This window comes from Lactuca sativa, chromosome 9 (genome assembly GCF_002870075.4).
Source record: "Lactuca sativa cultivar Salinas chromosome 9, Lsat_Salinas_v11, whole genome shotgun sequence".
Lineage (NCBI taxonomy): Eukaryota > Viridiplantae > Streptophyta > Magnoliopsida > Asterales > Asteraceae > Lactuca > Lactuca sativa.
This window is the reverse complement of record NC_056631.2, coordinates 4,133,297-4,205,385: the sequence shown is the minus strand read 5'-3', so window position 1 is coordinate 4,205,385 and position 72,089 is coordinate 4,133,297. Positions and strand designations below refer to the sequence as shown.

The following is a 72,089-nucleotide window of genomic DNA, read 5'->3' as shown; positions in this document are numbered from 1 at the left end:
AAGAAAGTAGGAGAATTTTTTTGAATTGGAAGTGTAAGTGTGAAAGTGTAGTGTATATATATATATATATATATATATATATATATATATATATATATATATATATATATATATATATATATATATATATATATATATAAAAGATGTTATTTAAAGACAAAACTGCAAAAATGGTCCCTGTGGTTTGCATTTTTTCAGGAAACAAGTCCAAACAGTGACTTTTTTTGATTCGTGGTCCTTTTGGAGTGGTTTGTATGTGAAAATGGTCCCTCCGAAAATTAAAATGACTATAATACCCTTGGGGTATTTATTTTTCATTTTTCTTTCATTATTCTTAAAATTTAATATTTATTTATTTATTTTAACAATTTAAAAAATAAAAAAGGTCCCACCTCTCTCTCTCTCTCTCTCTCTCCGGTGATCTAGAGCCATCCACCACACCCCGTCGGCCACTAAAATGCCACCGTAAATCCCACACACTACACCACCCTTGCTGCCACCACCTTCACTCCACCGGAAACAACCATCCCAACCTCACTCGACTACTGGAGCAACCTCCGACCACCAAACCACCTCCTTTCCCTCCCCCTTCTCTTTCATGTTCGTTACCAGCATAATAGAAACAAGGCAGCAAGGTCGCCTCCTGATTGCTATAGGAAATAACCATCCTAACCCCACTCGAGTGTCGGAGCAACCTCCGCCTACAATCTCGATGCAATCTAAATGAAAGTAATTAAATACCATCTAATACCCAAACTATACCAACCTAAATTAAGGGGCGTCAACCTTCATAATTCGAAATTAAGCCACCAAACTGAGAAAAAGGTTGTTGATTGGAATATGTAGAACAAACATCAACCAAATACGGTCCCTGTGGTATCGCTGCTGATAGGAAGTCGGAAATTGCAGAGGGAAACATGGGTTCATCGCTTCCCGTGGTTTAAAGAACCCCAACTCCAGTATACCCTAAAACAATCACACAACAATAAACTCAAAATTTCGATCCAACACAAAATCTGATGTGACAACCCGATATTTCAACTCTTTGTAACGACCAAAATGGGTCAAGTATTGTAACCACTTCTGAAATATTAAAAAGTTACCTTCATAATAACATGTATAAATAAGTTCTACTTAATTTCCTTCTATGATTAAATGTCTTTGAAACATAATCGTACGTGAAAAGAACGCCCAAATCCGACTTCATATAGCGAAGATGTGATTTTTCCAAGTTCGGCTTAGCAACAGACAGCTAAAAACTCGAATCGGAGATCGAGCGACTTTTGGCCGGAATGACCTAAACGAGAATCGAAGGTCTCGACAATGGTATTCCAGCGGTAAAAAGTCTGGCAAAAACCGACATCAGATAAAGAAGTTATGAATTTTCTAAGAAATTCCTTAAACACGATGGATTTTTAATAAATAATAAAAATATAATTTTGGAATTTGCCGACGGAGTCTAAACGAAAGTTGTAGAGCGTAGTCTCACCTACGCGAGGATATAAAGACCATCGAAAACGGAGTTCGTATGAAGAAGATATGGATTTTTGAAGTTTATTAAATAAATTAATTATTTATTTAATTCAAAATTCGGATATTATCTGAAGGGGAGTCAGCATCCTCCTCCGAAGTACGCGCTGCGTACTCCTGTACGCCCCGCGTAACCGAGAGGATTGGCCTCGGATCGTCCACGTCGCCATATCCGAGGAATCCGATCCATCCGACCCGCCCGACCCGTCCGACCCGACGTCCCATCCGACCCACCTCCCCAGCAACCCGTCCCATCCGACCCGAGAACCCAACAACCCGTCCCATCCGAACCGAGGCAGTCGAGGCTTCGGTCATGCATGACGTGCGCGTACGCAGCGCGTACGAGCGTACGCCCCGCGTACCGAGGCAGACCAGCCTTCCTATAAATAGAATGCGAGGGTTTCCAAAGAAAGGGTTCATTTCTCTTCTCTCTCTCTCAACTTTGCCTCGTTTTCCGTGTCCGTTCAAACCCGAAGCTCTGGTCTTTTTGGCTCAAGTCCCGAAGGTCGATTTTACTCCCGAGATTCCCGAGAATCCCGAGGAAAATCCGTTTCCCGAGACGAAACTCTGCCCGGTTTTCCATCTCGCTATCTTCAAACTTTCAAGTGAGTTTCATACCCCTAAATCAACCTTTTTAATTATTCTAAATACTTTTATATGCTTTCAAGGGGGGGGGGATTACAAGTAAAACACACGAGTATTATCGTGCGTTACATAAAGAAATTCTTTTATATACTGTTATATATTCAAATCACATGCGATTTATAAACATTTAAAGGAACTTATATATATATATGTATATATGTATATATATAACATATGTCACAATAGCATTTTACCTTTTAAAATATAATGTTGTTGTAATGCATGTATAAACTAAACTATTCTTAGATTTTTCTTGTCTATCCTAGACTCTACACCCAAAAATCTATACTTTCATAAACAAGCGATTCCTTTTCTCAATGTTTCTAAACAAACAAGACACGCTTTTTGGAAACTATAATAGGTATGGTTTTACGAAACAAATTTCTAACTCTTATGTAGTAGAATCACATATTTCAAGAAGTTCACTTTCGTGTACAAGAACAAACGTAACATTTTAACAAGTAGATCTGTTTTTATACCACGGATTTGTGAGACACTAACTTCATGTACGTTCGAGTACACATTTCAAGTCCTGTATTATATACCAGAATCCCTTGGAGGGGGAGCATGGTGTTTGTGTATAGATCTATACGGGCTTGACAAACCCGCGCCCTGACTGTTAGCTGCAGTCCACCGTTTGGGGTGACAAACGTCATAACATTCCAACGCCTGAAGAACGTTGTGTATAGGCATTCAGAGTCAATAGTATGGTTATAAAACTCACAAGGTGTATTAAAATGCATTGATTTACAAGGTTTTCAAATTCATTGGTTCTTTTACATTTACATACATTTTAGAAACAAACATTGGTCTTGAGTGAAGGCTACTTTTATACTAGTAGAAAATATTGGATTTTCTAACCACAAACAAACGAAGATAAAACATTTCAGTTCATTCAAACATTGTCACTTAAATACTTATGAAATTCACCAGCTTAAATGCTGATCTACTCTTTCGAAATTACTTGTATGTCCCAGGGAATCAGTAATTTCAGGTATTCATTTCGCTTTTGATGAAGGGATGCTGCGGCGCCAGTTTAATCTCGTATTTTGACATCATATTGTAATTGAGTTTTGAACATGTAACTTTTGACAAATGTAAACTTTCAATTATATATATGATGGTTGTATTGCTTTCTTTACTATGTATTCATTTGTTACGTTACCACATGAAGTCATCCGCCCCCGAACGTTTCCGCCGTTCAGGTTTGGGGGTGTGACAGATTGGTATCAGAGCAATGTTTATAGTGAACTAAGTATATCGAACCACATAAGATATACAAACTATAAATGCTTAAGGGACTAATACTCTCTGACAAAACAAATTTTCTTTTTACACTTAAGCAGCATTTCGTTCAACTTAAATTGGTAGTTCATTTAAGTACAAATACATACATACCACGAACTATTTTCATGTTATACAACTATACAAGTATTTAGACAAGTTGACACTACGATTGGGACTCGATATATGTAATCAGATTTTGGACAAATATAGCGTGATCAACTATATTTGCCCAAGATTGGACCAACGTATATCGAGGAATGATCGTAGTAAGCAACAAGTCAAAACTTACCAAACCATTACAAGAATCAAACACAAGCACTTAAATACTATAGGAGTATTTGCTATCTAAACTAGTTTAACTTACATGTTTTACATGTTCCGGCTTTACTCAATTCTTATAACCCTTTTTCTCGTACAGTCAAATGGCTGGATTTCACCACCCTGGCGACCCCTACTTTCCCAACCAAGGCAACGGAGGATGGATCGAAGATGATCCCGAAGAGGACGAGGAACCCATAGAAGTGGGTGATGACTCCGGTACCGACTCAGAGCCGGAAGTTATCAATCCACCACCCATTCAACCTCCCGTCTTCGTAAGGAACTTTCAAGGACCGACTCCCGTCTGGGGAATTCACCTCCACCATTGGAGCCAACAGCAAAACCTACGCCCTCCCTACGGCATGTGCCGGGACTTCTATGATGTCCGCGGCGGAGGTTCGGCTGATCGAGCACTCCCGGTAATGGTGGGTAAGTTAGCCAATCAGTCCTATCAGTCTGGAGTACAAGCTAGCCGACTCCGGGATATCAACGTGGAAGTGCAGGTTCACACTTCTGACATCCGTAGGCTGGACAAGATGCAAGACAACGCTCAATTCCAAACCGAAGCGTTTCAAGCGCAAATGATTGCAGCCCTCGCCGAACTAAGGGAACAACAAGCCGCTTTCGATAGGCGTCTAATGGAGTCAAGGTAATCAGATACGGAGTCAAGCTCCAAGCGCAACCTTCGACGCAAGTAGTGCTTGTCAAGGACTCAAATTTTGTTATAGCTTAGGACCTCGGCTAAAAGTCTTTAAATTTCTCGAACTTTGTAATCGGAGACCCTTATAGGGGTCAAATTTTCATGATCGTTGTAACAACTTTTATATTAATATAAGTGGCACTATTACTACTATGTTGAGTATTTCGTTCGAACCTTGAATGGTCTTTGAGAACCCAAATACTTGTTTCATACCTTCAGTCTTACAAATAACTTTCATTCTTCTATTGTAAGACTCATACTATCATCTGTTGTTGAACTATAGCGATTTAGTTCATGGGACACATACATTTTCCATTCTATGAAATTCTCATCCTTGTCTTTTCAATCTATAGTTGAAGGATGCCTCCGCGTAGGAATCCAAGGCGAAACAACGGTGAGGAAGCACCTATACCACCACCACCTCCACCACCTCAATTTGATGCTGTTATGTTTCAAGCAGCAGTCACCGCGGCAGTGGCAGCTGCCATGTCACAGATCAATAACTCGAGTACTAATGGCTCGGGATCTGGCACACACCTATCCAACCATGGCGAGAGTCATGGACCACCTCGGGAATGCACCTATAAGGACTTCACTAATGCCAAGCCTCGAATGTTTTATGGTACTGGTGGTGTGATGGCCCTGAGGCAGTGGATTGAAAGGACGGAGGCAGTCTTTGAAATATGCTCCTGCCCCGAGCACAACAAGGTCAAATTTGCAACTTTCACCCTTCTCGATAAAGCTTTAACTTGGTGGAATGGCCACGTTAAAGTACTTACCCTAATCGTGGCAAACTCCATAAGCTGGGAGAGCCTGAAGACCATGATGATGAGAGAATACTGCCCACGGGGGGAGATTCAAAAGCTTGAACACGAGCTATGGACTCTCGGAATGGTTGGTACCGACATCGCTACTTATACCAACAGATTCTGCGAGCTGGCAATCCTTTGTCCAGATATGATTGCTCCCGAGAGCAAGAAGATAGAAAGGTACATCTGGGGACTGACGCCCCAAATGCGATCAAGCGTGTTAGCTTCTAAACCTGACACCTTTGAAAGTGCTAAGGAACTGGCACAATCTCTGATCGACTACGGAGGTCATCAGAACTCAACCACTTCTGCACCAGCACCACAGAAAGCAAACAACAACTACAAAAACTACAACAACAACAACAACAACAATGGCAGGAAGAGAGCATGGATTAAAGGGAAGGGTGGATCTTCCCAAGAATCCGCGAAGAAACAACTAGTGTCAGTAAATGCTGCCATTGTACCTACTACAGCCCCTATAAATACCTACCCAACAAAGCCTTATATAGGCAACCTCCCAAAATGCACCAAATGCAATTACCACCACCATGGACCTTGTCGAGCTATGCAGTGCGCCAACTGCAGCCAGAAAGGGCACACAGCCCGTTTCTGCAAGGAACCCGCAAAGCCGATCACTCAAATTCCTGGTGCGGGTGTAGGGCAGGCTTGCTACGGTTGTGGCGAGGTGGGCCACTACCAGAGAAACTGTCCTAAGGCAGCAGGCACCGGAGGTGTGAGACGAGTTTTGGCAATAGGCCACGACGAAGCTGTAGCTGACCCAACTATTGTTGCTGGTACGTTCCTTCTCGATAATTCATACGCATGCATATTATTCGATAGTGGAGCGGAGAGAAGTTTCGTGAGTCAAAACTTTATTCATTTACTTAAACCTAAACCTAGCAAGTTAGAAAAAGCATTCACTATAGAGATGGCCAATGGAAAAACCGAAAACACAAATTGCATATACATGGGCTGTACGTTAACATTAGACGGCCATTCTTTCCCAATCAATCTCATGCCTGTTCAAATTAAAAGTTTCGACGTCATCATCGGCATGGATTGGTTGAGCCTTCTTCGCGCCGACATCATGTGCTTTGAGAAAGCAGTCCGTCTTAACCTCCCAAACAACGAAACATTAGTTGTCTACGGCGACAAATCTAGTACAAACCTTCGCATCATTTCGTGCATCCAAGCTCGAAAGTGCTTGCGGAAGGATTGTCGAGCATTCTTAGCGCACATCGTCGATACAAGTCAAGAGCTGAAGGACATCAAGAGCATCTCGGTAGTACGCGACTTTCCCGATATCTTTCCAGAAGAACTACCAGGATTACCACCACAACGCCAAGTCGAATTTAGAATCGACTTAATTCCAGGAGCTACCCCAGTAGCGAAGTCGCCTTATCGTCTTGCACCAGCAGAGATGCAGGAACTTTCCAGTCAACTTAATGAACTCCTTCACAAAGGATTCATAAGACCAAGTTTCTCACCTTGGGGAGCACCGGTCTTGTTTGTAAAGAAGAAAGACGGATCGTTCCGTATGTGCATCGACTACAGAGAGCTGAACAAACTTACTGTCAAGAACCGCTATCCTCTACCCCGTATCGACGACCTATTCGATCAACTTCAAGGGGCGAACTACTTCTCCAAAATAGCCCTGCGATCCGGATATCATCAATTACGAGTTCTAGAGGGGGACATTCCAAAGACAGCCTTCCGAACTCGTTATGGACACTACGAATTCGTAGTGATGCCGTTCGGATTAACCAATGCACCAGCAGTATTTATGGACCTAATGAATAGGGTATGTCGCCCTTACTTGGATCAGTTCGTCATCGTCTTTATCGATGATATACTTATCTACTCTCGAAGTGAGGAAGAGCATAGTCAACACCTACGAAAAGTCCTAGAAACACTGCGAACGGAGAAACTATATGCGAAGTTCTCTAAATGCGAATTTTGGATTCGAAGAGTCGAATTTTTAGGTCACGTTGTTAGCGAGAAAGGTATACACGTGGACCCTTCCAAAATTAAGGCTATTGAGAACTGGTCGGCACCAAAGACACCTACAGAAATTCGTCAATTTCTAGGTCTAGCTGGCTACTATCGCAGATTCATAAAGAACTTTTCGAGCATTGCGAAACCTCTTACTTCATTAACCCAGAAAGGAGTGGCCTTTGACTGGGAAGCGAAACAAGAGAAGGCATTCCAGACACTAAAACAGGCCTTGTGCACCGCACCGATACTATCCCTCCCCGAAGGGATAGAAGACTTCGTAGTGTATTGCGATGCTTCAAATCAAGGACTTGGTTGTGTTCTTATGCAGAGAGGGAAGGTTATCGCTTATGCCTCCCGACAGCTTAAGACACACGAAGTGAACTATACGACACACGACCTCGAGTTAGGAGCAGTGGTATTTGCTCTGAAGATCTGGAGGCACTACTTATACGGAACAAAGAGTACTATATTCACCGATCACAAGAGCCTTCAACACATTTTCGATCAGAAGGAACTCAACATGCGACAACGACGATGGGTTGAGTTACTGAATGACTACGAATGCGAAATTCGTTATCATCCTGGCAAGGCCAACGTAGTAGCCGACGCCCTCAGTCGAAAGGAATACACTGGTCGGAGGGTCAAATCTCTGACCATGACTATCCATTCCCACCTATCCATACAAATTAAAGAAGCACAAATGGAAGCTTTGCAACCTGAAAATGTGGCGGGTGAATCCCTGCGAGGAATGGAGAAGAATTTAGAAGTCAAGGGTGGCGGAGCCTACTATCTCATGGACCGAATCTGGACCCCAAATCATGGTGGTTTCAGAAACGTAGTCATGACCGAGGCTCACAATTCAAGATATTCCGTTCACTCGGGTTCAGATAAAATGTATCTGGATCTTAAGAAACTGTACTGGTGGCCTAACATGAAAGCAGAAATTGCTACCTTCGTGAGTAAATGTCTTACTTGCGCTAAGGTTAAGGTCGAGTATCAGAAACCGTCAGGACTACTACAACAACCCGAGATACCGGAATGGAAATGGGAGCGGATTACTATGGACTTCATAACCAAGTTACCCAAGACGACAGGTGGACTCGATACCATATGGGTCATTGTCGACAGATTGACCAAATCCGCACATTTCCTACCCATCAAAGAGACTGACAAAATGGAGAAGCTTACAAGAACTTACTTAAGGGAAGTAGTGCGACTGCATGGTGTTCCAATATCCATTATCTCCGATCGAGATAGTAGATTCACTTCAAGATTCTGGCAGTCACTACAAAGTTCCCTGGGAACTAGGCTAGACATGAGTACAACCTACCACCCACAGACAGACGGACAAAGTGAGAGAACAATACAAACTTTAGAAGACATGCTGAGAGCCTGCGTGATTGACTTTGGTAAGGCATGGGATATTCATTTACCCCTTGTCGAATTTTCATACAACAATAGTTATCATACAAGCATAAAGGCTGCTCCGTTTGAAGCCCTCTATGGTCGAAAGTGCAGATCCCCTCTGTACTGGACTGAAGTTGGCGATACCCAGTTAGCTAGAGGAAGAGTTCCTGAAAGCACACTCACAGGTCCGGAGATCATACATGAAACAACAGAGAAGATCGTTCAGATTCGTGAACGATTGAAGGCCTCAAGAGACCGACAGAAAAGCTACGCTGACCAAAGGAGAAAACCTTTAGAATTCCAGGTAGGAGACCACGTCTTATTAAAGGTATCACCGTGGAAGGGTTTAATACGATTTGGAAAGCGTGGGAAACTAAATCCAAGATACATAGGGCCTTTCGAGATTCTTGCCAGAATCGGACCTGTGGCTTACAAGCTTAACCTACCGCGCGAACTTAGTAACATCCATCCAACCTTCCACGTCTCAAACTTGAAAAAGTGTCTGTCCGACGAGACTCTTGTTATTCCACTCGACGAGATCGAGATCAACGAGAGCCTCAACTTTGTGGAAGAACCAGTAGAAATCATGGACCGAGAGGTCAAACAAACAAAACAAAGTCGCATACCCATCGTGAAGGTTCGCTGGAACGCCAAGCGGGGACCTGAATTCACATGGAAACGCGAAGATCAGATGAAACAAAAGTACCCTCATCTCTTTCATGTTCACTAGTATCTTTACTACTTTAAATTTCGGGACGAAATTCTCTCTAACGGGGGGATGATGTGACAACCCGATATTTCAACTCTTTGTAACGACCAAAATGGGTCAAGTATTGTAACCACTTCTGAAATATTAAAAAGTTACCTTCATAATAACATGTATAAATAAGTTCTACTTAATTTCCTTCTATGATTAAATGTCTTTGAAACATAATCGTACGTGAAAAGAACGCCCAAATCCGACTTCATATAGCGAAGATGTGATTTTTCCAAGTTCGGCTTAGCAACAGACAGCTAAAAACTCGAATCGGAGATCGAGCGACTTTTGGCCGGAATGACCTAAACGAGAATCGAAGGTCTCGACAATGGTATTCCAGCGGTAAAAAGTCTGGCAAAAACCGACATCAGATAAAGAAGTTATGAATTTTCTAAGAAATTCCTTAAACACGATGGATTTTTAATAAATAATAAAAATATAATTTTGGAATTTGCCGACGGAGTCTAAACGAAAGTTGTAGAGCGTAGTCTCACCTACGCGAGGATATAAAGACCATCGAAAACGGAGTTCGTATGAAGAAGATATGGATTTTTGAAGTTTATTAAATAAATTAATTATTTATTTAATTCAAAATTCGGATATTATCTGAAGGGGAGTCAGCATCCTCCTCCGAAGTACGCGCTGCGTACTCCTGTACGCCCCGCGTAACCGAGAGGATTGGCCTCGGATCGTCCACGTCGCCATATCCGAGGAATCCGATCCATCCGACCCGCCCGACCCGTCCGACCCGACGTCCCATCCGACCCACCTCCCCAGCAACCCGTCCCATCCGACCCGAGAACCCAACAACCCGTCCCATCCGAACCGAGGCAGTCGAGGCTTCGGTCATGCATGACGTGCGCGTACGCAGCGCGTACGAGCGTACGCCCCGCGTACCGAGGCAGACCAGCCTTCCTATAAATAGAATGCGAGGGTTTCCAAAGAAAGGGTTCATTTCTCTTCTCTCTCTCTCAACTTTGCCTCGTTTTCCGTGTCCGTTCAAACCCGAAGCTCTGGTCTTTTTGGCTCAAGTCCCGAAGGTCGATTTTACTCCCGAGATTCCCGAGAATCCCGAGGAAAATCCGTTTCCCGAGACGAAACTCTGCCCGGTTTTCCATCTCGCTATCTTCAAACTTTCAAGTGAGTTTCATACCCCTAAATCAACCTTTTTAATTATTCTAAATACTTTTATATGCTTTCAAGGGGGGGGGGATTACAAGTAAAACACACGAGTATTATCGTGCGTTACATAAAGAAATTCTTTTATATACTGTTATATATTCAAATCACATGCGATTTATAAACATTTAAAGGAACTTATATATATATATGTATATATGTATATATATAACATATGTCACAATAGCATTTTACCTTTTAAAATATAATGTTGTTGTAATGCATGTATAAACTAAACTATTCTTAGATTTTTCTTGTCTATCCTAGACTCTACACCCAAAAATCTATACTTTCATAAACAAGCGATTCCTTTTCTCAATGTTTCTAAACAAACAAGACACGCTTTTTGGAAACTATAATAGGTATGGTTTTACGAAACAAATTTCTAACTCTTATGTAGTAGAATCACATATTTCAAGAAGTTCACTTTCGTGTACAAGAACAAACGTAACATTTTAACAAGTAGATCTGTTTTTATACCACGGATTTGTGAGACACTAACTTCATGTACGTTCGAGTACACATTTCAAGTCCTGTATTATATACCAGAATCCCTTGGAGGGGGAGCATGGTGTTTGTGTATAGATCTATACGGGCTTGACAAACCCGCGCCCTGACTGTTAGCTGCAGTCCACCGTTTGGGGTGACAAACGTCATAACATTCCAACGCCTGAAGAACGTTGTGTATAGGCATTCAGAGTCAATAGTATGGTTATAAAACTCACAAGGGGTATTAAAATGCATTGATTTACAAGGTTTTCAAATTCATTGGTTCTTTTACATTTACATACATTTTAGAAACAAACATTGGTCTTGAGTGAAGGCTACTTTTATACTAGTAGAAAATATTGGATTTTCTAACCACAAACAAACGAAGATAAAACATTTCAGTTCATTCAAACATTGTCACTTAAATACTTATGAAATTCACCAGCTTAAATGCTGATCTACTCTTTCGAAATTACTTGTATGTCCCAGGGAATCAGTAATTTCAGGTATTCATTTCGCTTTTGATGAAGGGATGCTGCGGCGCCAGTTTAATCTCGTATTTTGACATCATATTGTAATTGAGTTTTGAACATGTAACTTTTGACAAATGTAAACTTTCAATTATATATATGATGGTTGTATTGCTTTCTTTACTATGTATTCATTTGTTACGTTACCACATGAAGTCATCCGCCCCCGAACGTTTCCGCCGTTCAGGTTTGGGGGTGTGACATCTGATCATCGGGGATAAAATAAAATGTTACCTGAAGCCGATTAAGAACGCAAGTGTATTTCCCCCAAAGCTCCAGCCGACGGGATTCGACAGATCGGGAAGAAAGGAACGAAGGCAGCTAACGGGAAGCTCCGATGATGGCTGAGAAATCACGAGGAAAGGATGGGCAGTCGATCTATTGTGAGCCCTCCATGGTTCATTTGCTTCCCAGTAGCAACACACGACAACACACGAAGGGGAGGAGGAGCAAAGCAGTCGCCAATCAAGGTGGTGTTTTTGGATCTTTTGGAGAGAATGACGATCTTTAGGGGTGTTTGGGTGGCGTTGCTCGGCCGGAAGAGGAAGGAAAAGGCAGCTCCGGTGGCCGACAACCTTCCTTGGTCGGTGGTGAAGAAAAATGGGAAGGAATGAAGGAATGTCTTCTACCTGATGAATGAAGGAATAAGAGAGAGAGAGAAAGAGAGAGAGAGAGAGAGAGAGGTGGGCCCTTTTTATTTTTTTAATTGCTAAAATAAATAAATAAATATTAAATTTTAAGAATAATGAAAGAAAAATGAAAAATAAATACCCCAAGGGTATTATAGTCATTTCAATTTTCGGAGGGACCATTTTCACATACAAACCACTCCAAAAGGACCACGAATCAAAAAAAGTCACTGTTTGGACTTGTTTCCTGAAAAAATGCAAACCACAGGGACTATTTTTGCAGTTTTGTCTTATTTAAATTTAATTGTATTTTTTTTTGTTTAATCCTTACCCGGTCAAAAGATTCGTTCAACGCTGCTTTTTCCTTTCATTTCATTGGCTGACTTCTTCTATGAAGGGTATTACTCCACAAGTCACCTATGCACACCTGGGGCGGTGTTCACGCGTAGGTGAGCTTGTCACCTCAGCCCCACGCATAGCTTTCTCGCCTCGATACCGTTTAGCCTAATAATACCATGACGCTATAATTAATGAAAGGAGGCTAGGGTTTATGGGAGTTTGCAGGCGATATGAGAGAAGACAATAAGGTTAGTGACTTTAAATAGTGTTCAAAACCTGATAATAAAGTCTTGTGTTGTCGGTGGCAACACACCGTGTAAGTCACTTCCCGCCCAAAACCATTTAACTTATTTCCTTAAAATTAATAAACTAGTGATTAAACATTCCTATGCAACGGTCTTTCTGAGAGTAGATGTCATCAAAATGGGCCGTGATGATTAACGCAACATGCGTAATAAGATTTAGAGCAACATTCATAACACCTTGTTCAGTCGCCTGTTCTCATTAAATACCAAAAAAAAATAAAAATAAATAAATAAAGATTACAACTCTTACTTTCAGATGCAAAAAAAGGACATATATACTTATTAATTAATTAATTACCTTTACCTCATAGTAGGAATTAAAGTTTAAACACAAAAGGAAAGGAGCTCGTTGGCTTACGTAACCCTACTACTACGTAATATCGTGTAGGTGAGTTAGTTGTATTGTGATGATGAGAATTAATTACAGGAATTTAAAATGAAATCAAATTCGTTATACACGATATTACGTAGTAGTAGGGTTACGTTATATATATATATATATATATATATATATATATATATATATATATATATATATATATATATATATATATATATATATATATATATATATATATATATATATATATATATATATATATATATATATATATATATATATATATATATAGGGCCGGCTCAACGAGTTTAGGGGCTCTAAGCGAACCAAAAATTTGGGACCCTTTGGCATTTACTATTCTTAATGTTATAAACCCTCATCTTTTATCCGGGCTTGGGACCGGCAATAATAAACTAAAAAGTTTACAAATGGTGGAGTTAATTTTTTTTTTATGTATATGTTTTTTGTGAATATATTTTATGACGTAAAGTTAATTTTTCTTGCTTTTTTAGATGCAAATTCTTTAATGAAATTTTCATAATCAATTTCTTTTACTAACTGTTTTTCAATTGATAAAATTGCTAATCCATTTAATCTTTTTTGTGACATTGTAGATTTTAAATAATTTTTTAATAGTTTTAATTTAGAAAAACTTCTTTCGGCAGAGGCAACGGTTACAGGAATAGTTAATAATCCTATAGGCAACATATGTATTTGGAAAAGAACTAAACTTTTTAATTTAATTAAGTATATTAATAATTGTATCACCTTCTAAATGTACAATATGTCTTACTAGTTTTAGTTCATGAAATAAATCTAAACCATTAATATCTAAGCTATCATCATGCTTTAAAGTTTTTTCAAGATTTAAACAATGTTTTTTTAAAGTATTTTCATCAAATGATTTTAATTTTTCTATACTAAATAGAAAACCAAAAATATTTTTGAACTCATTAAATTGCTCAAATCTACTTTTAAGTGAAGTAATGACTTTATCTACTATATATAAAAAGTAATCAGTTTTAAATAACTGAATAGGAGTTTTAATAGTTTCATTAGCAACATTTTCATCATATCGTCTATTTCTTTGAATGATACGCTTTTCACGAAATTCTGGTTTTACATTCATTTCTAAAGCCAATTCTTTTGCATAATCTAAAGCCTTTTCAAATCCGTTTTCTCTATATTCTTCAAAGAAACACAAAAGTCCATTTAGTTGATCTATAGCATCATCGATACATATATCATTTGATTGCAAGCTTTTACTAACAGTGTTAATAGCAAACAAAACATCATACCAAATAATCATTCCTAATAAAAATTCATAGTTTTCAAGTTCATATGTAGCTAAACATTTAGCCTCACTTTTAATTTTTGGATCTCCACAATTTTTAGATAATTGTAAAAGTGTTTTTCTTAATTGTAGTGCTTGAAATCTAATTGCTTTTACACTTTCTACCGTACTTTCCCAACGAGTTTGCGATAATGATTTAAGTGTTAGGTTTGGTATATTATCTTGTAATATTTTCCACCTTTGAGTTGATGAAGCAAATATCGAATATATACGTTGTATAACTCCAAAAAATTCACTAGCTCTTTCACACGAATTAGCCCTATCACAAATTACTAAATTTAAACTATGACAACCACAAGGAGTGTAGAATGCTTTAGGGTTAATATCTAACAATCGTTTCTGTATACCTTGATGTTTTCCTTTCATATTTGAACCATTGTCGTAACCTTGACCCCTAACATCATTTATATCTAGTCCTATATTTTTAATTTCATCAACTATAGCATCATATAAGTCTTTACCGGTTGTATTATCTACAACTAAAAATCCTAGAAAGTATTCCTTAACTTCTATTGGAGTGGTTGAAAGATCTAAACATTGTAAGATAATTGACATTTGTTCCTTATGACTTGTATCAGGAATACAATCAAGTATTATTGAAAAGTATTTAGCCTCTCTTACTTTTTTAATAATTTTAGTTTTAACTTCTTCTCCTAATAAACTAATAAGTTCGTTTTGCATATTATGTCCAAGATAATGATTATGAATTTCTTTGTCATTAATTCTCCTAATATGTTCTTGCATAATAAGATCAAATTCAGCAATCATTTCAATTATAGTTAAAAAATTACCATTATTTTCTTCATAAATTTTTTCATTTGTTCCACGAAATGCTAAATTACATTTTCCTAAAGTTTTAACTACAGCAATGATTCTTATTAACACGTTTTTCCAATGATCTTTTTCTTTATTTATTTGTTCTTGGATTTGCTTGTCAATTGTTTTATTATTTGTTAATCTAGTTTGTAAGTCATTCCATGACCTCATATTAAGAATGTGTCAGTTACTTGCTTCATGTCTTTTTAGTATACTAGAAATATTATTCCAATCATTGTTACCTTTATGTGCTAATGAACATGTAGATGTATTCACATTAAATAATTTACAACAAAAACAAAAAACTCTGTCTACATCTATGGAATAAACCAACCATGTTCGTTCGTATTTTTCTCCATTTGGTATTTTTTGCATATAAAGAGATGTACTAAAGCTTCTTAAGTGTTGATCTTTTGGAAATTTAAAATAATAAATTTTAATAGGACCCTTTTTCTACAATTAAATCTCTTAAATTCGTACTAATATTATTCCATCTACTTGGGTCATATATGTTTAAAGGTGTGTTATTATTTTCACTATTAGTTTGTTCGTTATCAATTTCAATATTGGTTTGTTCGTTATCATTTTCACTATTAGTTTGTTCATTATTAATTTCAATATTAGTTTGTTCATTATTATTTTCACTATTAGTTTGTTCGTTATCAATTTCAATATTAGTTTGTTCAATATTATTATCAACATTAGCTTGTTCTGGTTCATTATCAACATTAATTTCTTCTTGTTCATTATCAACATTTTTGTTTGTAGTTAAATATTTTAAAAATGAACCTTTTTGTTTATCTATAAAAACTTCTTCTTGCATTTTTCGTTTCCTTTTTGAAGCACCTGATTCGTATTTTCTCTTTGACATGTTTGATAATTATTTGATTAATAATAACTATAGTATAGAAGATATAGATTAGGATTATACCGCCCTTAAGATAATGGAAAGCTCAAAAATAACGGAATCTGCCAATCTGAAATCAGTGAACAATGGAATCTGCCAATCTGAAATAAAAAAATCAGAAAATTGAAAAGATTAACAAATTTGATCATTCATGTCATTTGGAAAAAGCCAAAAACAATTAGAATACAAGTTACATAACTTAATAATAAAACATTGTTTTTAATTGTAAGACATTATATAACTAGATGTCAAACAAGAATCTCATTAAAAGCAAAACAAAATTATGATGCCAAACCACATAATTCAAATCAAATATGGTATGTTTGATCAAAAAAGCTTGTTCTATCATTCTATGCTATGGATATATTCCATAAAAATTCAGTTTTGTATGTATTGACGAAGACTTTTCTAGATATTGGAGTTTGGGGCCAATCAATCAAACTAAAAGCCAAAAAGCATCAACCTTTTTGAGTAATGATTCACCAAATAAAACAAATGATGCAGTTAGACAAAACTTATTGGCTAGGCAACAATTACTCCATTAATCAGCAATATAGATTGACATTTTTAGTCTTTAGAACATGTCTGAATATATATTATGACTAATAATAAAGAATTTTTTTTTTGCATTAATTCATATAACTAGATCAGATATTCATCCAATTAGATCCATGAAGAAACATGTCAAACAGCAAGATAAATACTAAGGTCCCTACTTCGTTTAACTAAAGATGAACATGTGTAAGCAAATCAAAACCAACTAGTCCATTAATCAGCAATATAGGTTGACATTTTTAGTCTTTAGAACATTGCTCCATTAATCACGGCTATTAACAATAAACAATTTAACATTTAACCACATAAGTACATAATGGAAAATACAAGCAAATTACCGTTTCAATTCAATGCCAACAGTCACAGAAGAATCAATTTTTGAGCGATCAGCAATGGAGAATCCTGAATCCGATAAGCAATTCGATTGGAGAATCGATTGACAATTGGACGATTGGAATCGATAGGCTGTGGATTGTGGAATGGAAGAATGATTGACGATTGGTCGATTGGAGAAGAATCGATTGAATGATAGAATCGAGTCCGAGAGAAAAGAAGGGAAGTTGATTAGTCGTCACAACATCCGTTACTTGTTCGGTGATTGTTTGGATCTTTAGTCAGCCGACGTTTTTTTTTTTGTTGAGGAATGGATAGTATAGCTAGACTCAATAGTCAATAAACTGGACTTGAAAATGGGGCCCCTTACAATTTGGGGCCCTAAGCCCTCCCTTTACAAACAATAGCTTAAGGTCGTCCCTTCCTACATGTACAACTTCTTGTGCTCAAGTCAACACCATAATTCGTAGTCTGACTTCATATTGTTGGAGCCCACTTAGAGTTACTCCATAATACATGTGAAGAATTAAAATTTAAAGGCAAGTATGTATTTCCGAATAAATTACATACAAATTCAAATTTATATATCGTTACTATTGCTTTAGTTTTTAAACATTACCTGTAAATAAGGGACATATAATCAAGACCTAATTATGTCCATTTTTCTATTGATAAAATAGCATATCGATCACAAACATCTTATTTGCTTCCAACATTGTTATGGGTTTCTTCATAGCATTTGAAATTGCTACAATGTATGATTCCCAAATACCATTCTCATTGACATCACAACACCTATCCTCTTAAAAAAAAAGATAGTGACCATGTTTTTAGGTCTCTTAGCCAAGTTCCTCCGACTCTATTTTCCAATTGAAAAGCATTCCCGATACCATTTTTCTGATCACTGGAGCTATTTTCTACCAGATTTGAAGTTGAAGGACATCGTTTCCCAATCTCTTTTCACCAGATCTAAAGAAGGCTACAGGTTCTGGTTAAGCCGGCCACCGTCGCTGCCGCCATCGATACTGTTGCAACCAATATAAGGTTTCTCCGACGATCATCGTTTTAGCATCCATTCGATTTGGTTTTTCCGCCCTTCGCCAACCATCAAGACTGAAACATGATTGAGGCAATAGGAACAAAATCAGTGTGGATTGGAGTTCGATTGGTCTCTAATCACCGGTGGAAATGGTAGTGAGTGTGGCTGAAGCAGTAAGATTATAGGACTACTATTGCTGGAGAGGAAGCCTCATCAGAAGAGGTATCAATTACTTGAGCGAAAAGGAGTTGTATCCCTAGAAAAGATGAGGTAATACTAACGTTTTGGACTTTTTAAAACTAGGTTATATTTTTGAAAGTGACTCAAAACGGAAGAGGCTTTGGTGGGCTCGTATATTTAGTGTAGTTTCATTTAAATTTATGGACATTATAGCTATAATATATGGACTTAGTCTTATTATATATATATATATATATATATATATATATATATATATATATATATATATATATATATATATATATATATATATATATATATATATATATATATATATATATATATATATATATATATATATATATATATATGACAAATAAAGTTATATTTAATATATGAAATAAAGTTTTATTTCCGTATCATTTTTGTGGGTTGATTTTTTATTACAATTCATAGATGTAGTCTTGTAGGCTCATTATATCATTTTTTTTAATTAGTATCTCTTTAGTTAAAGATAATATTAACCTATTAATAGAAATAACAAAGTATCGATATTTTAGTCAAAAAATTGATAAATTGGAAGGAATTTTTGGCTAAAACTTTTATGTAACATCCCGAAATATCAAGAGTAGAGTTGAAGGGCTAAAAGAGTAAGTTGTGAAAGAGTGACTCGGCGAGTCCATGGATGGACTCGGCGAGTAGAGTCGCGACTGGGTCGCGTGCTAAGTAGCCGACTCGACGAGTCAGTGAGGAGGACTCGGCGAGTAGGCGCTGATTGGAGAAAACCCTAATTCTCAGGGTTGAGCCCTATATAAAGAACATTATGTTTTCCTCCCAGCCTCCTTATCACCCCTTGAGCCCCAGAAAACCCTAAATCGTAGAGAAGCACCATTGTTGAGTGGATTGGAGCTTGGAGAAGTAATTGTTGTAGGAATTTTGGGAGATTGAAGGCTTGGAGCAAGGGGCTTTGCTTGGATTTGAATTACATTGCAGTTGGGGCATCTCTTGGAGGTAATATCTCGTTCTTGGGCTGTTATTATGTGTTTCTTCATTTTGGGGTTTGTGGGAACTTGTCTATGGATGTAATGGGAAGTCTAGAGGTTAGATCTGAGGTTGCTACCTCAGATCTGGAAGGGAGAAAAATCAGAGAGCATGAAAGTCCCTGTGTTGGAGTGTTTAGTGAAGCTTTCATGTCCCAAACCCTAGCCCAATGTGCAAATGGCCTAGATCTCTTTGGATTCACGTAAAGTTTGCCACTTTACGTGATGGATGAGTGGTAGGAGGCTAGATCTATGTTTTGGAGCAATTGCATGGCCTGGAATGCTTCTGAATGGATTCAGACCGGTGGTACTCGGCGAGTCACATGGGTGTACTCGACGAGTTGGATGAAGATGGCCTGGAACTCGGCGAGTTGTATGAACAACTCGGCGAGTAGGTTGATGATAGTCTTGGACTCGGCGAGTCTTGTCGAAGAGTCCCGATATTCCCTAGTGGAGTCGAGAATTGGTGAGTCAAGGGATGACTCGGTGAGTTGTGTGCGAGTGGACTCAGAGTTGTTGGACTCGGCGAGTCTCGGAGTGACTCGGCGAGTTAGGTCGCGGATTGAGTGAAGTTCTGATTATAGAAACTCGGCGAGTCATAGAGTTGACTCGGCGAGTAGGGTCAGTCAGGGGTTGACTTTGACTGAGGACTTTGATTTTGACCAAGGGTTGACCATTGAATTTTAGGGTTTGGTCAGCGATGTGGCCTTTGGGCCAAGAGAGGGGTAAAATAGTCTTTTGCCCTTAAGAGGGTGCATTAAGAGGATTGATTCTAGTCTCGAGAGTTATATTCATGAGAGTTTTGCCTTACGTGTTAGGCGGTGGCGAGTTCGAGATCTGAGTATGGAGATATCTGCTTTTTGCTTGCCAGGTGAGTCTTCTCACTACACTTTACCTTGAGTAGGTAACCAGAGTTATGTGACAGAGTATTTGTATGCTATGTATGTCATGTGTTGTACTGCATTATTTCTATGTGATTTATGCTGTGAATGTTTGCAGAGTTGGAACCGAAGGGTTCCTAGAGTTAGAACCGGAAGGTTCACAGAGTTAGAACCTGAGGGTTCACAGAGTTTGGGTGCACGGACCCATAGAGTTATAGCCTCGAGTGGCTTATATGTGTTTTGTGTGTGGTATTTTGGGGAACTCACTAAGCTTCGTGCTTACAGTGTTTTGTGTTATGTTGTTTTCAGGTTTCTTTCAGTATCACGGTACGACACCGGCTTGATTGTACACACCAGGGCAAGAGTCATATTTTGGAGGATCCTGGTTTTCTATGCAAGTGAAAATGGAGCTATGTTTTGTAATTTGATTATGAATGAGATTTTTAACAAGTGTTCTAAGAATAAAATGATTATTTAAAATGAAAATTTTGTCTTGAAATTTACGGTGTTACAAGTTGGTATCAGAGCCTTGGTTTGAGGGATTCGGATGCGCCTTCGGGTAATTCTGGACTCAAACTGAGGAAGTAAGAAAAGTTTTCAAAGAAATAATTTTCTAAAGCGAATAAGAGTTCAAAGAGAAAACGAGAAAGAGCAGTGTGTACAATCAGCCAGAGCCCGAACGGTGATTTCCCAAAATACCCTTACTTTTGTGTTATGAGATATTTATAATGCACTTTATGAGATATTATTGCATACTAGAGACAGGCTAGGTATTCCATATATTAGGACTAGAGTGGCCTGATTTGTGATGCCTTAGCCTAGGAATTGTTGTGATATGCGTCGTGCTTTTGAGTATGTGATGAGTGAGAATATTTGATTGGAATCCTTTAGGGGATTTGAGTAGAGGAGTAATCTAAGGAAGATACCTAGATGGGTACTGTAGTACTTGGAGAAAGAATAGTTAGAGCCCGCAAGGGGAAGAGTTGCAGAGTTCGGTGGTACTTCCGAGGATGAGCAGAGCAAGCGGAGTTATCACCCAGAGTGAGTCATATATATTCTTCGATGCTCGAATGCTGATTGCTTCGTGCTTTGTGGAACTCTCGATGATGGGAGTCAGCTACCAAGCGAATATGACGATATTCAGGAGGTAGATGGCTGGCATCATTAGGAGCTCTTCAGCAGCTGATGGCAGAGAAGTGTGGGAATCTGAGAAGAGCCTAGGGAGTAACCTTAGCCAGATGAGTGCACTGGCAGGGTAGAGAATTTCGCTGGGGAGCGAGCGCGCGATGGAATTGGTGAACGAGAAGGTCGAGCAGCTACTTAGGAGCCCCGAGATAGTCCGTGTGGAAAGTATGGGTAGATGTGGCAGGTAGTATGGGCCCGTACTACTGAAAGCAGAGGACCCATACTTGATACAGGGAGTATTCTGAAGATTCTAATGAGCGTATTAAGGAGTGATGTATGGTTCGAGTACCATACATCAGAGCAGATTGAGGAGTGATGTTATGGTTCGAGTACCATACATTGGAGCGGATTGAAGAGTGATGTTATGGTTGAGTACCATACATCGGAGCAGATTGAGGAGTGATGTTATGGTTCGAGTATCATACATCGGAGCAGATGGAGGAGTGATGCTATGGTTCAGGTACCATACACCGGAGCATATTGAGAAGAGATGTCATGGGATGAGTACCATGGTTCGTAGTGAATGATGCTTGTGATTCTCTAGTTATCCGGTCACGATTGATGAGGTAGAGATTGGACGCTATGGGTTTTAGGCCTGTAGGCCATAATTGAATTTGGAGAGGCGTCCCTCGAGAGGGAAGTCGAGAGCCTATCAGAGTATTTTGGTAAGGAGTTAGAGGGAGAGGAGAATTTCGGTCTGAGTTGAGCAATCAGTCGATAGAGGAGAGGTCACCTTCTATGTGAGTGGTGCTATTTATGTTCGTGTGCGGAACATGAAAGGCCTGATGTTTTAGTTTTGGGTTTAGGGGTAAACCCTGCAGGTCGTTATTGATGATGATTTTTTCCAGAGTATCAGGTAGCATGTGTGCCGCGAGGCAGTGATTTGTCATGAGCAGATAGTCAGTTGGGACTGAGATAGTCGAGGACCACACTACACCTATTTGAGTATAGTAGGATGTATTATAGTGGTATCAGTGGGGAGTTCAGTCGAGTTTAGCAGTGTAGAGAGTTTTCTATCTATGTTGGGTGTTGAAAATGGGAGTGGGTCCCTGTTCTTGGGATGATCCCGGTGTTGGAGCGACGTTTGATGAGTTGAGGTGAGGGGTACGGTGATTTCGTGGTTCGATCTATGAGCCAGGGATGTTATTGAGCAGTTGAGTTGTTTGGTACTTGATTGGTACGAGATTTGGAATGACTAGAGGCAGTCGTGGCGAAAAGTTCTTGAGGAGTTCATCTGAGGATCAGAGTTATGAGATCGATTAATTTCCTTAAGGGGGATTATCGGGTGTTGCGTAGCACTTTCCAGGGCCAGGTGGCGCGTCGTGGGAGTATTCTGGAGTTGAGTTGCCATAGGCTTCGAGGACGAAGCCTAATTTAAGTGGGGGAGAATTGTAACATCCCGAAATATCAAGAGTAGAGTTGAAGGGCTAAAAGAGTAAGTTGTGAAAGAGTGACTCGGCGAGTCCATGGATGGACTCGGCGAGTAGAGTCGCGACTGGGTCGCGTGCTAAGTAGCCGACTCGGCGAGTCAGTGAGGAGGACTCGGCGAGTAGGCGCTGATTGGAGAAAACCCTAATTCTCAGGGTTGAGCCCTATATAAAGAACATTATGTTTTCCTCCCAGCCTCCTTATCACCCCTTGAGCCCCAGAAAACCCTAAATCGCAGAGAAGCACCATTGTTGAGTGGATTGGAGCTTGGACAAGTAATTGTTGTAGGAATTTTGGGAGATTGAAGGCTTGGAGCAAGGGGCTTTGCTTGGATTCGAATTACAGTGCAGTTGGGGCATCTCTTGGAGGTAATATCTCGTTCTTGGGCTGTTATTATGTGTTTCTTCATTTTGGGGTTTGTGGGAACTTGTCTATGGATGTAATGGGAAGTCTAGAGGTTAGATCTGAGGTTGCTACCTCAGATCTGGAAGGGAGAAGAATTAGAGAGCATGAAAGTCCCTGTGTTGGAGTGTTTAGTGAAGCTTTCATGTCCCAAACCCTAGCCCAATGTGCAAATGGCCTAGATCTCTTTGGATTCACGTAAAGTTTGCCACTTTACGTGATGGATGAGTGGTAGGAGGCTAGATCTATGTTTTGGAGCAATTGCATGGCCTGGAATGCTTCTGAATGGATTCAGACCGGTGGTACTCGGCGAGTCACATGGGTGTACTCGACGAGTTGGATGAAGATGGCCTGGAACTCGGCGAGTTGTATGAACAACTCGGCGAGTAGGTTGATGATAGTCTTGGACTCGGCGAGTCTGTTCTTGGACTCGGCGAGTCTTGTCGAAAAGTCCCGATATTCCCTAGTGGAGTCGAGAATCGGTGAGTCAAGGGATGACTCGGTGAGTTGTGTGCGAGTGGACTCAGAGTTGTTGGACTCGGCGAGTCTCGGAGTGACTCGGCGAGTTAGGTCGCGGATTGAGTGAAGTTCTGATTATAGAAACTCGGCGAGTCATAGAGTTGACTCGGCGAGTAGGGTCAGTCAGGGGTTGACTTTGACTGAGGACTTTGATTTTGACCAAGGGTTGACCATTGAATTTTAGGGTTTGGTCAGCGATGTGGCCTTTGGGCCAAGAGAGGGGTAAAATAGTCTTTTACCCTTAAGAGGGTGCATTAAGAGGATTGATTCTAGTCTCGAGAGTTATAGTCATGAGAGTTTTGCCTTACGTGTTAGGCGGTGGCGAGTTCGAGATCTGAGTATGGAGATATCTGCTTTTTGCTTGCCAGGTGAGTCTTCTCACTACACTTTACCTTGAGTAGGTAACCAGAGTTATGTGACAGAGTATTTGTATGCTATGTATGTCATGTGTTGTACTGCATTATTTCTATGTGATTTATGCTGTGAATGTTTGCAGAGTTGGAACCGAAGGGTTCCTAGAGTTAGAACCGGAAGGTTCACAGAGTTAGAACCTGAGGGTTCATAGAGTTTGGGTGCACGGACCCATAGAGTTATAGCCTCGAGTGGCTTATACGTGTTATGTGTGTGGTATTTTGGGGAACTCACTAAGCTTCGTGCTTACAATGTTTTGTGTTATGTTGTTTTCAGGTTTCTTTCAGTATCACGGTACGACACCGGCTTGATTGTACACACCAGAGCAAGAGTCATATTTTGGAGGATCCTGGTTTTCTATGCAAGTGAAAATGAAGCTATGTTTTGTAATTTGATTATGAATGAGATTTTTAACAAGTGTTCTAAGAATAAAATGATTATTTAAAATGAAAATTTTGTCTTGAAATTTACGGTGTTACATTTTATTTATAAAAAGATGATAGTTAAACAAAAAAAACAACTAAATATAAGTTATAGGTTATATTTTATATAGACATAAAACAATGATGTCTATATAAATCATATGTGATTAGATACATATAGTCACATTTGATTAAATATATCTAATCACATTTGATTAAATATATCTAATCACATGTGATTATATGCATCTAATCACATGATTTATGCAGACAAAAAAAAGAATGTTGTCCATATAAATCATATAAGATTAAATATAGTTTTATCAAACTTTAATAATGGGTTGAAAGGTAAGAAAACATATCCCAAACAGAGGACTAAAATCAAAGAGAAAATAAGGAAATATGTACATAAGTTTGATAAGAGTATTACAACAAAGCAAAAGCTAAATAATGTTATAATTGTTGTGTAGGTTCTTGAAAAGGAAAGGATCTATCTTGCACATGCTAGCTGATTTTCAAGTTCAATGAGGCGAGCTACACCAAGTCTCCCATTACGTGTATATAATCACATATAATTTATGTGGCTAAGATTCATTTTCGCGTTCTCGATTCAATAATTGTATTTTCCACTTTAATCATATGTGATTAAATACATTTAATCAGATGTGATTATATTTTTCTAATCACATATGATTTTGTTTGAAAAAAATGAATCATGTCTATATAAATCATATGTGATTGGATACATACAATCATATATGATTATATACATGATAACAAATATTGAACAATGAACACGAAAATAAATCTTTATCCAAATTAATCATATGTGATTAAATACATCTAATCACATGTGATTATATGAATCTAATCACATATGATTTATGTGGACACAATTCATTTTCGCTTTGTCGATTCAGTTGTTGTTTTGTAACACCGTGGATTTTCAAAGCAAAATTTTTCATTTAAATAATCAATTTAATATTAAAACACTTGTTTAAAATCTTATTCATATTCAAATTACAAAACATAGTTCCATTTTCATTTGAATAGACAACCAGGATCCTCCAAAATACAACTCTTTCCTCGGTGTGTACAATCGAGCCGATGCCATTCCGCGTTACTGAAAGAACCTGAAACAACATAACATAAATACTGTAAGCACGAAGCTTAGTGAGTTCCCCAATATACACTTACGCACATACGCCTTTCCAGGCCCTGACCTTCCGGTCCTCATTACCACGCCTTCCGGCCCATAACATAATCGCCTTCCGGCCCATAACATATTGCCTTCCGGCCCACATAACATACATAGCACATATAACAAATAACTTACCACATATAGCATACATATCACATATCATATCCGACCTTCCGGTCACACAGTCAAACCCTTCCGGGTACAGTATAGTGAGAAGACTCACCTCGCGGCCACTAGAAGATAGCAACTCCTGAAATCTCTTGCACTTGATCCTCCGAGCTACAAGCTCCCTGTCTCATCATATATCTCTTTTTAATACTTCTATCTTCCACGTTAACTGACCCTAAAACGTTACACACAGGTCAACTCTGGTCAACGGCCATCTCGACTGGACTTGGCGAGTACCCTGGCGACTCGGCGAGTCTAGTCGTCCTCACCAATTCCTGCATGATCCCTTTCTACTCGTCGAGTATCCCTCTTGACTCGACGAGGTCCTCGTGGAAGAATCGCGGGGCCACCCCGACTCTACTCGCCGAGTCTGAAGAACAAACTCGGCGAGTCCCAGTGGATCTTCAAGCTACTCGCCGAGTCTGATCATCCGACTCGGCGAGTCTACGCCATGCAGTCGATCGAACTGCTTCCTGAGATACATATATTCTCGAATATACAAACATGGGACCTTCTGGACCTCTAAGGGTCCTAATACAAGGTTATAAACGTTGAATAACAACACAACAATCCATCTAGACTCCAAATGGGTTCCATAAACCCTAAATCTATATACACATCAATCACAGGAGAATGTAATCCGAATTATTACCTGAATGATGTACCTTCCATGTCCCCAAACTTCAGAACTCGAACTCCCTGCAGTTCCTTTAGCCAAAACCCTTCTCCTCCTTGCACAACAATTCCTTCAAGGTCACCAATGGCCTTCAAGCTTGCTCTAGCCGCCCCAGTCGCCTAGGGTTCTTCCCAATCGATCCAAAGTCGTGAAATAACGGCATAATAACCCTTATATACGACCCAATACTGAACGGCTAGGGTTTCCGCTGAACAGCGTCGACTCGCCGAGTCCATATCTGGACTCGTCGAGTCCAGTCGTGAACCCGCGACCAAACCTGCGACCCTACTCGGCGAGTCTGGCTCCAACTCGTCGAGTCTCCCCTTTAAAACACCCCCAAAATGCAACTTAACAATACTTGAGATTTTGGGCTGTTACAATTCTCCCCCACTAGAATTAGACTTCGCCCTCGAAGTCTCACTCTGAAAATAGCTCTGGCTGCTGCTCCCGCATCTCACGTTTCGGCTTCCCTAGACACTACCGATCTCTTCCGAGGCCGCTACTGGACCAATACCAGAGGTACCTCCTTGTTCCTCAGAACCTTGATCTTCCGATCTCCGACGGCCACTGGCCTCTCGACGTAACACAGGCTCGCATCCACCTAATCGTTCTCTAGTAGAACCACTGCTGACTCATTCGCTATACACCTCTTCAATTGCGACACATACCAGTGTCATGGATCCGTCCCAATTCCGTTGACAGCTCCAAACGATAGGCCACCCTTCCTACCTTCGCACCTTCACGAAAAGACCTAACATATCGGGGCCCCCCATTTACCCCTCTTCCTAAATCGAAACACCCCGTCAGAAATACGAAGTCGCCGACCTGAATCACATGCTCGCAGCGGCGTCTGCCTGCATAACTTTCCTGCTAACTCTAGACGATCACTAACTCTCTTTAACCTGCTGAGTCTGCTTTGTCAACTAAAATACGAACTCTGAACTGCTCATCACTCTCTGCAATCGGAAATTACCCAAGATGCACTCTGCTCCAAATCTCAACGATCACTCAACCCATAAGGGTTAGGAAACCCTGAACCACCGGATCCCCGATCCAAAGCCCACTTTGCCCATTCCGGACCGACTGAGAGATCCGATCTCCCTCTCAGATCAACTCTCACAAGTTCTCTCTTGCCATCACATACACATACTGAACTAGTCCCAACACTCGCAGGTTGAAAAACCCGATTCACTGATGATATCCTCGAACATCTCCCAAGACGAACCACTAATATCCGTCCTATACCCTGATCAGAATCACACTGAGAATTCAAGATTCTCTATTCCCTTGCATCCTTTCTGAGTCTCGTCAGTCATCCCAACCCGGATGGGTTCCTACTTCACTGCCGCAAACACGATGCTCGAAACCATACTTGAAATACTCTAACCATAATTCTGCTCTGTAGCTTTCACTTTCGTGAACTTGCACCCCTTCGGAGTTACACACCTTCCTCTTTTCCTTTTTCCAAGGAACCCTCTTGGCCATAATGCCACTCCAACCGGTGCCACGGTGCTCGCCCCAAGCGACACCACCCTTTTTGCATAACCGCTATCCACATACTCTGGTTCTCATTGCAGGGGCTCTCAATCCCATGCACTCTCTCCACTCATCAAAATCACTGCCTCAGCTAAACAAGATCACTAACCCGGGGCCAGACCTTCCAATGCAATCACACTGCAACATACACAATCCGCAATCTCAAACTGATCCAGCAATACCAACAGAGTCTCCAGCATGACTGGACCGACTCTCATAACACATACTAGCCACTCGAGGCTATATCTCTGTGGGTCCGTACACCCAACTCTGCGAACCCTCAGGTTCTAACTCTGGAACCTTCCGGTTCCAGCTCTAGAAACATGCACAACATAATCCCGTGGGATTAATGCAGTACAACCCATCACGTACCTCAAACGTACTAATACTCTGATCACATAACCCCGGTTACTTACTCGAGCTTGATCCCGGCCTTCTCTCAGGCCTCCACAATCGAATGCCCTAGGTCTGTATCCCGCCCCGCATACCCGACACTCGCTCTCGTCGGCCTATACTCTGCGCTGACAACCACTGCTGAATCCCAACAGCTAAGCACCCTCCCATACTCATCGATTTCCCGGAGAATTCTCCAATTCTCCCCCACTAAAGCACTGACTAACTGCCACCGATCGTCATTAACGACCTCTCAGAACAATCCTGTACAAAGAGAACAATTACACACTGACTGCTTCCCACAAGCACAAGCAACCCTCAGTAAAACACACCTCCTCCCTGATCAACCCACTCACAAGAATCTAGTCCTTCAATCATCCACTCCACGACTGTAGATGCTACCCGGCAATCAACCCAGTGCCGCATCTCCCTTAACAACCCTCACGAACGATAACCAAAGGAATCCTCGACAATAACCCATAACCAAACTCACAATCTGCCCAAAGGATGAACACCACATCGAAAACTGCACAAGACTACTGACACTAAAACACCAATTATAACCATACCCAACCATCAGAGAATAACGAATGCCAAAGTGAAAACCTGAAGCACCAATCCATAACCATGCCAGACCCGCGAAACGAAGAATACCGCATCGAAATCCATACAAGATACCAGCACAAACAATACGCCAAATCAATGCAAGACAATTAAGACATCATGAAAGCATCATACCCGCAGCTGCCTCCGGCACTGCTCCGTCTCCCTCTGTCGCACGCAGATAAACACGACCCTGAGCCCTCTGGGGCTCCGCTCCATCCTGTCCTCCTCAAATCCTGAATTGGCACTGACTGCCAACAATCCCGTGCACGGTGCCCCTCCTTTCCGCACTTGCGGCATGCACCACCGGACCCGCAAGCTCCGATGTAACCCCTTTTTACTCGATCATCGACACCTATGGTCTCATGCTTTCCTACTGCATCTCTATACTCCACTTATTACTACTCCTGACAATTCTTGCTTTCTTACATACTGCACCCGGTTCTCCCCCACTAGGGTTCGAACCAACACCAATTAGTATACAATCAACCCACGACTACCTTTCACCAGCGAAATCGTACCTGCCCCAGAAAAGTGATGTGCAACACCCGATAGTCCCTCCCCTTATGAAGTCAATCAATCCCCTATACTCTGAACCTCTAGCTAACTCTTCAAAAACTTCTCATCACGGCCGCCTCTAATCGTTCCAAATCCCATACTGATCTAATACTAAGCACCTGCACTGCTCGATAACATATCTGGCTCGCAGACTGCACCGCAGCATCATCGTTCCTCTCATTTCAGCTCATCAACCCGTATCCAACGCCGGATTTGTCCCAAGGACAGGGACTTACTCTCAACATAGACGACAACTCTCCGCACTGCAAAACTCGTCTGAACTCTTCACTGCTACCACTATAACCCAACCTGTTATTCTCAATTAGGTGTGGTGTGGTTCTCGACTACCTCAGCCCCAACTTACTGCCTGTTCACGGTAAATCTCTGTCTCGCGGTACACCCGCTACCTGATGCCCTGAGGGAAGTCATTATCGATAACTACCTGCAGGGTGTACTCCCAAATCCAGAACTGAAACACCAGACCTCTCGCGTCTTGCACACGAGCATAAATGACAATACCCACCCAAAAAGGTGACCTCTCCTCTGTCGTCTGATTGCTCGACTCAACTGAAATTCTCCCCTGTCTTTGACTCTTACCAAAATACTCTGATAGGCACTTGTCTTTCCCCTCGAGGAACGCCTCTCCGTACTCAATCATGGTCTACAGGCCTGGAACCCATAGCGTCCAAACTCTACCTCATCGGTCATAACCGGATAACAAGATAGCCACAAGCATCATCCACTACGAACCATGGTACTCATCCCATGACATCCCTCCTCAACATGCTTCAGTGTATGGTACCTGAACCATAGCACCACTCCTCAATCTGCTCCAATGTATAGCACTCGGACCACAACATCTATCTCAATCTGTTCCGATGTATGGTGCCCGGACCATAACATCACTCTGTATCCGCTCCGATGTATGGTATCCGAACCATAACATCACCCCTCAATCTGTTCCTTAGGACCTTTAGGATGCCCCCTGTATCAAGTATGGGTCCTCTGCTTTCAGTAGTACGGGCCCATACTACCTGCCACATCTACCCATACTTTCCACACGGACCATCCCAGAGTTCCTAAGTAGCTGATAAACCTGCTCTTTCACCCATCTCATCGTGCATGCTCGCTTTCCAGCGAAATCCTCTACTCTACCAGCGCACTCATCTGGCTAGGTTTACTCCCTAGTCCCTTCCGCTGTCCTCCCACTTCTTTGCTATCAGCTGCTGAAGAGTTCCTAATGATGCCAGCCCTCTACCTCCTGAGTATCGTCATACTCACTTAGTAGCTGACTCCCATCATCGATAACTCCACAAAGCACAAAGCAAGCAGCATTCGAGCATTGAAGCATACATAGGACTCCCCACCTGTGGTAGCTCCACCTTCTCGGCTCATCCTCGGGAGTACCTCTGTACCCCGTAGCTTTACCCCTTGTGCGTTCTAACTAGATACTCTCACTCATCACATACACACAAAAGCATAACGCACATATAACAGCAAACCCTAGACTAAGACATCACAAATCAGGCCACTCTAGTCCTAAGATGTGAAATACCTAGCCTGTCTCTAGCATGCAATAATGTCTCATAAAGTGCATAATAGATATTTCATAATACAAAAGTAAGGGTATTTTGGGAAATCACCGTTTGGCTCTGGCTGATTGTACACACTGCTCTTTCTTGCTTTCTCTTTGAACTCTTATTCACTTTTAGAAAACTATTTATTTGAAAACCTTTTCTTAATTCCTCAGTTTGAGTCCAGACTCACCTGTAGGCGCATCCGAATCCCTCAAACCAAGGCTCTGATACCAATTGTAACACCGTGGATTTTCAAAGAAAAATTTTTCATTTAAATAATCAATTTAATATTAAAACACTTGTTTAAAATCTTATTCATAATCAAATTACAAAACATAGTTCCATTTTCATTTGAATAGACAACCAGGATCCTCCAAAATACAACTCTTTCCTCGGTGTGTACAATCGAGCCGATGCCATTCCGCGTTACTGAAAGAACCTGAAACAACATAACATAAATACTGTAAGCACGAAGCTTAGTGAGTTCCCCAATATACACTTACGCACATACGCCTTTCCAGGCCCTGACCTTCCGGTCCTCATTACCACGCCTTCCGGCCCATAACATAATCGCCTTCCGGCCCATAACATATTGCCTTCCGGCCCACATAACATACATAGCACATATAACAAATAACTTACCACATATAGCATACATATCACATATCATATCCGACCTTCCGGTCACACAGTCAAACCCTTCCGGGTACAGTATAGTGAGAAGACTCACCTCGCGGCCACTGGAAGATAGCAACTCCTGAAATCTCTTGCACTTGATCCTCCGAGCTACAAGCTCCCTGTCTCATCATATATCTCTTTTTAATACTTCTATCTTCCACGTTAACTGACCCTAAAACGTTACACACAGGTCAACTCTGGTCAACGGCCATCTCGACTGGACTCGGCGAGTACCCTGGCGACTCGGCGAGTCTAGTCGTCCTCACCAATTCCTGCATGATCCCTTTCTACTCGTCGAGTATCCCTCTTGACTCGACGAGGTCCTCGTGGAAGAATCGCGGGGCCACCCCGACTCTACTCGCCGAGTCTGAAGAACAAACTCGGCGAGTCCCAGTGGATCTTCAAGCTACTCGCCGAGTCTGATCATCCGACTCGGCGAGTCTACGCCATGCAGTCGATCGAACTGCTTCCTGAGATACATATATTCTCGAATATACAAACATGGGACCTTCTGGACCTCTAAGGGTCCTAATACAAGGTTATAAACGTTGAATAACAACACAACAATCCATCTAGACTCCAAATGGGTTCCATAAACCCTAAATCTATATACACATCAATCACAGGAGAATGTAATCCGAATTATTACCTGAATGATGTACCTTCCATGTCCCCAAACTTCAGAACTCGAACTCCCTGCAGTTCCTTTAGCCAAAACCCTTCTCCTCCTTGCACAACAATTCCTTCAAGGTCACCAATGGCCTTCAAGCTTGCTCTAGCCGCCCCAGTCGCCTAGGGTTCTTCCCAATCGATCCAAAGTCGTGAAATAACGGCATAATAACCCTTATATACGACCCAATACTGAACGGCTAGGGTTTCCGCTGAACAGCGTCGACTCGCCGAGTCCATATCTGGACTCGTCGAGTCCAGTCGTGAACCCACGACCAAACCTGCGACCCTACTCGGCGAGTCTGGCTCCAACTCGTCGAGTCTCCCCTTTAAAACACCCCCAAAATGCAACTTAACAATACTTGAGATTTTGGGCTGTTACATGTTTTCATGTATTTTATCACATGTGATTATATGTATAATCATATGTGATTAAGTACATGAGCACAACTATTGAATCGAGAAGGAAAAAATGAATCTTGTCCTCCTCAAATCATATGTGGTTATATACATATTATCACAAGTGATTAATTACACAAAAGCAATTATTCATCAAAACCGCAAAAAAAAATATTGTCTACATAATCATATCTGATTAAATACATATAATCACATGTGATTATATGTATCCAATCATATATGATTTATGTGGATACGATTCGTTGTTACATTCTTGATTTAGCAATTCTTCTTTGTCAACTATAATCATATGTGATTAAATAGATATAATCAAATATTGTCCACATAAATCATATATAATTGGATACATATAACACATGTGATTATATGTATCCAATCATATATGATTTATGTGGATACGATTCATTGTCACATTTTCGATTCAGTATTGTTCTTTGTCCACTGTAATCATATGTGTTTAAATACATATAATCATATGTGATTATATGTATCTAATCACATATGATTTATACAAATGCCTATATAAATCATATGTGATTAGATACATATAATCATATATGTGATTTAATGCATATAATCCCATATGATTATATGTATCTAATCACATAGAATTTATGTGGAAAATACTTATTTTCGCATTCTCGATTCAGTTGTTGTTCTTGTGTGCTTAATTACATGAGATTATATGTATCTAATTATATATAATTTATATGGACAATATTCATTTTCACATTCTTGTTCAATAGTTGTTCATGTACATTTAGTCACATATGATTTTTGTACACAAGATTCATTTTCGCGTTTTTGATTAAATAGTTTTTCTTTTTCCACATTAATCATATGTGATTAATACATACAATCACATATGATTAAATACATAAGAAAAAATATTGACTCATGAATATTATCAATATAAATCATATGCGATTTGATACATATAATTACATGTGATTAAGTACATGAGTACAACTATTGAATTGAGAAAGAAATAATGAATCTTGTCCACATAAATCATATGTGATTAAATGATGGGTTTTGGTCATAAGACATCCTATGTGCTCATACAAACCCTAAAGCTTGGATCTAGGTTTCTCTATTGTACATACTTTGAACCCTAATTCTAGCATATGGAAATCAGAATTCACATGTAATTAGGTTTAAGAACATACCTTGATTGTTATATAGCAATAACAATCCAATTCCTCCTTGAATTGACCTTGGAAAGCTGAGAGTCACAAGTGTCACTCCTCTAATGGCTTACAAACACCATAAGCAAGTGGAGAAGGTATAAAGAGAGAGGAGGGAGGTTAGAATTCGTCCTTAGATGCTCTAGGGATCAAGTACACGAATTCCAAGGCCTTAGGGGTCTTTATATAGGGTTGGGATTAGGTTTTCAGTCCTTATCCTTATCTAGTTGCTTGTCCACCAAGCAACAATAAGATAACTCTTAGAAACCCTTATCCTAGTCAAATTCTAAGTGATTATCACCTCAAATTCGTTCACCATATACATAAGATAATCCTTACCTTATTTTGTAACTATCACATAATTATAATTCAGCCCCTCTAGTTTAATTAATTACACTTGATCACAAAATTAATTCTTAATTAATTATTGACCAATATTAATTAAACAAATATGATTTCTCCTTTAATATATTATTCCCATAACATATTAATAAATCATAATAACCTCTCTCTCTTTATTTATTTCTCCAATCAAGTTGCTTTGGTGAAGGCAACCCAAAAGGACCATGCACCATCGGGTCAAGTACATACCAAAATAGTTATGGACTTAGACACTAATCCAACATTAAATACATATAATCACATGTGATTAAATATATTAGAACAATTGTTGAATCGATGCAAGAATAACTATTTTCCATACGAATCGTATGTGATTAAATATATATAATCACATGTGATTAGATACACAAAAACAACTATTGAATCAACACATGAAAACAAATATTGTCCATGTAAATCATATGTGATTAAATACGTATAATCACATGTGATTTAATACACGATGCCAATTATTAAATCAAAAACACAAAAATAAATATGGTCCACGTAAATAATATTTTCTTAAATACATATAATCACATGTAGTTATATGTATCTAATCACATATGATTTACGTGGACAATATTCATTTTTGCATTCTTGATTCACTAGTTTTTCACGTGTATTCAATCACATGTGATTATATGTATTTAATAACATATAAATCAAATATGATTCGATACATATAATCACATGTGACTCAATACATATAATCACATGTGATTGTATACAAGAGAAAACCTAATTAATCAAAAACACAATAACAAATTTTTGTAGTTGGGGGTGGGGGGGGGGTGGTGATTGGTGGTGGTTGTGTGTGGTGATGGGTGGTGGTTGGTGGGTAGGTGGTTGCAAGTGGTGGTGATAGTGACGGGTGGTGGTTTTGGTGGGTGGTGGGTAGGTGTGGGTGGTGGGGGTAATTCATTTTTGCTTTGTTATTATATGAATCTAATCACATATGATTAAATACATATAATCACATGTGATTATATGAATCTAATCATGTATGATTTATGTGGACATAATGCATTTTTGGTTTGTCGATTTCATAGTTGTTCTCATGTATTTTATCACATGTGATTATATGTATAATCGTATGTGATTAAGTACATGAGCACAACTACTGATTCGAGAAGGAAAAAATGCATCTTGTCCACCTCAAATTATATATGATTATATACATATAATCACATGTGATTATATGTATCCAATCATATATGATTTATGTAGATGAGATTCATTGTCACATTCTCGATTCAATAATTGTTCTTTGTCCACTGTAATCATATGTGATTAAATACATATAATCATATGTGATTATATGTATCTAATCACATATGATTTATACAGACAAAAAAAATGATGTCTATATAAATCATATGTCATTAGATACATATAATCACATATGATTATACACACAAGAACAAATATTGAATCGAGAACACAAAGATAAATATTGTCCACATATATCATATGTGATTAAATGCATAATCATATGTGATTATGTATCTAATCACAAAGAATTTATGTGGAAAATGTTTATTTTCGCGTTCTCGATTCAGTTGTTGTTCTTGTGTGCTTGATTACATGAGATTATATATATCTAATTAGATATGATTTATATGGACAATATTCATTTTCGCATTCTTGTTAAATAGTTGTTCTTGTACATTTAGTCACATATGATTTCTGTACACAATATTTATTTGCGCATTTTTGATTAAATAGTTTTTCTTTTTCCACATTAATCATATGTGATTAATACATACAATCACATATGATTAAATATATAAGAAAAAAATATTGACTCATGAATATTATCAATATAAATCATATGCGATTTGATACATATAATCACATGTGATTAAGTACACGAGTACAACTATTGAATTGAGAAAGAAATAATGAATCTTGTCCATATAAATCAGATGTGATTAAATACATATAATCACATGTGATTAAATATATTAGAACAATTATTGAATCGACGCAAGAATAACTATTTTCCATACGAATCATATGTGATTAAATATATATAATCACATGTGATTAAATACACAAGAACAACTATTAATTCAACACGTGAAAACAAATATTGTCCATGTAAATCATATATGATTAAATACATATAATCACATGTGATTTAATACACGATGCCAATTATGAAATCGAAAACACGAAAATAAATACGGCCCACGTAAATAATATTTTATTAAATACATATAATCACGTGTAGTTATATGTATCTAATTACATATGATTTACATGGGAAATATTCATTTTTGCATTCTCGATTAACTAGTTTTTCACGTGTATTCAATCCCCTGTGATTATATACAAGAGAGAACCTAATGAATCAAAAACAAAATAACAAATCTTTATAGGTGGGGGTGGGGGTGGTGGCGGCGGGTGGTGGAGATTGGTGGTGGAGGTGTGTGGTGATGGGTGGTGGTGGGTGGGTGGGTGGTTGCAAGTGGTGGTGATTATGACGGGTGTTGGTTTTAGTGGGTGGTTGAGGTGGGTGGTGGTGGCGAGTGGTGTTGGTTGGGTGGTGATGATTGTGGGTGGTGACAGTGGTGTGTCACAACCCAAAATTATTTCCGTCATTATAACCCGTGTCCGTTAAATAGAATATTCTATTTTATAAAAGTTCCGTTAAATTAGGGTCGACAAATAAATAAATGTTTTATTTTATTTGTATTTTAAGTTAATATTGTCGTAACAAAATAAATAAAACTCGTAAATTTCATTTCCATTTAGTTGGAAAAAAGTTTATTTTATTACGACCATTTAACCGGTTAACAAGTTTAAACCTCGTTAAACATAAGTATCAGGTAGTCTTATACCGGGTACATCACCCAAGCCTTATATAAAGGAAGGGGACACTCCATAGAAACTGCTTACCACACTAGACCCACTTTCTCTCTCTACTCTCTCTCCTCAAGTTCGATTTCGCCTCAAAACCGCAAGTTTCCGCCTCTAAATCGTAAGTTCTCTTACCCTAACTTGTTCTAGACATCATTGATTTGTGTTATAACGCAAAAATCGATCATAAAGGCTGAAAAAGAGGAGTTTACGGCCTAAGAACCTCCTTAGGCTGTAAACCCCTATAAAGTTGTCAAAAGTCCCAAATTTCTTCCCTTTAAGCTTAGAAACTAGTTTTGGACCTAACCTAGAAGTGTTGGAACTTTGAATCATCAAGTTTTAGGGCTTGAAAGAGAGTTTAGCACATGCTTAGACTGTAAACACACTCTAAACTTGCAAACCAAGCCTAAAACACTTCCAAACCACATTTAGGCTTAAGGTATGGCTTAGGCACTTGTTATTTCGGACTTGGAACACCTAAACATCAACATTTGAGGGGTAAACTAGCGTTTACGGCCCAAGCATATGCTTAGACCGTAAACTCCCCTAAAACATGCCAAATGAAAGTTTAAGCCCCCTAAAGAGCCTTATACCTTCACTAGAACTTGTTAGGAATGAGCCAAGGGCCTTGTAATCAAAGAATGGAGGTGTCCAAGAGTTTACTACCGTAAACCATGGGGTTTACGGCCGTAAAATCCCAAGGAGTGGTCCTTGGACCGTAAACTCCAAGGGAGTATGCTTTTGGAACCTTAAACACCCCTATAGCCTTTGTATGTTACCTTAGAATCACTCCTAGAACCCCTTGAGGCTTGAAAACACTCAATTACCCTCCTCCCATGAGTTTACAGCCGTAAACTCATGGGGGATGTGGTCTCCCAACTGTAAACTCACTTAAGGTGAGTTTTAGAAGAGTAAACTCCATGGTGAGGTCTTATACTCTTTCCTTGCAACCCATTAGCCTTCTAACACTCAACCATAAGACCTTTAATCACATTAGGATGTCTATATGTGTACAATTAGAGTCTAAATCACTAATTACTTGTAAACATATGTCTTCATATGTTACTAGGGTCATAAAGGGTGTACAAGTTTCTACTTGACACCAAACGTTCATCCGACACCTCCACCTGATCTACTCATTGCAGCTGAGTTCATACCCCTTAATGAACCCTTTTAAATGTTCTTACATGTTTGTAGGGGGGGGGGGGGGGGGAATACAAGTATAATTCTACAATTTTTTATTATCAAATCATATGTGATTCACAAATTATAATCAAAAAGGGATTTTCTACACTTTTAGCTGCTTACCAGTATAACTGTTTTAGTTGATTATCAAATGCATTTTAAGATTAAATTGTTATTTAACTGTTTTTAAAACTGTGTTTAAATTACTTTTCTTTATAAAATATATCTACACTAATATATTTATATAAGTAAGACTTGAAGGACTTAGGACCGATAGCATGCCTTATTTCCTGTTCTTGTTTGATGTGGTCTTAGGGTATCGGTTATCCGTCCGACTGTCGTTGATTTCTTAGTTATATATCATATATATTTGTGTTAGATATGAAAGTCTTCATCTTACTCAATACCTTTGTTACTCAAAGGCAGGAAATCATACGCTCTAGTTAACTATAATAGGTATAGTTAAGACTACTACTCGTTACCTCTACTAGTACTATACTCACTATAACGGCTATGACTATAAGTTAATACACATATAAGAGAACACTCTATGAACTATACAAAAGACTATTATATTATAATACCGAAGAATACACGAATCCAGAGTATAACACACCATCCCTCTATAAGATACTCTATTGCGCTTACACCATGTGACCAGGGCTTTCTGAAAGGAAGGCAACACTACATGTATAGATCTATACGGGGCAGACACTATTTCATCCCGACTGCTAGCTACAGTCCGAGCCGACTAGGGCAGGGGTGACACTACATCACTACACTACGCATGACCGGGAAGGTCATCGGTTTCTCTATTATCACTTCAGTCTGGTTACATGAGGGGTTACACCTTTATTCAAACTAATACGCTAAGACTTAAGTCTAAGCTAACATCCCGAAGTAAGTAAATATCTAATACTAATGGAAGTTTGGACCACTACTATTGTCAACAGGCATAACTTTTCTTCATCTATGTTATTCACATGAGATTTATTACCATACTTTTACAATTGAAGGTTTTCAATGATAATACTTACACACAACTCAAAGGATTTAACCTATAAAGTACTTTCCTGGAAAATATAGGATTTTCTAGGGATTTCTATTACTTATAAACATAAATTTCAGACTTTATTCTATAAGTTTGTAAACACTTTTATATAACAAAGACACTAAATTCTTATGAACTCACCAGCTTTGTGCTGATACTCGTTTTCAAAATAACTTGTATCCTCAGGTCAAACATAGACAGGTACAGGTGCAGCTTTTGGAGAAGATGAAGCACATACAAGACCCATCTTTTATTTTGTTATACTTTTGGTGTCTATGAAACTCTACAGAACACATTTGTAATTAAATTTACTATATAAATGCAATGGTTGTTGTCGCTTGTTTTTACTATTATGCAATTGTTATGATACTGTACATGACTTCCTCCACCCCAGAACGTATTCCGCCGTTATCGGTTTTGGGGTGTGACATGGTGGCAGGTGGTGGTTGTTGTTGGTGGTGGTTGCTGTGGGGTGGGTGGTGGTGGTGGCGGGTGGTAGTGGGTGGTAGATAGTGATGGGTGGTGGGTGATGGTTAGTAGTGGTGGGTAGTGATGGATGGTGGTTGGTGGTGGTGGGTGGTGGTTGTGGTGAGAGGTGACGGGTGGTGATGAGTGGTGGTAGTGATGGGTGGTTGTGGCGAGTGGTGGTGGTTGGGTGGTGATGGTGGTGACGGGTGATGGTTGGTGGTGGTGGTGGTGGGTGGTGGTTGGTGGTGGTGGGTAATGATGGGTGGTGGTGGTGATGGGTGGTAGGTAATGGTTTTGGGTGGTGGTGGCAGGCGGTGGTGATTGGTGGTGGTGGTTGGGTGGGTGGGTGGTGGTGGTTGGTGATGGTGGTGGCTGGTGGTAGGTGGTAGGTAGTGATACGTGATAGTGGCGGCTGGTGGTGGGTAGTGATGGGTGGTGGGTGGTGGTGGTGGTGGTGGTGGGTAGTGATGGGTGGTGGGTAGTGGTGGTGGCGGGTGGTGATGGGTGGTAGGTAGTGGTTGTTGTTGGTGGTGGTGGCGAGCGGTGGTGATGGTTGGTTAAGGTGGATGGTGGTGGCGGGTGGTGGTTGGTGGTGGTGGTGGTGGGTGGGTAGTGATGGGTGGTGGGTGTTGGTTGGTGATGATGGTTAGTAATGGGTGGTGGTGGCCGGTGGTGGTAGGTAGGGGTTGTGAGTGGTGGTGGCAGGTGGTGGTGGTTGGGTAATGATGGTGGTGGGTGGTGATGGTGGTGGCGGTGGGTGGTAGTTGGTGGTGGTGGTTAGTGATGGGTGGTGGTGGTCGGTGGTGAGTGGTGTTGGTTAGTGAGTTTTTTAATTGTTTGTAACTATTTTTTGATTTATATGAATATTATTTTATAATTTTAATTAATAAAATTGTGTGGTCCAAATTTATTCTCAAATGTTTTCGCGATAAGAAATGTTCTCGATTGAACGCTCCTCTATATATATATATATATATATATATATATATATATATATATATATATATATATATATATATATATATATATATATATATAAGAAAATTATAAACAAAAAGATTTATTTTAGCACTTGACGGCCGAAGTGGGAGACACATCAATTCATGACTCCCTTTAAAATCACCTTTTGCTATGAAAAAATAATATTTTATGGCTTTTAAATGCCCATTTAGACCAGCACGAAAAACCACAAGTTGAATGTTTGGATGGAAATTGTAAAATGTTAGATGCTTACTGAGTGATGTAAAGAGTGTTGTGGACTTCGTTTTTCTTCTTTCAAGATTCATGTAAGAAAAAGATTAGTAGCAAACGAGGTGGCTAAGGCTTGAGTTGGACTCGATTATCTTAAATAGTTTCGCGGTCTTCATTAACAGTATGTGTCAAATGAGATTAGTTGAAACGTACCAAAATTGTCAATTTAGCAATAATGAGGGTAGGGAGGGCGACCCCGAGTTTTTGGAGTTGCATTTGTGTCCGTAGGTCGCGCCCATGCATAAGTACGGGCGTTTTTGGTCTAAGAAATCTAAGATTTGCACCCCACCTGTGCGGTTAGGAAATATAGTAAAACCATAGACACAAGCTTGTATGCCTTTCATGCATTTAAGCTTATAAACCTTGTTGAGTTTGGTCTTTCTACCAATGTGGGACTCATTCCCACATTCATCTCTTTTGCTAAATTCATTCTCATATACACACCTTTGAGTATCGATATCTCATTCACATATACTTCATTTTGGACATATAATATATCGTTTCGAAGTTCTCACGGAGAAGAACACAAACCCATTTAGAGTTAATTATATATTCAACATATGTATATATTTATATATGTCCAAAGTTAGTATAAATATAGATATTTATACTATATTTTCCAATAAAGACAAATAAAAACATGCCACATGTCCACCTGCCAAAGATAACTGGTTGCAATAGCTCTGATTGAACCAATGGCCTCTTCAAATGATCTTTTGTGGAACTTAGATGACTCCGTCAAAATACAATGTACAACTTTAGCTGCAATTTTTTTTTCATAAGGATGAATAAACACAAGTAGATTTTTGAGCATTGAATCAATCTTACCAGGCTCTAGCTGATTGTGGCAGTAGTTCATCTCATACTGTTGTATTCAAAGAGTGTTCCTTCTTTAAAGATTTTTAAAATGTTTGTGGGTATGTTGTCTGATGAGACAACACATCCACATATCGAAATGAGGAACTTGGATTACTAAGAACCCTAATTGGTTTTCCAGAAAAAGAATGGATTTTGCTATACACCGGTAACATATCCTGAACGAAAAATATAGGATATTAACAAATTCTTTTGAGTGTAAGATTCATTTTTTAATATAAAATACAAAGTATGGCATACCAATGAGATATTTTATCCCATGTATTTGTCACTTATAGATCCATCACTAACAGATTTGTGTGCCATTTTTTGTAGTTTGTCGGTATGAGACGATTCATGCTCCAAATTTTTTGTTTTTGCCTAAAAACACTAAAACCAACATCCTCTTTTATAAATCCGCCTACTGTATCACATTGCTCCATAGCTATGTGAGAAAATTGCTTACCTGCTGATGAAAAATTCTCCATATTGTTCATGAAGAATCCCATATACTACCTAATATGTAAATATGTAAGTTGGTTGTATATGACTAGATGTCCATGCATACGAAGCCTATATGTACAACATAAATAAAAAAAAAATTAAAAAGTTGATTGTACATAACCTGAAAGAAAAAGTTAATATGACAATATGTAATAGATATCATACCGTTGAACACATGTTTGAAGCTCTCGGACCCTACAATGGCATCGTTTATGTAGAAGGTTAAGAAGTTTCCCTCTATAGATACCATCACACTCAATTTCTAGAATCAACACATAAAGAGGCGAAAAGAAAAAAAGAAACTATCATAACCATCCATTAATGAGAGTTCAAAGATCATAAAATGCAAAAAAGGAACTAAACTAAACCTTATTGAGGCTTGGAGTAATTGTAGCTAAGATGGGTAGACAATGAGACAACAATTTTTGCTCAACATGCAAAAAAAACAGATTTGTAAATTGAAAGAATTTTGGCTATGCCATTTGCAATAGCCCTCCTATAAACAATCTGATTGTCGCTACTTTCTTTTGATAACTCAGAAGTGCATGATAAAGGAGGGACGTTTCCAGATCTTACCCAGCTTAAATTCTGAGATTTTGTGACAAATCGATCGAGTTTACCGTAGTAAAACCCAAAAGTGATTATCTTCTCAATGATATCCCTTCATTTCAATAGCAATCACTCGTTACAACAATAAGAAAAAATCGGTAATTATAGATTTCATACAATTATGGGTTTGAACACACGTGTAAACACATTGTTCCATTGTATACAAAGGATAGCATCCAATTTTAAGCGGGCTGTAAATCTCTTCTTTTTTCCTTTCATTCGGGAATTCTTCACAACGTTGCACCGGGATGTAAGGGAGACGAAAATAAACTCTTCTCACTCAAAGGATTAGATCAATCATCTTAATGAGCTCATAGTTCTAATTCTTAAAAGTTGATCAATATGAAGTATAAATTATAATTACCCAGCGGTCGGAAAAAAAGGGGAGAGCATCAGAGTATAAGAAATACCTCTCTTTGGATTCAATAAAGGAGATGTCAGGAGCAAGCTTGAACGCACATTGATTGGAAAGGGAGTTGTCCGATGACAAATCAACGAATTCTTGGCGTTCTCTCTCATCAATAATTAGGTATCCACTGTACCCTAACACCCTAACAGGGCCGGTAGGAGTTCGTGTAGCATCTCAAACCATCAGTTTATCAAATTGAGATACTGAATTTGCTTAGAACGTTGGAAAATTGAAGACGATCGACGCCCACTAACTGAATTTTTTAAAATGAAGGTATTTTTTTCGAATATTGTGGCCCATAAAGCAAAAACGGGCACATATCAATTATTGAAGGGACTTATTTTTTGGGCCTTTGAGATTTACCATTACCAACTTAACACATTTTGAAGATTTTTTTTAAGGTAATGTCTAATTTTAAAACGGCAACAATATGCAATTCACATAAGATCTTATACAAGAGAAGGTAAATAGACCAAAATTTTAAAACAACTAATGTAATTAAAATGCTTTATAAATTATAATAACAGATTCATTAGTTAGTGTCTAATTTTAAAACGGCAACAATATGCAATTCGCATAAGATCTTATACAAGAGAAAGTAAATAGACCAAAATTTTAAACCAACTAATATAATTAAAATGCTTTACAAATTATAATAACAGAATAAGCCTATACAATGTTGAGGACTAACACAAAATATTCACCCGACGATCGACATATTGTAAGAGAGAAAACTGTAAAAATGTTATTTTCTTATTTAATAAGCTATGTGTGCATGTATTCCAATCTTATTGATAATAATTTCAAAGATGAGGGTATGTTGAATGAATATTTGTTAATTATTAAGTTTACCGTCAAACTTATTATTTTGTGATGTAACGTGATAATGTTATTATACTTATTGATGGATACATGAGTTTGAGAAAGTTAAAAATATGGTACTATATGTAAACCATTTTTGCTATTTAAAAATTCAACTTTTGTATAGTCATTGTTAATCAACCTTTTTAATATTTGTTATAATAATAAATCTATTTTTTTTTGTTTTTTTTATGTTTTTAAAAAGTTCAATGTATATTTGATAAATAATAAGTTTTTTCTTTCATTGGTAATGGATATAATAGTGAATCACCATCAATTTATATTTGATATGAATTATATTATAAAATTTATGGATCGATAAAATAGTGAACCACCATCAATTTATTTATGTGTCTTGTTAATATGAACAAATGATCAATAGCAATATGTTTCATAAAAGGAAATGTTTATATTTTTATTTGTATTTTTTTTCTTTAGTTTTTTATATTTTAGATTTTAAGGTAATTAATATGAAAGTATTTATTCATGTTTTAACGTTCGAGTTTTCTGATTATGTTATTTGGAGGTAATTTCTATATAGCATTACAAAAAATTTGAAACTAGATTTATCATTGACTTCAAATTTATGATTATTTATTATGATTCGAATTTTCTGATTAAAACTTTCTTATTGATGTATAACATTAATTTTTGCACAACTACACTCATTTGGTATATATATTAAGAAGATAAGAATACGAATAAGAATCAATAGTGGAGTCAAGTGGCTCTTGGTAAGTTATAAAAGGGAAGTGTATTAAACCATGAAGGGGCATCTTCTTTATTTAACAATTCTGGCAATAATTTATTTTTATATCCCAAATTGATGTATTATCATATCAGGAATTGAGTCACTTTATCCGTTAGGTATATAGTTTTTACAATCAATCAGATATTATTAAATAAATTTAATTGATAACAAAATCATTTTGTATAGAGAACTATATTAGGATTCTTAACCAAATCAATCCATCCCTGCTTAAACTTTTTATATTACATTGAAGAAAGCCAAATAGGTATTGTTGAATCAAATGGAACAAAGAAGTAAGAAGCTAATTGCGAAATGTTGGTTCTTAAGGTCTCATCGTCTCTCGCTTGATGAATGTCGATGGCCTCATCTTTTTAGGGGAGTGGTCGATTTGTAATGCCAATAATTTGATAAGTTTGTTGCGAGGTTTTTTTTCTCTCTTTTGGTCTTAAAATTAATGTACATGAGAGTAAATTGTTGGGTATTGGAGTTTCAGATGGTGAGGTTACAGAAATGGTGCATATGTTGGGTTATGGTGTTTCAACTTAGCCTTTTGACAACTAGGTGTTCTTGTGGGTTGTAATATGTCGCGTATTGCTAACTGGGAAGGTGTTGTTAGTAAAGTCAGTAAGAAGCTCTTAATAGGAAAGCTAATTGAATCTTTATTGGTGGTAGACTGACTCTTATTAAAATTGTTCTCCGGAATATTCATATATATTATGCCGCTGTATAGAATGTCGAGTTCTATGAAAAAGTGATGTAGTCTATGAGGAATGATTTCTTCATTGGTGGAGATGCGGGTGATAGAAAAATGTCTTGGTGGCTTGGAGGAAATGTATGGCTTCTAGAGAGCTTGGTGGTTTCGGCATTGGTAGTATATTTGCTTTGAATAGATCACTTATATTTAAATGGATTTGTAGGTTTTGGTTGCAACCTATTTATTTATGGGTTAGTGTTATTCCTAATATTTATGGGATTGATGGCCGTATTAGTGAAATAGTGGTTCCCAAGTCTTCGTCGAGTCCTTGTGTAACATCCCCCTCTGGCACGTATATCACAATATTGTCCGCTTTGGGCCACTCGGCACGAGGACTTCCCAGGGGGTCACCCATCCTGGTACTACTCCCGCCCGAGCAGGCTTAACTGCAGAGTTCTTATGGGATCTGCTGCCCTCACGGCTTAAAAACGCGTTGTGATAAGGAAGATATCCACACCCCTTATAAGGAATGCTTAGTTCTCCTTCCCAGCCGATGTGGGATCAGATCTAACCCACTTTCACCCCCCATTATAGGGTTCGACGTCCCCGTCGAACACATCGACCACTTTGGGCCACTCGGCACGAGGACTTCCCAGGGGGTCACCCATCCTGGTACTAATCTCGCCCGAGCACGCTTAACTGCAGAGTTCTTATGGGATCTGCTGCCCTCACGACTTTAAAACACGTTGTGATAGGGAAGGTATCCACACCCCTTATAAGGAATGCTTAGTTCTCCTTCCCAGCCGATGTGGGATCAGATCTAACCCACTTTCACCCCCCCCCCCTTATAGGGTTCGACGTCCCCGTCGAACACATCGACCCGTGCCCTGGCTCTGATACCATTTATAACATCCCCCTCTGGCACGTATATCACAATATTGTCCGCTTTGGGCCACTCGGCACGAGGACTTCCCAGGGGGTCACCCATCCTGGTACTACTCTCGCCCGAGCAGGCTTAACTGCAGAGTTCTTATGGGATCTGCTGTCCTCACGGCTTAAAAACGCGTTGTGATAAGGAAAGTATCCACACCCCTTATAAGGAATGCTTAGTTCTCCTTCCCAGCCGATGTGGGATCAGATCTAACCCACTTTCACCCCCCATTATAGGGTTCGACGTCCCCGTCGAACACATCGACCACTTTGGGCCACTCGGCACGAGGACTTCCCAGGGGGTCACCCATCCTGGTACTAATCTCGCCCGAGCACGCTTAACTGCAGAGTTCTTATGGGATCTGCTGCCCTTACGGCTTTAAAACACGTTGTGATAGGGAAGGTATCCACACCCCTTATAAGGAATGCTTAGTTCTCCTTCCCAGCCGATGTGGGATCAGATCTAACCCACTTTCACCCCCCCATTATAGGGTTCGACGTCCCCGTCGAACACATCGACCCGTGCCCTGGCTCTGATACCATTTATAACATCCCCCTCTGGCACGTATCACAATATTGTCCGCTTTGGGCCACTCGGCACGAGGACTTCCCAAGGGGTCACCAATCCTGGTAATACTCCTGCCCGAGCACGCTTAACTGCAGAGTTCTTTTGGGATCTGCTGCCCTCACGGCTTTAAAACGCGTTGTGATAAGGAAGGTATCCACACCCCTTATAAGGAATGCTTAGTTCTCCTTCCCAGCCGATGTGGGATCAGATCTAACCCACTTTCACCCCCCATTATAGGGTTCGACGTCCCCGTCGAACACATCGACCCGTGCCCTAGCTCTGATACCATTTTTAACATCCCCCTCTGGCACGTATCACAATATTGTCCGTTTTGGGCCACTCGGCACGAGGACTTCCCAGGGGGTCACCCATCATGGTACTACTCTCGCCCGAGCACGCTTAACTGCAGAGTTCTTATGGGATCTGCTGCCTTCACGGCTTTAAAACACGTTGTGATAAGGAAGGTATCCACACCCCTTATAAGGAATGCTTAGTTCTCCTTCCCAGCCGATGTGGGATCAGATCTAACCCACTTTAAAATGCGTTGTGATAGGGAAGGTATCCACACCCCTTATAAGGAATGCTTAGTTCTCCTTCCCAGCCGATGTGGGATCAGATCTAACCCACTTTCACCCCCCCCCCCCCCCCCCCCCCATTATAGGGTCGACGTCCCCATCGAACACATCGACCCGTGCCCTGGCTCTGATACCATTTGTAACATCCCCCTCTGGCACGTATCACAATATTGTCCGCTTTGGGCCACTCGGCACGAGGACTTCCCAGGGGGTCACCCATCCTGGTACTACTCTCGCCCGAGCACGCTTAACTGTAGAGTTCTTATGGGATCGGCTGCCCTCACGACTTTAAAACGCGTTGTGATAAGGAAGGTATCCATATCACAACGCGTTTTAAAGCCGTGAGGGCAGCAGATCCCATAAGAACTCTACAGTTAAGCGTGCTCGGGCGGGAGTAGTACTAGGATGGGTGACCCCCTGGGAAGTCCTCGTGCCGAGTGACCCAAAGCGGACAATATTGTGATACGTGCCAGAGGGGGATGTTACAAATGCTTAGTTCTCCTTCTCAGAGCCCTATATCTTTCTCTAGCCGTGCTTCCTTGTGAGTTTGAAGTGTTTTTGTGGTATTCTTGAAGTTTTGAGGGAAAAGAAGAGGGAATCAAGAAGAGGAGAAGGAGCCCAAGCATCTCTGTGTCATTCCAACGTTTCCCCTAAGGTATAACTCGTTTTCCCTCTGTTTCTAAGCTTATTGTCCCTTATAGCTCCATTAAAGTCCTTTTGGAGCCATTTCCAAGATTGTGTATCCTTGAGGGTGCGATCATACCAGCACTAATGCACCGGATCCCATTAGAACTCTGCAGTTAAGCGTGCTTGGGCGGGAGTAATACCAGGATGGGTGGCCCCCTAGGAAGTCCTCGTGCCGAGTGGCCCAAAGCGGACAATATTGTGATACGTGCCAGAGGGGGATGTTACACCTTGGAATGCGATTCTGTTGGATTAAGTGTCTAAGCCAATAACTAAATTTGTATATACTTGAATTATTAACAAAGTTCTTTTGGGTTGCCCTCAAACCTAGTAATTGAATATGATGACTTTTGGAGTGAGATGTTGATTTATTGATTTATTATATGAATAACAAATAGCAATAAATGATTTATTAATATATTATGAGAATAATATATTAATTAGAAATAATATTATTTAATTAATAGTTAATTGGAAATTAATTTTGAGATTATTTGGATTAATTAAAAGTGCAAAGACTAAAGTTGTAATTATTCAAAAGCTGAACAAGAAAAGTTCCAGAACCTTCCGTGGGTCATAGATGGTTTTTAGGGATTATTTAAGGATTTTAGATTAATCCTTAAAGATAATTAAAGAGTTGGATAATTATCAAATTTGAAATAATTATATTATATTCAAATTAGGGTTTTCTAGGCTCCTTGTATCAGCTATAAATAAGGTCTTTTGACATCTCATTTTCGACCATCACTTCTACCAAGAGAAAAGCCGAAAATCATATCCACTCTCCTTTCTCCTCAAGTTTCCTTAGTTGCTAGGGTTTAGGTGTGAACCATTAGATGCGTGAGATTTCTGGTGCTTGCTTCCAAGAGCTTTTGAAGAAGGATTTCATTGGTTATTTACAAGAATAATCAAAAAGTATGTAAACCCTAACCCTCTTATGAATTTCGATTCAAGTAGGGTTTCTATAGGGTTCTTTGATGTTCATAAATTATAGCATTCACTAGTAAAAACATAGATCCAATTAGGTTGTATGTGAACTTAAGAGTTAAATTATTTTCCGTCACTTGAATTTTTGTAACCTATAAAACCTATCAGTGGTATCAAAGTCCAATGTTTAAACTGAATATGCATAATAGTTGAATAGATCAAATTAGTTATTCATCATTTCGTTTGTATTTATTTCAAAAATATTATTTTAAATAATGTTTACTGTTTATACATTGATATTTAACTTTTGTTTTAATCAACATGTATAGTACACATGTCTCACACCTAGTTACTTAGAATGTGAAAATCAAGCAACATTGAAGTTTATTTAGTGAAATATTGATAGAATCTAAAGCAGACACTAAAACAAACACAATTTCATAAGTAGGTTCCAGATTTATACAAACCCTTGGCTGGTAGACGAAGAAAAACAGGAAGATTTTCCTTAAATGAATTTGAGCCATAACCTTTAAATGATCCTACAAAGTTATTATCCATTGTTAAAAATAAGCTTTTGAAAAATGTTTTTAATGGAGATAGATATTTAAAGATATTCTTGACAAAAATAATAAGCTATAAAATATAGTTAATATTCTAGATTTTCTTAAGATTGGTATATGACAAGTATTGCAATCAATTTGATTTTAAACTTTATTTGACAAAATCGCTAGCCTTGCTAAAAACTTTATTTATTAAGGGGCGTTTGGCACGGAGCTTTTGGAAACGTTAAGGAGCTTCTAGCTTTTAACTTTTGACAAAACGCTCTAGTTTAAACAAAAAGTTTCTTTTGGCAGTACGAGCGTTTAGCTTTTAGTTTTAACAAACGCTCTATATCTAAAAACTACTTCATGTAGCATATAACAAAACGCTATTGAGATTTTTGAAATCAATTTCCATAATTACCCTTAAAAATATATTTGTATATTTATTTATTTTTAATCAGTTGTCATTTTATGTAATTTTATATATTTCAAAAGCTTCTACTTACACGCTACCCGCCACCAGCTACGCGCTTCCAGCTAACAACTACTTTTGCCAAACACGCCCTAAATGAAAGTGAAATGTCTTGTCAAATTGAAACTAACTTCTTTGTTTTTAATGAATTTTAGACATTTAAATGAGATTTATTTGACATTTTTATTTATTATTAATTGCATTTTAAACACTTTTATTCATATTCTAAAATGAAGTAAGTATATTGGTTAACCTAAAGCATATTGTTTAATTAGTAAATATTTTACCACTAGTTGTGAAACCTATGTATTATATGAGTTAATTAAAAAAAAGTTAAATATAAAGGTCAAAATATTTGAGAACTTTGAATTTATAAGAAAATAAGAAAAATCATGAATTATTATAATGCAAATGTTTTTTATCTTTTAAATTTAAACAAATAATTTAAATAAATAAACAAAAAAACTAATGAACTTTAATTTTGGGAATTTTAAAATTAAAAGGTAAGTTGATTAAAAAAATTGATATCGATTTATTACTACATTTATTGCAGTCATTACATTAAAACATTATGCGGACTTTAATAAAATAGAAAAAAAAAACTCATAAAATGACATATACAAAAAAATTAATTCAAAATTACCACAAAATGACATTTGACAAATTGAATGAGAATGCGACAAGTATCAAAATTATTTTCATTTATTAGGGTGGATAACCCAAATACTTAAAATAATTCAAAATAGAAAAAACATCATAAATGGTCTCTGTGGTTTCCCCAAATTTGAAGTTTAGTCCCCGTGGTTTAAAAACATCATAGATGGTCTCTGTGCTTTCAAAACCTTTGACAATTGGTCCTTATTGTTAACTCTGTTAAGTTTTGTCCGTTAACTGAAGGGCGTTTTCGTCATTTCACTACCACAGGAACATTTATGATATTTTCTCTTATTTAAAAAAATGAAATAATATATAAAAGTCTCTCTCTTCATGGAAGACTTTCTCCTAACACCTCCATGTTATGATTTAAGGATTTTAACGATTGCTTGAAGAAATTTAAATGCCAAATTGATGGCTTAAACAGAAATTTGTGAATCCAAATTGCTGAAATCATCGAGCATAACTAAGAACTATAAGTTATAGCATGGAAAGCTCATTCAGACAAAATATCAAACACTTGGTGGGCAATAAGTTTAAATTATGAAATTTTTTCTATTGCCAAACCATATTAAGATCAAACATGTTTCCCTTTGTTAATTATAACATTATACAACCATTTTCGTCACAAAGATGGATTTTTTTTTATTGAATATGAGTTTTGGGTGCCTTTGTTTTCTATAACGGAAAAGGATTGCTCGATAGTGTGGGATTACGTCTTTATTCCTCAAAGAGAGTGGGGTGATGGTGATAGAATTTAAGAATCCTTACAGGGGTTTTAAGAAAATCGATGGTAGAGATGGTGGAGACTCATAATTTGAAGTATTAGGGTTGTTTGGAAAAGTTGTTGCGATGGTATCTGAGAACGAATGGGAAGAACAATCATCAGTTCATTGTTGGAGCTTTTGTTGATTTGTTTGTTGGAAATTCTTGGAATTATGTTTCATGTTCTGATCATTCTATTGTTTCTTTCACTTCATCTTCTTCCACATTTTCTTCTCCCGTCTCATCTAGGTCTTATGTGACCAAGGTTTTTTTTTTGGATCTAGACAAAGTTGAGTTGTTCTACATGCCATTCTTTTCATCATTGATCTTGGTGGCGAACCCTAATTGTGATGCGGCAGAGTTTAGGCAGAGATGTACAATGAAGAGGAGACACAACATAGTTTTATTGAATGGTTTGGACAAATAGTTGTATTGGAAAGGGAATACTAGGTGGGATCATGTATTTATCTATCAGGATCCAAATGCGTTGTACAAAGTTATTGATCAAAACAAAGAAGAAGGACATCAGATTTAGCTTTGTTCATATAGGTGAGGAAGAAGAAGAAGATGGAGGAGTGGGTTTCTTTTTCTGAGAGAGAAAGTGAGAGAGAGAGAGAGAGAGAGAGAGAGAGAGAGGACCCCTTTGTATATTATTTTACTAGTTGTGAGACCCATATGTTATACGGGTTGGATAAAATAAAAAATTAATAAAGAAGGTTTAAACAAAAATTTATTTAAATTTGAAATTTTAGATTTAAAATTTAAATTTTAAAATTTGAATTTAAAAGGAAACGTATTAAATACTATGAGTTGTAATACTGTAATTTTTTTGGTTATTTTCAATTAAAGCAATTATTAATTGATGTGTAAATATGATGTGTTAATTAAGAAAAGATAAAGAAAATGAGAACATGACAAATGGAAAAAACATTTATTAAAAAATACCAAAAAATGACATGTATTCAAGTTAATTAGAGAGTGACATGTGAGAAAATTATTTTCATTTATTAAGAAGAATTTTTTATAAAATAAGAAAAAACATTATAAATGGTCCTTGTGGTTGTGAAATGATGAAAATGTTATTCAATTAACAGACAAAACTTAACGGAGTTAGCAATAAGGACCAATCGTCAAAAGTTTTGAAAGCACAAAGACTATCTATGATGTTTTTAAACCATGATGATTAAACTTCAGATTTAAGGAAACCAAATGGACTATTTATGATGTTTTTTCTTCAAAATATGTGAGCTTTTAGATGAAAATCAAACCAGTTAATTGTAACTAAAATTCAAAATATAAATAATATAGAAAAAAACCTTATAAGAATGTTATTATACGTAAAAATAAAGTATGCATATTATAATGTCATAGATTTACGTATTTATATTACAAAACTTACAATATCATATTTACAGAATTATCCAATTGTATTTGTATCAACGTCATCAAGAAAAAAATTTAAAAAAAAAATCACTTCTTTAATTGAGTGAAATTTTCGAATTATAATGTCAATGACGTTTTAAAATATAATTATCCCTAAAAGGAAAAATAAACAAAACATGGTGTAATGGCTCGAAATTATATTGACTAGTTGATGTTAAGTTCGTGTCTTTCGACGTATCACCTTTTTACGTGACAAAAAGCAAACACGCATCTTTGGGTTGGGGTTGTGGCTGACTTTTATTTGACGTGATTTGAAGTTAACGGCTCTAGAAGCAACCATGCCAGGTCAAACGCAACACGTGGACACAAGCGTTTGACGTCCGTTAGAAGGTTAACGGAATTTGGAGGTAACAAAACGGAAACGGCTCTTCCTTACTGTTATGGGCACTGTCGACGTCCACCGTTTCTCTATATATACCCCGAAGCGTTTCTCTTCTCCATTCATCAAACAAACCAGGTCTCCCATAAGAGACAGACACATTAACGAGTTTTCATTCTCGAAATTTCTCCTTCGAATCAGTCTCTTCTTGTTTGCAGAAATGGCTAGTGCTAAGCTTATCTCATCTTTCATCGCCAGGTAATCTTGTGTTACATCCATTTAACTGATTCTTTTCTCTCTGTTTGAGATTTGATATGGAGATTAAGTATCTGATTATGTTTTTGATGATCTTAACAGACGTGGATTTGCAACGTTAACACAGGGGAGCGTTTCCGGAAGCGTGAGGGGAAGTGGAGCTGCAGTGATGCAGAAAGGGGCAGATGACTCAAAAAAATCGACTACTCCATGGGTTCCAGATCCAGTTACAGGTTACTACAAGCCAGAGGGACAAACAAACCAGGTTGATGCCGCTGAGCTCCGTGAACAGCTGTTGAAGCACAAAACTCGTGGACAGTAAGTAAAGCAAACTCATTGAAAAACTAATGCATGGGACTAAAATTAAGACGCAGATGAATTTAAGAAGAGGAAGATGAAATACATCATCGATCACAACACATGATGTTGTGTTTGCTGTTCACTAACAATCAAAGATTCGCTCGTAATATCGATCGTTCTCTGTTTCTTGTTCCATATCATTAATGTTAATAATTAAAATCCTTGTTTTTAATAATATTAAAGTTTTAGTTTAATAGGTGTTATGATGCTTATTTCGTGACTTTCTTTTCTTTTCCAGGTTTTCGGCTTTAAAGAAAAAGTATATGCATGAAATTTATTTAACAAAGATATCAAAGAATAGTTTTGTCGACAAATTAAAAAAAAGAATAATCTTTTAAATTGATCCATTCCACCCATTATAGGCTTATAGCTTCAAGTTCAATTATATAACTCAACTAAAAAGAATCCCACCAGAACAAATTTATTCCTTCAATTCTTTCGTAATCAGTAATTTAATGGTATCACGTAAAGCCTATTATGCCACCTTCCTTCATAAGTGGTTGAAATTGCCTATATGTTATATTTCTTTTAATTAATATTACTTGTAAATTGCTATAAATGTATTTAATTGTAACTTGTGCATGAATACAATAGTTAATATGTATTAAATAAAGTAAACTATATAAAATAGATTACATATAGAAAAGTCAACTGTATAAAATAGATAACATCTATGGTATAGGGCACGATCAATGTTATAAAAATAACATATTATACCATTTGTTTCTATTTTTCTTCCTACATATTTAAGATCTATATATTTAAGATGATGACATGTGTACAAATTTAACATCTCAATCAAATTTAAATTAGAAAAATTAAATATCCTTTTACTTTTTGTTCCTACATATCTTCCTACCCAATGAAATGGTGACATGTATAACATTTAATGCACATTTAATGAGATTTAATGATATTTTAGGATACCAATATGACACATGTCATCAATTAAATGGGTATGAAGATTTATAGGATTAAAAGGTAGGAGAATATTTAATTTCTCTTTAAATTAAATTGAATGACACTTGTCATTATTTAAAATAGGTAGGAAGATAATAAGAATAAAAAGTAGGAAGATATTTAATTTCTCATCATTATATTATACCTTACCATTTTTATTTAATTTTAAATATATATATAAATAATATATGAACATCATCCTTTATTTGTACGAAATTAATAACCATGAATATATATATATATATATATATATATATATATATATATATATATATATATATATATATATATATATATATAATAAATTTGATTTAATAATAATTAAAAAAGAATGAAAAAGAAAAAAAGGAAAAAAAAGGTGCATGACTCACAACAAACATACTACACTTTGTTGCGAGTGTGGTATGTTTGTATACAACTTGAAGACCAACACACCACTGTCAAATATAAGATGGTGGTCGTACTGATACACACCACTGTCAAATATTAAAGTGGTTTTTTGAATTGCTACTTATGAAATGGAAGTGGAAGTGAAGTGACACTAATTTCAAACGAGACAAGGTGTATTCTAACCTTAATATTTAACTATTATGGATTCTAATATTAATTGTTATATGTGTTATAATCTACTAACTTATAATCCATTAATTATGTGTATGATCAAGCAGTTAAAGAAAGAGTATTACAATGTTAGCATATACAATATTTTAGATATATTTATGCCAACTTCAAGAAAATTAAAGGTCATAGGTGTCCAATATAGGAAGCTTTTGGATTGACGCAAATACCTCAACTAAACAAAAAATTAACAAAATAATTTGAATGACACACAAACTTATTATCATTTGATGGTAAGAGACCTAAAAACATGGTCACTATCTTTTTTAAAGAGGATAGGTGTTGTGATGTCAATGAGAATGGTATTTGGGAATCATACATTGTAGCAATTTCAAATGCTATGAAGAAACCCATAACAATGTTGGAAGCAAATAAGATGTTTGTGATCGATATGCTATTTTATCAATAGAAAAATGGACATAATTAAGACTTGATTATGTGTCCCTTATTTACAGGGAATGTTTAAAAACTAAAGCAATAATAACAATATATAAATTTGAATTTGTATGTAATTTATTCGGAAATACATACTTGCCTTTAAATTTTAATTCTTCACATGTATTATGGAGTAACTTTAAGTGGGCTGCAACAATATGAAGTCAGACTACGACTGCCAATTATGGTGTTGACTTGAGCACAAGAAGTTGTACATATAGATCGAGATAGCTAATTGGCATACGTTGTATACATGTCATTGCCACAATATATTATCTGAATTAGAATGTAGAAGAATAAGTTGTAGTCTAATTCACTACACACATGTTTGAAAGTTGATATTAAATCCCCTTAATGGATGTGATATGTAACCACCAATTGAATTGAATGCACTCCTATTACTACAGGAGAATTATAAAACGCAACATGCATAAACATATATGACAAAACCTGAGGTTGAGATACCTTATATAGTTAGCTGAGGTGTTTAATGAAATTGAGGAACTTGATGCACTTGAGGATTCTAAAAATGAAGAAAATATAGTAGATGGACACCTCCTCCATAATAGATCTCCTCTTTTCCATCCACATTTGTCTTTTCTTTCCTTCTCCTCCTCATATCTATAATTTCAGTCGTCGACATCCATCTCAACCCTAATCCTTACCCTTGAGATATGAAGAGTATAACACACATAAACGATGAAGGACGTAATTTTCTCACCCGTCCTATTACTTGGAAACATCTTCTTTGTTCTTAATTTATATCATTGTAAATTGAGAACCTTTTGTGTTTCATATCACAAATTTGAGGATTATATTCATTTATGTATCCACTGGAAAATAGCTCAAGAAGGAGTTAATGGCGTTTGATAAGATTGTTTTGAGTTGCTTGAGAATATCTTTGATTTGGGGTGTAGTGGTTGATTAAAATTTGTAGATTTTGGTTTGGTTGTTAGAAATGGTGGTGGTGGTTTATTAGTTTTGGTCCCCAGAAGTTTATTAAAAGAAGATAAAACTACAAAAACGGTCCCTATGGTACACATTTTTCCGAGGTTTAGTCCAAACCTCGACTTTTTTTTTTTTGGCTCTGTGGTCCTTTTGTGCTAGTTTATTTGTGTTTTGGTCCCTGAGTAAACTGAAAAGACCATTATGCGCTTATGGTATATTTTTTATGCTTTTTCTTATTAATTTAAATGAAAAAGAAAATAATTAATTAATTTGGGCCCACATCTCTCTCTCTCTCTCTCTCTCTCTCTCTCTCTCTCTCTCTCTTACTGTTTCCTATGCAAACCCACCGCCGAAAAAAACCTTGTTCATAATCCATTTCAATATCAGAGATCCGAATTCTTTCTTGCCAACAATCAATTCCTTTGATTTCTCCATTCTCAAACAATTGATTCTCACTTTTTTCCTGCAACTTGGATTAACCCACAAACTTATAGATCTTCACCCACTTTCACTATAAACACAAACACACACACACACACACAAGATCAATATATACATCCGACAACAATTCACCAGAAGAGTGCAGGTTCGATGATAATGGGTTGATGTCCAGTGATTTCCGACGAATGTTGAGAAGACCCAGTTTAGTGGCTATCAAAATCGATGTTGCAAAGAAACATTAGTTATGAAAGAGGAGATGATAAACAATAATCGATTCGTGAATGTTATACCCATGATTCACCTTATTTAAATGGAAATCAATCCATAAACATTGTCTACATACATGTTATACACAAACACCCATTCGAATGGTAATATACATAAATAAGAGAAAGAAGAATCATAAGAGAAGGAAAAAGAGAGAAAGGGTGAGCCGATAAAGGGGAAAAAAATCAAGAGGGGCTGTTGTAGAGAGAGATAAACTTACAGTTGTTGTGCGCCTTTCTTCTTATTCATACAAATTCTTGAATTGCATATTGAAAACCATGATGGTGGTGTTAGTGGTGGTTTATATGGCAGGGGTGTTCTTCATCACAACTAAAGAATGCTCCCTAAATTCGTAATAGGTGTAGGTATTAGGGTCGAAGTGCAAAACGACGGTGGTCGGAGTACACATTAATCTGATAAACTTTTAGACCGCTAGTGCCATTGATTCACAGTTAGGTGGGTGATTGTTGTTTAGCAAGGAAAGAAAATACAGTGGAATGGGGTCTAATAATGGTGAAGGAAGGGTAGATCTCTACTTCACAATTTGTTTTACACAAATTGGATTGTCTGCTCCAGTCAAAATAAACTCGCCGACACCGGAAACGTCTTCGACCAGTGGAAAAAGTCAACACACGCAACTATTTTGACATTTCAAAGAGAAGTTGGAAGCTTAAAGAGTGGGAAAATTGTGCTTTGGAAACCGTAGTCTTTTCATTTTTCTAAGAGACAAAAAACGCAAAGAAACTAGCTCAAAAGGACCACGAAGCCAAAAAAATCGAGGTTTGGACTAAATCTCAGAAAAAATGCATACCACATGGACCATTTTTGCAGTTTTGTCTTAAAAGAATAAATTATAGTTTTGGTCCCTAAAGTTTATTAGTGTAACATCCAGTAAAATTCATAAAAATTTAAAACTTTTTCAAGCACTCAAAAAACCATACTTATTACAAAATGTTTTCAAAATAGTTTCATATTAGAGTATCCCAGAAATCAGAATCATAAAATGTGAGGAGGTGCACGATCAAACATTCGCCTTCCCACGATCATCCGAAGTACCTGAAACAAAATCCAAAACTATAAGCCTGAAGCTTAGTGAGTTCCCCCAAAATACAAACAAATAAAACACATATAATAACAACATACTATAGGCCCAATCAACCATTGGGTTGGAATGCCCCAGGTCCTCAACCATCGGGTTAGAATACCAACATACTATGGGTTCAATCATCCTCGGGGTGGTATACCCTCGGCCCATAGCTTGTAACATCCATAAAATTTCCAATAAATTTAAACTTTTCAAAAACAATCCAAATCCATTAATTATTACAAAAAGGTTTTCAATTAGTTTCTTATCAGAGTATCCCAGAAACATCAACATAAAAGTGAGGAGCGGTACGATCACACCTTCGCCTTGGCACGATCTCCTGAGGTACCTGAAACAATACACTGAAACTATAAGCCCGAAAGCTTTGTGAGTTACCCACAAAATACCCATACACATACAACCATCAGGTTGGAATACCCCTGACCCTCAACCATCGGGTTGGAATGCTCCTGGCCCTCAACCATCGGGTTGGAATGCCAACATACTACGAGTCTAATCATCCTACCGGATGGAATACTCCCGGCCCACAACCATCGGGTTGGCATGCCCACGTCCCTATACCTACAATAACTACTATGGGTCCAATCATCCTTCTGGATGGAATACCCCAGGCTCTCAACCATCGGGTTGGAATGCCAACATACTATGAGTCCAATCATCCTACAGGGATGGAATACTCCTGGCCCAAAACCGTCGGGTTGGAATGCCCACACTCCTACAACTATTCTAACTACTATGGGTCCAATCATCCATCAGGATAGAATACCCCAGGCCCTCAACCATCGGGTTGGAATGCACACCTACTATGAGTCCAATCATCCTACCGGGATGGAATACTCCTAGCCCACAACCATCAGGTTGGATTTCCCACATACTATCAATCAGATATGTGCACTAATATCAGATAATCATATAACAGTCTAAATCGACATACTAGGGTCCTATCATCCTCAGGATGGAATACCCCACAACTAGCAAACAATCATGTGCACATATAATAGGTAATCTCCTACCATCATACAAACAATCAGACCTAACTATAGGTCACGAAGGATAACCGCTTCCACTCTACCAAAATACTGATCAAACCAATCATACCAGCATAACAACCATCATATCTACTAGAATCCAAAGCTATCAGATCACAGTGTAACTATCTCAAATACAAATCAAAGGGCCGACCATGATGCCTTAGACCCTTGAGTATAGTGAGGATAACTCACCTTGCAACTACTGAACCGAACCACGAAAGCACTGGCCCAGACTCCAACACCTATAGCCATCAGTGATCCATTGACATATATATCCAAATTACCATAATACCCTTGAAGGTCAAATGGGTCAAAGTCAAAGTCCTGGCCCAAAGTCAACTTCCTGATTGACCCTACTCGCCGAGTCAGCCCATTGACTCGTCGAGCTCTTAAACTCAGAAAACTCTCATATCACGACTCGACTCGCCGAGCCACCCCATGACTCGTCGAGTCCACCAATCTCTGAGTCCTATCCTGTCCAACTCACCGAGTCACCACTCAACTTACTGATCTGAGTCTTAATCAGAAGAGGTTGGGGGTTCTGCACTATGACTCGCCGAGTCCAAGAACAGACTCGCCGAGTCCACGATAATCATCATATGACTCGTCAAGTCCATGCCCATCATCATATGAATTGTCGAGTCAACCCATGAGACTCGCCGAGTCTCTTCAGTCCTTCATCCATACAGTCACTTTCTGAGCCATGCAGAGGGTCCATACTGTAGATCCATCCTCCTAGGGCATGACTCTCACGTAAAGCTGCCAACTTTACATCAGTACAAGGTGCTATTGGCCCAAAATAAGCTATGGCTAAGGTTTAAGGCAAGAATGCTTCACAACCAAACCAAGCGCTGATGCTTTATGATTTCTTGGACCAAGGCAAGTCTAGATCTGAAGTTGCAACCTCAGATCTAGAACCATGACCCGAAATGGATCTTAAACATACTAAAATGGTCCCAAATCCATCCATAAGCTGATCTAGAAAGGAAAGGATCAAGGTAACAACTTGTTACCTCAAAAACTGTGCCCAAACTGAAATAGATTATGGATCTATACGACTCCCTTGATGCTATACATTTGATCCCTCCATTACTAGAATCTCCTTCCAAAGCTTCCAAGCTCACTCCAAAGGCTCCCACACGATTTTAGGGTTTTTTGACTTTCAAGGGGTAACAAGGAGGCTAAGGTGAGGACTTAAGGTCCTTTAAATAAGGTGAAAACCCTAAGATTAGGGTTTTCTCTTCCCAACACCAACTCGTCGAGTCCAGACGCCGACTCGGCGGGTTGGTCACTTAACTCGCGACCAGGACCCGCTCCGACTCGACGAGTAATCACACCTACTCGTCGAGTAGCTTCCTCAATTTACACTTTAAGCCCCTGAACTCTTGCTTCTGAACTTGGGATGTTACACAACTATCAGGTTAGAATGCCCACATACTATGAGTCTAATCATCCTCGGGATGGAATACTCTCGACTCACAACCATCAGGTTGGAATGCCCCGGTTTGTTGGCTCTCGTAGAAAGCAAAAAAGCCTCAACCACCAATCAATCATGTGCATATATATATCAGATAATCACATAACAATCTACAGACAGTCAAACCGATATATAGATTACTAAGCATAGCAACATTGTATCTACCAGGATACCGATCTAATTGATCATAACCACATATACACATCCGATCTACCAGGATACCGATCTAACAGATCTCACTAATAATAAGCAGGATAACAATCCAAAGGGTCGGCCTTGGTGCCTTCGACCCTTTAGTGCGGAAAACTCACTTCAAAAGTAGTGCTGTAGTGATAATATCCAACTCCCAATCACAGCTCCGAACTCAACCGCCTGTAACCACCATATGACTAATTCCATCAAAATTCCAAATTACCAAAATATCCTCAGAAGTCAAACTTGGTCAGCCCTTGGTCAAAGTCGAAGTCAACGGTCAAGGTCAACAGTCTATGTTGACCCAACTCGTCGAGTGCAGCTTACGGACTCATTGAGTTCCTTCAGAACTCAGAAACCATGAAAACTCGAGTCAACTCACCGAGTTGCCAAACAAATCGTCGAGTCCATGTAGTATATAGAAGATCGAAAAAACCTTAACCAACTCATCGAGTTCACTCAGAATCTAGAAAGCGAGAAAACCCTTATCCAACTCGTCGAGTTGGCTAAGCAACTCGTCGAGTTCCTTCAGCCCTTTTCTCATTCAGACGCTTTTAAGTGAAACCAAGGCTCCAGACTGTAGATCTAGCCCCCTATGGTGTAGTTACCACGTAAAATTACCAAATTTACGTGGATGCAATGCCTCAAGAGGCTAAAACACCCAAAACTAAGCTTAAGAAGAGGTTTAGGGCATGGAGAAGGGCCAAGACTAGATAAAGTCGACAACTTTATGTCCATGGGGCCTAGAGGAGTCCAAATTTGAGACCATGTCCTCATGGAAAGCTCAAACCCGAGAGTGACTCCATTTTGCATAAAAAATGACCATATACTTTCATAAGAGGAGATCTAAGAAATGGAAAGCCAAGGTAAAGAATTTTTACCTCTAAATGGTTGCTAACACAAAGAAGATGTCAAATCTACTGCTTCTCTTTTTGCTCCAACCTCTTCAAGCTCCAAGTTCCTTCACATCCACACCAAAATCACTCTCCAAGGCTCACACACACACACACACACACACACACTCAAGAAGGTATAAGGCTCGAACTAGGGTTTCTCTGGATTGTAAAGTGATAAGGGAGGCCGATAAGGGGACTTAAGGTCCTTTAAATATGGTGTAAACCCTAAAAAGTAGGGTTTTCATGCACAACCTCAACTCGTCGAGTTGGGGTCCTCCAACTTGTCGAGTAGGTTCCATAAACCACGCGGCCTAATCAGTTTCTACACGATGAATTGGGGCCTCCAACTCGTCGATTAGGTCTTAAATGATGTATAAGAATTCTTGAAATTCATACCTAAAAATTGGGATGTTACAATTAGTTTCATGTTTTTGTCCGATAAAATTAATTTTAGAGAAAAAAATATGTTTAAATTTCATGTGCATGCCATGTGAGCGTCATGTGTACGTAGCACTGTCGAAAATACCCGTTATCCGAATGACCTAACCGATTTTTTCGGGTATCAGGTAAATAAGGTATCGGGTTAAATTTTTCGGGTAACCCGATTGTTTTTTTTAGGTCGGGTATAGGGTACGTTTTTTGGGTTTCGGGTATACCTGAATTACCTGAATTATTTTAAAAGTTCCTTTTTTTTTTCTTTCGTAGAGTTTGTACTCCGTAGCATGTATTTGATCATACTTAAACTAACTGTCATTATTGTAAAACATGAATCTCTTTACTATGGAAGTATGACACCAACAATACGAAAAACATTTATTTATATGTCACCATGTTCTTTAAAACTTATTTGTTTTCTAGATTATAGTTTTTATTGCAACTAACAAACTCATTATCTTGACGAAATTTCAAAACTTGACAAAACTTATGGCTACAATTATCTTAAACATTTTAAACTTTTAAACTTTTAAACTAAGATCTTTAATTTTTTGTTTTTTAACACCTTATTATATTAGAATAAACTATTAAAAGATTACTTGATATCTCAAGTATTATTGACTAAAAAATCTTAATGTTCAAAGTTTGAGTAACTTCGTTTGTGCCTCGTTTGTTTATATAAACAACACTAATAGAGCATGACATATTTATTTCATTAAATTTCTTTTCTGGTGCCATTCCAAAAAAAATTATATATTTCGGGTAATACCTAAATTACCCAAACTCGACCCACTACCCGAATGACCTAAACCCGAATTACCTGAACTTAATTTGGGTCGGGTAACAGGTAATTTTTTTTAACATGAAAAACCCGAATTATCTGACCCGAATTACCCAAAACCCAAAAATATTACCCGAGTGTACAAATGTAGTTAGAATTAGCTTGCGTCGGTCACGTAGGGCAGTTGTATGCAGAACATGCTATTGCTTGTATCAATTGTTAAATTGTGATAAAAATGAAAGTTTAAGGGCTTAATTACCATACTTAGAAATTTATTGGCAAAATAGTGACAATTTTAATAATTCGATGGTTAATAAAATCGAGAACTCCGAATGATAATTATTTGTGTGAAATAATATATACTTTTTTTGGTTTTCTAATTTTAGCTAATTGAAGATGGTTAATGCAACTTTTAATGCATTCATAGTATTATTTATCCATCCGGTGTCAATAAGGTTGGCTGAGGTGGTCATCGGTGGTTTAAGAATGAAGAGGATGCCATGTTACTATTTATCTATTCCACAACCAATCCATTAGATTGTGGAAATGATATTCAGGTCCGGTGATGAGGAGGGGTGAGATGGGCATGTGAACAGGGCCCAACTTTTTTCGGGGCCCATGTTCTTTTAATACTATGAAGGAATCGGATGCAAGAATCAAAATTGAATCTGTCCATCACACGAAGTCTGTCCAATACATGAAGGTAGGAGACCAACGATCATTCAAGCGAGGGTAGATTAAACGATTAGGGTTTAACTCCGAACACTATCTGCTCCATACTCATTGAGTTTGGTATTCTATTACACCACAATAAAAAGGTATGTCTTCTCTGGTCAAAAACTTTCTTTAGTTATCTAAGGACACAAATTTTCATGGTTTCTTTTCATTTATATGTTGGTCGATGAGGTTAGGCAAGAAAAATAAGTTAATTTTGGTGAAAATTTGCAGAATTTTTGTGTAAGATATTAAGATAACATAGTTATAGAGAAGATTCCAAAATCAATCAATGTATATGTGGTTTTAAAGCTCTATAACGAAGAAAAAAAAAGACTGAAGAATAATTGCCATGCACGAAATATTAGTTTCTAATTACTTGCAATGATCTAGCATATATTGGTAGAAATTAGAAAGTATTATTATATATGAAGTACAAAAATGTTGTATTTGGAAAAATTATGTGATTTAAGGCATAGGTGATAATGAAAAGCAAAGAGAATGAAGGGTTCTTATAGTTTATCCTTATAGGCAACATGCTTACATGTGATTGATTAATTGAGTTGTTATGAAAAAAGTCTTAATTTTATGTAATTTGATTGTCTGCAACATTCACAAATTAACAATTCGATAACAACATTGTATTAAATCTTCAACAACAACAATTTTAACAAATCAATAGTAGGTCAAAATTATAACTCATGCATCCTTTTTTTAGAGAAGAAAATCCATAATAACTTTTATAAAACAATATTAATCTACTAGCTAAAGAGACATGAAAGAAAAAATGTTCATTTATGTTGTTGGAAATTATAATCATTTATGTTTATTCTTATAAAGTTTTTTATCGTATTAAAAAAACTTTAGTATATATAATTTAATTCGTTATATGTTAAGACCTAAGGGTCTTTTTTCCCCGCTCGTCCTGTATCCTCAGGCCAGCCCTGATGATATTCACTAGTGGTTAGGGTGTGAACAGGCAAAAAAAAGGAGAGAAAAAGAAAAAAAATGTGAGGGGAAGAAAATTAAGCCAATCATATCATCGTTCTTCATCAATCTTTATAAAGACGCCCAACCAAACCACCGGGATTGGAGGTGGTGTTCACGCGTCCTTAGCTCTTCCAGCTCAACCATTCACGTGTGGAAAACTATCTATTCCGAATAACCTAATGAAATTTAGAAGTTTTACATCTTATTCTCAATTCTCACATACCACAATCATAAACGAAACATATGGAGGACATGAATCTAAAAGAATCAATAAGAAAAAAAATCATTTTGTCGACATATAACAACCATGTATTATTTTGCATTTTATGTGTCGGAGGTTCTTGATTAAATAATAAAGCAATAATATGTTCATCAAGACATACGCCAAAACAGATATTTTTTTATATGTATAATTTATTTATTTCTTTAATTATTTAGATGCCCAGTACTTTTCCTATTTAATTTCAAAATATGAAAACACAAACAACTCATAAAATAACATAACTCATAAAATAACATACATAAATTATAAAACTAAGTTCTAAAATTAAAAATAGACAAAATACATGGTATATTAACCTAAAGTGATTCATTATACCCACCACTAATCATTATAATGGTAAGTGTTACATTATTACCACAATACTGCTATTAACCATGAATTAACCATGAGATATCTACCATTAAACACATAATTTCATATTATTTTTAATTAAATTTAATTCAAAAATACAATGAAAATACAATAAAAAAAATATTTTTAAACTAGTTTTTTATTCAATAAAAAACAAAAAACAGTACATTAATTTAAAAACAACTTAAAACAAAATAGAAAAGACCCCAAAAAATACAAACAAAAACAACTTAAACTAGTTTTTTAAACCTCATTTTTTAAGTAATCCATTTTTAAGAATCTTTAAATTTTAGCCAAACTTTGAGGTATATAAACAGCATGTGGTTTGTGTTTTTATATTGATGAATGACCTGGATTCCGTTTTTTATAACAAAATTATAAATTCCGACGAACTTGCGACATTTTACCTTTATATCGCGATACTTGGAACATATTTCGTCAATATTACGACTTTAACAACTCATTAAATTGTGGGAAATATTTCCAACTCTTCCCCAAAAATCTCTAGACACACCCCTACTTCAAAACTAACATTCATGTTACTGCTAATTTCTCTTCTTCCTCTTCCGACCGATTCTACATTTTGGGAACCATAATTTTTGAAAGATCAAGAAATACAACTGTGTGATTGTGAGAGAAGAATTATGTGAGATAGAAGAAGGTGTATTGCAAACTAGCCGTTAGAAGCATTAAATTGCAAATCAAATTCAATTGGCCGTTGTTTTCCGTTGTATGCACCACGAACGACCACGGACACAGAGGACCACGGAATAGCGCGGTGCGGTTCGATGCGGTTATTAACCAAAACCTCACCACTAACCACAAATGCGGTTAATCCATTTTCAAAACCGCTTGGTGCGGTTATTTTAGCGGTGCGATTAGGCGGTTATTTTTACGGTGCGGTTTTATTTTTTTTGTGTTGCAATTATTAACCGCATGGATTTGATGCAGTTATTTTGTGTGATTTTTAACCACAGTTTAGAGTTCAAACGGTTTTAAAAATTCAAACATATTATTTGTAATATAAAAAAAACATAATGTATAAGACAATTAACTTAAATCATAAAAAACTAATATCTTAAAAATGAAAAATCAATAGTAATAAATATCTTAAAATTGTTTAATTTCACCATTTTTCAAAATTAAACATAACAAAAAACCAACACTCTTGTCTTCTAGTATTTTATACATATTTCATCCATCAAACTTGTCTTATTTTTAATATTTAATATATAAATAATTAATAAAAAATTGTATATAATATATGAGGTGCGGTGCGGTTTTTGAAAACTAATAACCTTAACGCACCGCAAATTTGTGGTTTTTGAAAAACAAAAAACCTCACCATCGGTTTTTATTGCGGTTGCAGTTTTTAGGGTTTTTGCGGTTAATTTTAGTGGCGGTTCGGTTTTTGCTCACCCCTACCACGGATCGTCAGGGTGCTGTGCACGACAGTGTTCTATAGCCACGGAGACCACGACCTTCCTCGTCATCGATATACGAGATGTATTTTTAATCCAAAATTTTAACATTTTACCCAACTCATTCAACTCGTTTGTTGGTCACCTTATCAAATACATGTAAATAAGTGTCGGGTTTGCTACTTTTTTTTTTCTTCGAATTCAGGTCTTCCATTTTTTACACACACGTAGACGTAATGCAAATGACGTTTACCAAACACAAGTGGTGGAATTGCTTATGGCCCCGCACACACATTTCAATGCAAGTTCGTAGAATCTTTCCGCCGCCACCAAATTCCTTCCCCCGCACCAAGTTGCTTCTCCGATTCCCCACAGCAGATATCAGCAACAAAAGGACCACACAATATAATAATAATAAATTAAATAATAATACATTTATATCTTGGATTGGTTGCAAGGAGTAAATTGTAATTATATATTTTTATTTACAGTAGCAATCTTTTGTGAAAATTTTATAGAACACTTGAAAACACAAGTCTAAAGGTTTTAATTACCACGTGTTTATACAGAATTTGTTTTTGATATTTTTGGTTTACTTGCATAAAAGAATGAAATCTTGTTGTAAAAAACTTTAGAGCATACGTTGACCAAAAACTTTGTAAACTCAAAATAATTAAAGAGTCGTCGCCCGTTTGGCGTTAAAAAAGAATACGCCTCTTCGCCCGCGTTATGGACGCCAGGTGTCAGGCACTACTTGACCCTTTCCAATTTCTTCGACTCTATATAATCACCCATGCCTTGTCTTCTCAATTCATCAATCACTTCTTCTTCTTCTTCTTCTTCTTCTTCTTCACAAAAACCATTCCTTCTCGAAGTTTCTCTACTCCGGCGATTCAAATCAGTCTAGTTTTCGCAGATCCGTAGTCAGTGGAATGGCGAACGCCAAGATTATCTCATCCTTGATCGTTGATCAACTCTCTGTTGTTGCCAGGTAATGAATCATCTCTGTTTGAGGAAGCTTTATTAATTTGTAGAAAACTTTTTTGAGATTAAGAAACTTTGGAGATCTAATCAGTATGTTTTGAATGATTTTAACAGACGTGGATTCGCGACAGCAACACAGGGGAGTGTATCTGGAAGCCTGAGAGGAAGTGGAGTTGGAATGATGAAGAAAGGAGGCGAGGAATCGAAGAAATCGACTCCATGGGTTCCAGATCCCGTTACAGGCTACTACAAGCCGGAAAGCCAAATAAACCAGGTTGACGCCGCTGAGCTCCGTGAACTACTGTCAAAACAGAAAAATCGTCAACACTAAATTAAAGCCATTGAAAATGGATTCGTAAGTTGCAAGATGAAGATGAGTGAAGCTGATTAATATCATTCATCCAAAAATCCATAGCGCCATTGTTTAGAAACTTATTGATTTTGTTCAGCAGCAATGAAGCATTTGTTTTTCATTTGGCCGGTCAATATTATTGTTACTAAGCTAGGAATCATTCCATTAATAAAAAAATATACGTTAAATACTAGTAAACATGGAAGTATCTTACTTTTTATTCCACTGAACTTGAAACATTTATCTATTTCGTATACTCTGTGCCTCTATAATCTCTGTGAGTGTTTGGTTTGGGAATCCGACGTCTATTAGGTGTTTTGTTGTGATATTGACGCAATTTACTTCTATCGCAATACTTCATTTTTACATGATGTATCATTCGTACAACTATTTTTATTGGTAACAAATTAATAGGGTTAATGAACTGTAACAAAAATTGATTTGTTATATTATTAATGAACTGTAATGTGTTAGAAACTGGGTAAGGTTTATACCGGAGATACCCCTTGGATTGTGTAAATATTTTCCGAACTGATATTTATACCTTATGTCCAGTTTACAAGAAATTCAATATAGGATAATCTCAAAGGGACACTAACGATTCTAGACAAAGAAAATATAAGCCAAATTACTAGATAATCCTGAGTTCGGATGAAGAAAAACGAGAGCTAAAGAGCAATGTTTTAAAAACCGGTTTTTTAGTTGAACCGCTATGGTGACCGGTTCCCGGTTCAACTGGTTCGATTGCTGGGTGAACCGATTTCTATATTTTTCATGTTTTTTTTTTCTATTTTCCTAAACATACATACATATAAAAATGATGAATTTGATGTTTACAAGTTTAAACATTAAAAATTCACATAAAAATAAGTTGTAGATGAATCCAAATACATTAAAATAACACATAACCATAAGTTTTAGTGTTTTACATCAATTCATATATGTCAAAAAGAAAATAACGTATAATACCGAAACAAAATATAGTTTTTGATGAATACAAACACATCAAAAGAATTTATAACATTTGTCATATGTTTTTATTTAGAGAGAACTAAATAGATTCGAAAAAAATCAACAAAGTTTATTATGTAAATGGTTTTTTTCCTGTGTTTTTATTCAGTTTAATCGGTTTATTTTGACCGGTTCAACCGTTCTTTTTTTCAAAAAACCGGTCGGTTCAATCCGGTTCAGAAATCAATGTAAAACCGGTAATAGTTGAACCGCTCCCTTTCCCGGTTCCCGGTCCAACCGGTTCGACCGGCCGGTTCAAACGGGTTTTTAAATCATTGCTAAAGAGTATCCCTTTAAAGGAAGAGAGCAGTTTATATAGAAAATGAGATGTAGGGTTTCCTATTTTAGGGTTGGTCGTCATCGGTTTCTGTGGAAACAAATCAAGGGAATCCGGAATAAATGAGGAAATCAATGGTTTCCAAAACTGATGATCTTAGTCAGTTTTACCATATTCATCCTCAAAAATTCGACTTTTCCACTATGTACCCACTTGTAAAATCCGAAAAGTTTTTTTGGGGCGCTGCCCCTCGACCCCACCCATTGACCTGGCAGCGAGACCCCAACCAGGGGCTCTGTCCCTTGGACCCCGCTAAGGGTAGGTGCTGCCCCTAGACTCCGCTAAAGGGCGTTGCCCCTTTGAAACCCCGAACCCGGGGGTGTTTGCCCCGGACCCCCGACTTGTCGTCGAACCGACTTCTAATTCGATCTTATACATGCATGCACTCCGCACATACCCAAATATATATATTTGAGTACAAATTACGAAGCCCCTTAACTCATACGTAAGTTCCAATTACACAAATATCTGGGTGACACTAAAATCACCAACATAATGCATATCTATATGTAAAGAAATTAGATTTTAATAGAACATTAGAGTGGACAGTATTGGCTTGAGGTGCTCGGTATCAATGTTTCCACCTCTCCTCCATGTCCGGTAACAGAAAATTTGAAGTTGCCACGGGTTGAAGGAGCTAATGCTCCTTCTGTTTTTTCTCCTCTCAACTTGTACCATGTATTCACATACTTTTACCAAATTGTGTGACATTTTCGTATCTTTAGGGTTGGCACACTTAGAGGTGAGAGGAGAAAAAAATTGATATGTCGTTGATATGTCATCAAATTTGGGAGGAAGAAATACAATTTCATTATATTTTTCTTTGAAATAGCTCGTCCGGAAAATCTCAGTGTAACGCTGAGTTTTTCATATAAGGTATACCCCAAAATTTCTCATTTATCATTTAAAGTTTATAAAAAATAATCTTGGTGTACACTAGCATTTTGGTATACAAAAAGTTATCACAAGGATCGTACTGGCCCCAAGTATAGGATCGAGTTGGGGGTCACAACTCACAATAATCTACTTGCAAAAAATATCATCACAAAAACGCAAGCCTCATGGCTTAATTTGTAATAACTAGTCTTTATATACTTATAAAGGAAGCATTTTTCCTTTCACCATATTTATTTGAAACTCTCATGATGCATTTTACTCAAACCATATTCATTTGAAACCTCTTATTTTAATGAATACCACTAAAAAGTCTCTTAATAATGGTTTACCATTCAAAGGTTTTATAACTTATATAATATGTTTAATAAGCAATTAATAGATAGTCTAT

General features: G+C 37.6%; 3 protein-coding genes and 5 pseudogenes across 3 annotated transcripts; 3 read left to right on the top strand and 5 right to left on the bottom strand.

Moving 5' to 3' along the window:
* Positions 1–12,983: 12,983 nt before the first annotated feature.
* LOC128128439 (uncharacterized) lies at positions 12,984–15,600 on the bottom strand. Its single transcript, XM_052767378.1, has 2 exons — positions 14,323–15,600; positions 12,984–13,109 (listed from the first exon to the last, which is right to left on the bottom strand). The coding sequence occupies exons 1-2, from the start codon at positions 15,598–15,600 to the stop codon at positions 12,984–12,986; spliced, it is 1,404 nt and encodes a 467-aa protein (XP_052623338.1).
* A 26,514-nt stretch (positions 15,601–42,114) lies between these two features.
* LOC128128438 (gamma-tubulin complex component 4 homolog) lies at positions 42,115–42,962 on the bottom strand (annotated as a pseudogene).
* LOC111920926 (gamma-tubulin complex component 4-like) lies at positions 42,115–44,331 on the bottom strand (annotated as a pseudogene).
* A 2,328-nt stretch (positions 44,332–46,659) lies between these two features.
* Positions 46,660–46,777, bottom strand: LOC111921096 (5S ribosomal RNA; annotated as a pseudogene).
* A 455-nt stretch (positions 46,778–47,232) lies between these two features.
* LOC128129416 (5S ribosomal RNA) lies at positions 47,233–47,350 on the bottom strand (annotated as a pseudogene).
* A 1,753-nt stretch (positions 47,351–49,103) lies between these two features.
* LOC111921088 (5S ribosomal RNA) lies at positions 49,104–49,222 on the top strand (annotated as a pseudogene).
* Positions 49,223–54,261: 5,039 nt separating this feature from the next.
* Positions 54,262–54,969, top strand: LOC111920933 (protein SENESCENCE-ASSOCIATED GENE 21, mitochondrial). Its single transcript, XM_023916501.3, has 2 exons — positions 54,262–54,418; positions 54,518–54,969. Exons 1-2 carry the CDS (start codon positions 54,381–54,383, stop codon positions 54,735–54,737), a joined length of 258 nt encoding a protein of 85 aa, XP_023772269.1. The 5' UTR covers positions 54,262–54,380; the 3' UTR covers positions 54,738–54,969.
* A 13,967-nt stretch (positions 54,970–68,936) lies between these two features.
* Positions 68,937–69,654, top strand: LOC111920953 (protein SENESCENCE-ASSOCIATED GENE 21, mitochondrial). The gene is made up of 2 exons (XM_023916520.3): positions 68,937–69,111; positions 69,219–69,654. The coding sequence occupies exons 1-2, from the start codon at positions 69,053–69,055 to the stop codon at positions 69,433–69,435; spliced, it is 276 nt and encodes a 91-aa protein (XP_023772288.1). The 5' UTR covers positions 68,937–69,052; the 3' UTR covers positions 69,436–69,654.
* Positions 69,655–72,089: the final 2,435 nt, after the last annotated feature.

Bases quoted from the DNA above. Each gene is read 5' to 3' on its own strand.
- LOC128128439 (XM_052767378.1), bottom strand. From the start codon at position 15,600: ATGAGGTCATGGAATGACTTACAAACTAGATTAACAAATAATAAAACA. The intron at 13,110-14,322 runs GTTGCTAATGAA...TAATGAGAACAG, and splicing joins ATAGACGATATGATGAAAAT to GCGACTGAACAAGGTGTTAT.
- LOC111920933 (XM_023916501.3), top strand. From the start codon at position 54,381: ATGGCTAGTGCTAAGCTTATCTCATCTTTCATCGCCAG. The intron at 54,419-54,517 runs GTAATCTTGTGT...TGATCTTAACAG, and splicing joins ATCTCATCTTTCATCGCCAG to ACGTGGATTTGCAACGTTAA.
- LOC111920953 (XM_023916520.3), top strand. From the start codon at position 69,053: ATGGCGAACGCCAAGATTATCTCATCCTTGATCGTTGATCAACTCTCT. The intron at 69,112-69,218 runs GTAATGAATCAT...TGATTTTAACAG, and splicing joins CAACTCTCTGTTGTTGCCAG to ACGTGGATTCGCGACAGCAA.